Genomic DNA, 71,479 nt, shown 5'->3' with positions numbered 1-71,479 from the left:
GGCTCTGATTGGGGACGACTCTCAGTAACTAGCCGCTAATTTAAAGGCTTGATTGGTCGGGCTGTGAATTCAGAGTGAAGGGCAAACCGACCTGTGTGAACTCTGAACGTCTTCATACACACACACACACACACACACACACACACACACATGCACACACGTGTGTTCAGGCGGTCGGACGCTGATTCGATGTGTTCCATTATCTTTTTTTTGTCTTCAATAAATAGGGATTAGATTTAGCATGAAGCTGCGTCTGAATGGAGAAACAGCAGCGATGCTAACAAGGCTAGAAAACAGAGGATTACAAGAGTCTTTTTCCTCCCTAATTTGATTTTAAAGGAGTCTTACCTTTGTTCTACGTGCCCAGTTCGGATGTGCTGGGAGGTTGAGATTAGCACACAGAATGGAGTTTGTGACAAAGCCGATTAGCAGCTGAACCAGGGCCAACGACGGGGGGGTACTCTCGTTAGACAATCTGCATTTTAAAGTAACATTTCTCCGTCAACTAAGGAAATGTTTCTATTTCCTGTTTCACTTTTATGTTATATACTAGTATTGTATTTACTATTTTCTGCAGCTGTAATGTGAGTTTACCATCGTGAGGACATTTTAGTTTCATCACCAGGAACCTGCTTCAGTTCCAGCTGTGCTGTGGTGATCTACTGCCATCTGCTGGAGGACGCCACTCCTACAGGCAGAGGATGCTTTATTCCATACCTGCATTGCAGGGAGGATCTGCAGGTTTAAAAAAGAAACTTTACATTTTTTTATTTTTAGTGTTTTTCGTTCAGCTGCCTCGACTAAAATAAAACCAGACTATATTAGACTATATTAGACCTGGGCTGCGTTCCAATAGTCCTCTTCTCTCTCAGGAAGGTTCCTAACGGACTGAAATGACCCTCTCAGTCTCTCAGTAGCAGCCGTGATGAGAGCTGTTAGAGTCCTCTAACTGATGAGGAAAGGAGCTTCAATGCTTCCTTTATTATCTCCTTTAGGACACACTGGAGCATCCTTTACCAAAGGAAAGGAGCTTCAATGCTTCCTTTATTATCTCCTTTAGGATACACTGGAGCATCCTTTACCAAAGGAAAGGAGCTTCAATGCTTCCTTTATTATCTCCTTTAGGATACACTGGAGCATCCTTTACCAAAGGAAAGGAGCTTCAATGCTTCCTTTATTATCTCCTTTAGGATACACTGGAGCATCCTTTACCAAAGGAAAGAAGCTTCAATGCTTCCTTTATTATCTCCTTTAGGATACACTGGAGCATCCTTTACCAAAGGAAAGGAGCTTCAATGCTTCCTTTATTATCTCCTTTAGGATACACTGGAGCATCCTTTACCAAAGGAAAGGAGCTTCAATGCTTCCTTTATTATCTCCTTTAGGATACACTGGAGCATCCTTTACCAAAGGAAAGGAGCTTCAATGCTTCCTTTATTATCTCCTTTAGCAGAGGACACACTGGAGCATCCTTTACCAAAGGAAAGGAGCTTCAATGCTTCCTTTATTATCTCCTTTAGGACACACTGGAGCATCCTTTACCAAAGGAAAGGAGCTTCAGTGCTTCCTTTATTATCTCCTTTAGGACACACTGGAGCATCCTTTACCAAAGGAAAGGAGCTTCAATGCTTCCTTTATTATCTCCTTTAGCAGAGGATACACTGGAGCATCCTTTACCAAAGGAAAGGAGCTTCAGTGCTTCCTTTATTATCTCCTTTAGGACACACTGGAGCATCCTTTACCAAAGGAAAAGAGAGAATAACATCCCACAATGCCTTGCGGCCGCAGCATTTAAGGCGACGCACCATTCAGCCGTTCATAATAACAAACGATATGCTGATCTTGCATATTATTTTCATATACTAATTGTGATTCATGTTTAATCTGAGTGGACAGAGAACCATTTGGTTTCACTTTATTTTTAATTAATTATTTATTTCGAACATGTAACAAATACTTAGTAAAAAACAAAACAAGAATAACTAATACAATTAAAGCCGCAAGCGGCATTTCGCGGGTTATAGCCTTTCGCGCTCAAAGCGCCACTAGCGCCTAGAGTATGTGCACCAAATTTGATAAAATTCTGTCCACCGGATCTTGCGATATAAGTTTTTGACAGTTTTGGCGCCCCCTATGGGTCAAGCGGAAAATGCTTTGGTACGCCTATTCCCAAACACGTACTGATGATATCTACCAAGATTTGTGATGATTTGACTAATGGTCAATGAATTATGGCCAATTTCCTGCTAAGCTCCGACCATTGAAAAGTTTGTTGGTCAACAGTTTCATAACGCAATGAGGTATCAACACGCTTTATGCAACTTTAGATGACATTAGTCCAATAATGATCCATTGAAAGTTTGGTAGCAATCGGACCAACGGTTTAGGAGGAGATGTCAAAAATGCGTTTTTCAAAAAATCCAATATGGTGGAAAATATTTCCAGGTGCACTTTGGAGGTCCAAGAGGCTTTATTGTAGATCACACGGAGTTGCACATGTGTGTCTAGTTTCAAGTCAATCGGACTTACGGTTTGAGGGGCGTGGCTTTTCCAAAATCGCATGTTTGGGCGTTAATTACAGCGCCACCATGTGGCCGATTTGAATGAAACTTTCAGCAGATGTTTCAGCTACTCTTGTGAATATATGCTGCAAGTTTGGAGACGATGGGCCAAAGGCTTGTGAAGTTAGGTCTATTGATGTGCTGAGCCCGCCCCTTAAAAATTAATTGGTCAATAACTTCACAACACAATGACATATCAACAAGCTTTATGCAACTTTTGATGAGCCTGGTCCAATAATGATTCGCAGAAAATATGCCAGCAATCAGACCTACGGTTTAGGAGGAGATGTCAAAAATGTGTTTTTCAAAGAATTCAACATGGCAGAAAATCTAGTCAGTGGACTGTCATGGTCCAAGAGACTTTTTTGTAGATCACATTCAGCAGCACATGTCTGTCAAATTTCTAATTGATGGGACTTATGGTGTGAGGGGGCTGGCCTTGAAATTTTTTATAGCGCCACCATGTGGCCAATTGTTTTCATATTTTATGTGAAGCATTATGACATCATGTACAGTTATGGTACCAAGTTTCATGTCTCTAGCTCGTTCCAGCTCACAGCAAATTGAGCAAAGGCATAATTTAGCATAAAATGCTGAATAGGCCACGCCCACATGGACCGATCAATATCACACTTCAGATCTTGGTTAATACTTGCCCTCAGAGTATGTGCATCAAATTTGATAAAAATCTGTCCACCGGATCGTGAGGTACTAATTTTTTATATTAGTGGCGCCCCCCTATGGGTCAAGCGGAAAATGCTTTTCAAAAAATCCAATATGGCGGAAAATAATGCCAGGCGGACTTTAGTGGTCCCAGAGGCTTTATTGTAGATCACACGGAGCTGCACATGTGTGTCAAGTTTCAAGTCAATCGGACTTACGGTGTGCGGGGCGTGGCCTTGCCAACATCGCATGTTTGGGCGTTAATTACAGCGCCACCATGTGGTCGATTGGGGTCATAGTTCTTGAGAAGCAGCTGCACATCATTTCCAGTTAGTGTGCCAAGTTTCATGTTTCTCGCTCATTCCAGCTCACGGCAAATTGCGCTTCTTCGGCAGACAACGAATAATAATAATAATAAATTCACGCAAACTCAATAGGGTTATGCCCCTTCGGGGCTATAACCCTAATAATAAATTCACGCAAACTCATTATCATAATTAAAGCCGCAAGCGGCATTTCGCGGGTTATAGCCTATCGCTCAAAGCGCCCCCCTAGTGGCCGATTTAAATGAAACTTCCAGCGGATGTTTCAGCTACTCTTGTGAACATATGCTGCAAGCTTGGAGATGATGGGCCAAAGGCTTGTGAAGTCAGGTCTACTGATGTGCTGTGACTTGCCCTCTTAAAGGTCATTGGTCAATATCGTAAAAACGCAATGAGGTGTTAACAAGCGTTATGCAACTGTTGAGTTTATTCCCAAACGCATGCGTAAGATATTTACCAAGATTAATGATGTTTGGTTTAATGGTCCATGAATTATGGCCAATTTCCTGCTAAGCCCCTCCTATTGAAAAGTTTATTGGTCAACAGTTTGAAAACGCAATGAGATGTCATTGAATTTAATGCAATATTAGATGTGTAGTCCAATAATGATCCACAGAAAATTTGGTAGCAATCGGCAATACAGTAAAATGAGCTCAATGCCCCTTTAATTTGGTTTAGAGATAGTTTAGTATGGTCAATTCACCAGGTTGGATGTGTTGCCTAGGTTCTGTTTATATCGGTCTGTTATATGCAAGTGTTTGGGACAGGTGTTGCCTTCATGGAGTATTTGCAGTAGTTTTACACAGTAAGTGTAAGAGTGTCATCAAGCGTATGTAGTGAGGTAGTTATTGAGAGGACAAACAATGTCGTATGTTTGGGTTGACCTGTAGCAGTCCCTAGTGGTTGATTAGAAAGAATCTGTCAAGGTATGTTTTAGATAGTGTGATGGACATGTGTAGGAAGGTTGAAGATGATGGACTTAAGGTTTGTGGAGTGTGGTGTGTTGATGTGCTGAGTCGTGTTCTTTTAAAGTGTGCTGGTCAATATCGGCAAAATGCAATGATATAGCAACGGAATTTAGGTAAGTTGTTCTAAGTTTGTGAAGGGTTGCTGTGTCACAATGAAAGTTTTAGCATAACGTGTCAAAGATGACAAACAATAGATTTAGAGATGATCTAAAGGCGTGTGACAGATTGCTGACTGTCATGAAAGTATTTGCTTGTGTCTTGTAAATCAACAAACAGAAGGAGCGAAGAAATTGCAACATGGCAAATGGGACAAAAGAATATTGAAAACATAAATGAAATCATAATTTACAGATTAGTAGGTATTTGTATGTAAGGACATACACAGACAAGTAATTTTAAGAATGGAATGGAGTCTTTGGTGAAAATATGAAATATCAATGAGTTATATATATATTTTAGTTATTAAGTAATTATGTGGCTCGTCTATGCTTTTGTCGATACAAAGACATAGTAGTTAAAGGGGAAGAGACAGAGAGTGGTTGACATGCAGCAAAAGACCACTAGTGGGTTTCGAATCCACGGCCCCTGCATTAAAAAGTGAAAGCTGGAGTGTTTGGCAGCAGCCATACCAACTGAGCTATAGCAGTAGTGTCAGCATTTCCTATGCCAGTGAGTGATCTAAAGTGAATGTTAAAGACTTACTATGTAGTTGTAATAGTTCTAATGTTATTCAACCTAAAAGGTTAGTACAGAACAAGAATAACATCTTTTGTGGAGGAATGGTGCTTTTAAATAATATATTAGAGCTATAAATATTGCATGTTGATGGACATAGAATGACTGAGCTGCTATTTCTTGTGTACAATGTATTTGTGGCCTTAACAGTATATTTAAAGGCATAGCTTTGTTATATGTCTGTATCTGTTTAGATTATTTTGGGACTTAGTTTTGTGTAAGAGGTTTATCTTTCATAGGAAAGAGCTGTGAATGTTATTAAAGCTAAGCATGAGGAACATTTAGTGTTACATAGCACCACAGAGCATAATTGTGTCAACATCAATAACTTCATACATGTAAACTATAGTGAGTCCGTGTTTCTACAATTAAAAGTGACAATGACAGTTTCGTAGTTTCCCAAAAAATAACATGTTCTTGTTGTAGTGTTACTGGTACTTACAAGGATGAATGTTTATACAAAGATGTTCTTTTGTTTTTGCAGGTAGGAGAAATATGTGTGAAAGTCGTAAGAAAAGCTGTCGCCAGACAGCGTTTGCCTGCAAGACCAAGAACTATCGCTGTGAGGGATGCAAGCTGTTGCAGCGCAGCAATGCCTATGTGCCTAACATCAGCGGCACCATAATTCTGGTCCCACAGGACAACAGGACAATCAGACTGACCATGCCGATGTCGGTACTAAAAACATATTTGCAAGAAACTTTTCTAACACATCTGATGGCAGATGTTCAGGACGTTGAGGAGCATTTTATAGATGGAGAAAGCTTTGAAGTGCATTATAACATGGAACTGATAGTGACAAGCATTCGCCACAACAATGCACCCAAAGAAGGCGAGGCGCAACGAGACGGAGGTGACAGCAGCAGCAACAAAGACGATGATGAATTCGACAACATTGATGTCGATGCGCTCTTACAGTAGCGACAGTCTTATTTACAATCTGTGTTGTGCATATGTCTTTTTGTGATTACAATATCCCAGTGCTCTTGTGTACCAACAATATTGTATTAGGAACAATTTGTCTGCAGATATACATTCACTGTACTGATACGGACACTACCAAAACTTGACAGCAAACAGGATTTAGTTTGCACCAGTCCGACACACAATATTAACAGTTATTGTGATACTTGGACATCACAAATACGGGAGACGTTGTTAACACTTGTCTACACAAGAAACGTTGCCTATTGTGTTCAGAAGTGTGAAGTAATTTTGTGTCTTATTGTGTTTTATAAGAGTTCTAGTGTTTTCATAGAAATTGTAGTAATATTAACATATATATATATATATATATATATATATATTTTTTTTTTTTTATTGGAGTGAACATGCATGTTTAAGTTTTCTTAGTAAGCTGTAAATATTTGTAATAGTTGTGTTTTTAAAGAGCATGCTACCTTTATGTGAGACACTTGTGTATTTAGTTTTGCGAATGCAAATGTTGTCCACCTGGAAAGTTTGGCTTTAAACAGAAATAAAAGTTTTGGATTGATAACTGTGGTGTTTATTAATATTATATTTGAACGTGAAACATTTTATGTTGTTGGGCAAAGACTGACGTTTGCTAAAATGTGTTGAAATTTTACTACACAACTTTATTAAATCCAAACAGTTATACAGGTGAGATTAGATATCAGGTTGCTTTAACAAACTGCAAGAATTAATAACAAGGGACAATAATTTAACAAACAGATGTCTTTACTAAGCAACCCAAACATAAATGTATGACATGTATGGGGATATATTAATGACACAAATTAATATAAAAAATGTTCCATGAGCAGACAGTCAAATATTGTGGCATTAAGACATGAAACTTTATTCAACAGTTTGTCCAAGACATGTGTTTGTGAATGTGTCAAGTGGACATGGCAAATTAACTGCAGCTTCTCAAGTAGCTGGGAGGTCAGAGTGAAAGTTATATTTATAACTAGACAAATAATGACAAACTAATGCAGTTTCTGAGATGATTTAAAGGCGTTTGTAGGTTGCTGTGACTGTCATTTCAGTCCATGCTTCTGTTATGTAAATCTACAAACTGAAAGCAACAAGATAGCTAAATCTCAAATGGGATAAAAGATTATGAAAAAATATGCCACAATGTTAAAATGTTTTGTTAGGGTTGTTTGTTTTAATCACAGTATTCTTTAGGTTATAAACAATACAAGTTGACCTCAATGCAAGGAAAATGCCATGACAGGTTTCATTCTTCTATAGCAAGAGAAAAACATGTACATACAACATAAATACGTTAACATCTATGCAATAATACTTTTTTTGCAAATCACGAATTTGCTATAATGTGTTGAATCATTAGTATATATGACATTAACTACTATCGAAAACTTGAAATAACTGAAAATTGTATAAAAACCTAAAGCTAGAGATCTATGATAACATTCAGAGGTAACCCAACAATTATTTCACCTCTGATGTGTTACGTGTTGTCGGGAACAGAACATGTCAATTTATTGCTGACAAACTTGTGCCTATTGATGCTGATAGGAAGGTGGTCATTATCTAATATATACATAAAGATGTAGACTTGTCATGACTCAATGTTTTTCTAGGCAGACAGGTCCATACTGCCAGTGATGGCAACAGCATAATTATTACAGTCCATTTCCTTCCCATTGTTTTGCACATCCACGGTTAAAGTGACCTGTGTACATCTGGAACAGAAGACAAAAGGCAGATAGAATGAATGAATATGACAAGTTGCAGAAGAGAAGAGACTGTGCAAAGACACAGCGATAATGCATGTATGCAAAGGTTAGTGGAGAGGTTAAATTAACAAGACATGTGATAGATATGTGATAACCTACGTGTCTGTGGTTGCACAGGTTATCCAGTGTTCTGCCAGGCCAAAATGTTGCATGTCCAATGAAGTAGTGCAGCAGGAGAACGGGAGTGTCAGCAGAAATCATATGGCAGTGTTGCTGTATTTTTCGTCAGACTGAGCTCCCACTAAAAACACGCATGCTTTTGGTTAATTTTGGAAAGAATTAGAGGAACATGGACTTACAGTTCATGTGTATGAAATACAAATATCATACTAAATATGTAATGATTTGCTTGTGATGAATGCGGTAAAAAGAATAGCTTACGTATTGTATGGTTTGGAATCCGTTGTAGTCATGGCTATTGAAGACTGCCAGTGTTTAGTATGAGTCTGTAGTTGGAGAAATGATGTTGCTTTTCAGTTCTTTTGGAAGAGGTTTGAAGATGTTTTTCTTCTGCACAGGTCAACATAGTTAAAGGTCTCTGGTGATAAGCACAAGTTACATAATGGTCTATATTAAAAAACAGATAAGACATTTGTGTAATAAGGACATATATTTATATGAATGCTATAAACAGAATGGCATAATCAGCTGAAGAGAAGGGATAATACATGTACAATAATGGAGACTGTAGGATTATGTGCAAATCAAACAACTCAACTGTAATGTTTCAAATAACGACCAGTGATACAGAAATGACAATAGTTTGCCGTTTACCTGTTGCAGAAGAAGTTGTGTAGTTGCTGGACTGATGGGACGTGTTGCCTTAGTGGAAAGGTATGGTTGACAACATTTGCTGAATGTATGCTGTGTGTGTGTGTATGTGTGTGTGTGTGTGTGTGTGTGTGCGTGTGTGGAAGGGGGTGGGGGACACTCATAGAGAGGTGAGCAGAGAGACAGAGAGATATGACGACACTTGTGCTACCCAACGTCCTATGAAATAGAAATGATGATGACATTACTAACAGTGAGAAAACGGTCCACAAGTGTGAAGGCAAAAGAACCATGTCATTGTACAGGGTAAATAGTTTTTTACAGTGTTTGTGACAATAAATGTTTTTACGCATAGACTTTTAAAACGTTAAACAAGTACAACACATACAATGTCATGATGGCAGTGATATACTGGAAGCAACTACAAGGATATTATTAGTGTTGTAAATATGCATGATGATTTGCTGCAGTTTGATCAGATGATATGTTTTGAATTACTAATAGCTACTTCTCAAAAAGTGCTATATGTACCATCTCATGATAACTGTAATAAACTGGCAGCACATTGACAACAACGTTGGCAGCGTCTTTGACGTACACATGATCAATTAAAGTGCCTTTGTCACTTGTTGCTGTTTGCACATACTGGGTGTAATTATGTTCAGCAAAAAAACCAACCAGTTTACTGTTGTCCAGTGCGTTTTCATTGAAGTCCCCCATGATGATTTTCTGTCCAGGACACTGGTCAATGATGTGAAGCAGTTGCTTTAGGTGTTGACAGAAGATGGTAAGAGGATAAACTGCAGGTCTGTAAAGAACTGCAGCAGTCAGGTTAATACTATTTACTTGAAATATCAAACACTCAATATTGTAGCACTTTGCAGGCCATATCACAACATCTTTTGTCAATGAATGGTATATTCCAACTCCTCCATGACAGTCGTGTTTCAGCTTCTGCAATTGTGGATGAGTGTTCTCATAACTATGACCACGAGAAAGATGTGTGAACTGGTAGCCTGTAAGATTAGGTTGCATCGGTGGGTCATTAACTCCTAACCATGTTTCTGTAAGGCAAATGCAATCAGCATTATTCATGTGAGCATTAGCTTGAATATCTGGAAAGTGGCCCTTAAGACTGAGTGTTGTGCAATATGATGGTAAAAGCAGATTGTGTTATGGTGGCAGAAGTTAGAGGTGATATAAATGGTGGCATTTTGCTTGTTGCATCTGCTACTTTTGCGTTACAATAAATGGCAGATTCCTTAAAGTCCTTAATGGTTAAGCCATTTAGAGATGTAACACGACTAAGAGCGACATATGCTTGTCCTGAGGAAAAGACCTTTCTGAGAGACACAACAGCTTTGTCAATCGTTAAGCCTTGTACTTTGTGCACAGTGCATGCCCATGCCAATCTTATTGGATACTGTCTGCGTAATCCTCCATTATTGGTGACCTTATCTTCCTCTGGTTTAAGGACAGTTATTGTTCTTCCTTCAGGGTCAATCGTGCGTGTTTTTGAACGTTGGTTTTGACCAACCTTGGGATTATCAAAAGCCACATGAATAGAAGTAGGGAAATAGTTGTCATTGTCCTCACTTTCTTGACTGTTACCCACCATGTTCACAATAGTTCCAAAAGCACCGTTCACAAGCCCATCCGACACATCAATGTTTTTCAGCAACATTATACGAGCTCCAATTCCTGCACTGATGTATTTCTGTAGACAAGTATTGTAAACTTTGTGATGATGACCGTCCTTTGGCTCCAGTCTACCTGTTTCAGAATTCCTCTCATAATCACAGGCTTTTATGGTGACAGGCTCTGGACAGGTGGCATGTAAGTGTGTCAAGTTATAAGCGTCAACCTCTTTATTTGTAGCGAAAATGTGTAATGCATCGCAGTCTTCTCCATTTTCACAGCTTTTGAGCATTTGAAGATCACAATCGAGCAGAGGTTCATCCTTTTTATGAGTACGTATACGATTCAAGGCATGAGCTAAGTCTGAATCCTTTTGTCTGACTATTTGAGTGAGCTCAGCAATATGAAATTCATCCTCCCATAGGTTTATGTATTTGAAGTCACAGTACAAAGCACAACCTTTTACTGGTGGTAACTGATAAAAGTCTCCAACTGCAATAATACACACTTTGGCAAATGCAGTGTTGTCACCTGGTTGCTTGATTTGTCTCAATCTGCCGTGTATGTATGATAAAAGTCTGTGGTCAACCATGGATATTTCATCTATGATCAATATTTCAAGGTTTCCGAGCTTTGCACGTAATGTGTTAATCTTTTCTTCTGTTAAGTCTTTGATTGGAAGAGACAAATCGATTCCTATTGAAAATGTGTTATGGATAGTACTTGCATTTATGTTGTAGGCAGCGACACCTGTGGGTGCTGTTAGTACGACAGTAGGGGCATCTGGTTGATCTGGATGAAGTCTTTTGAGAATTCTCGTTGACTCATATTGAATGGCTTTAATCAGATGGCTTTTTCCTGTTCCTGCTCCGCCTGTAATGAATACTTTTAAGGGCTGAGGATTCTCACCATTGACTTTCTGGAAACACCACTGTCGAATCTTGTAGAAAATTGCAGACTGTTCCTCATTCAAAGATCGTAACAAATCCAAAGCATCTGTTCGTGTAATTTGTGTTGTATTAGCCTCTATTGTGTAAAGACATTCTTTGTTTGGCTGCAGGTCTGGGATGTTATCATCACTGGAGTGTTCTTCATTTGTTTCATTTGTCTCTTTTCTTAATGCTTGACCTTCCAGCCTTTCTTCTTCTGCTTGTGGACATATCTGTGCCCATGCGTCTTCCAGTTCATCATTGGCTTGTAGCGTCTTTTCAGCGTCATCTATTTTGTCAGCTTCTTTCTCAAAGAGAGCTCGGTTTCCATCCACTATAGATTTGACATTCGCCAATGTGTTGTTCTCATTTAGCACAGCACCATGATCATAAAAGTCTTTGTAGGTTTCAAATGGACCAGGTTTTAGTTGGCTGTCCAGATAATAAGGCAGAAATATTTGCAGTATGCTGCGGTGGTAGGCTTCAGAGTGTTTCATTGGTGACAATCTAGCATAGCGGATCACAGCAGGTTTGTCTATGTTACTTCTTCTGCTAATAAAACCAAAGTCATTTTTTAACTGAATGACATTACTCTTATCACCTTTGGGGATTTGTGATGTCCCAAGAACTCTGTACTGCGAGGCAAATGTTGCAAAGCACATGTATGTAAACGGTTGTGTGTCTGGTCTGTTTTTGTATCGATCCACCACATTCTTCATCCACAACTGCTTTTCATCAGTCTGATGGTGTTGTTTAAGTTGACTCAAGGGTAAACTCATTCTGACAGGATGCTCACCGGTTGGTATGAACTGGGTTCCACGTGAGGAGTGTTTAAGTGGTAGTCCGGTTAATTTGAAACAACATTCTTGTGCTGAAACTTGTCTGCTTTGCAAGAACACCGTACCAATCTTTTTCATTGACTCCTTAGCTTGTAGATTTCCATTCATGGCCTCCTTTTGAGCCTGATCAAGCAGCAGTCCCATTTCACGTTCACTTTTGAGGGCATATGAAATAATGTACACCACACATGAATACGCATCCACAATGAACTGAATGTCCATGTTTGCCTGCCAGCAGCGCAGAAGATCAGGATTGTACTGGTTTATCCAAACATCTTGTGGTTTCCGTTGCAACACAATGCTTGTTCGTTTGGTAAGCATAGAGTTTGCTTTCTCAAAGACTTTTTGTGATATGTTAAAACACTGAAAGAATTCCTCAGCAGATTGAAACTTCTGCCTTTCTTCACGATTTGATAGGACTGTTTTCATTGCTTCAAACATTTTTCGGACTGCTTCGATTTTCATCCCAACTAGGTTGATGTCTGGCTCTGTTTCAAGAGTTACTTGTTCAGTATTTCCAGAGTCAGCATCTTCTTTTCCCTTAAATTCTGCAGCAATACCTGGTCTGGCGACAAATGTGCGCTTTGAAACTGGCCTTGGAAAGTTGAATCTGCAGTTTATTGTTCCCTTCTTCTTGTTCTTAGCATTTTTCTTGTCACACGTTTTGGCATGGTATTCACTATGTTTTTGCACACCAATGACGTCCAACAGTTCTGGATCTGACGGCATCTGACATGTGACATATTTATCACAAAATTGTGCAACCTTTGCATCGGAGTCTTTGTCAACTTTTGGAGCGTCAGCAACCCAAAATAATGCATGTATATGAGGTGAACCACGCATCTGAAATTCGACTCGATAAAAGAAATCTGTGATCTTTCCTATTGGCGCTGCAGGACTTTGTAAAACATCTTTTAAAAAGCATTGCCATCTGAAGTCAAACATTCTGGCCGCAGTCACTGGATTGCGCTTTAATAATGCACATTTTTCTGCCAAAGACAGGTCTTCCAATTTCACTTCCTTGCGTTCTTGCCTAAGCATAGCATTCAGCATTTCAGGCCATCTCAAGTCAGCAGAGCTAAATGAACAGAACCATGTGGGGATACCAAGCTGTCTTATCATTGCAAACAAATCTTTCTGTGCTGATTGCCAAAATGGAGGTGTTCCTCTGATAGGCCTGAGGAATTTGTAGCCTTGATCAAAATGCAGAATCTTTCTCAAAGCTTCCGGGTCTGTAAGGATGTCACTGGTAACGTCTTGAGTCAAACCTTTGTCTGTCCCTTTTCTCAAAGCTATTGACACTTGTGATATAATTTGATTTAGTTCAGACACATATTGAGCATAGAATAAGTAATCAGTGTTTTGCGCAAAACGACCATCTGCATTAAGTATCCGTTGATTGAAATACTTACATAAAGTTAATCTCTCTGGGCGCTCATCATGAAAAGTAGGTGCTCCTTTTGGAAATATGACTGGAAAACATTTGGGTTCATTTGTGGCATCAGACAACAGTCTTATTGGAGAATTTCCTTCTGCTGGGGCGACAGATAGAATCCCATCAAAATGCTGATCCAGTATTTCTTGACCCAGATCCACAGGTTGTAGACAAGAGGAAGCAAACATTCCATGCTGGTCTTGAATATGTGATAGATCCTGTATGTCTGGTGCATCGTCATCCTCCTTGTCTGAAGTTTCATTATCAATACAAGTCTCAGCAGTTTCATCATTTCCAACCTTTTCATCATTTTCAATCTGTTCATTGTCAGTTTCTTCAAAAGTGTTAATCCAGTGTGGGTTAATACTCACGTCTTTATACCATGTGTTATTGATTATTAAATAATTCAGACCATTTTTGATATTCCCTGTGTCCACGTGCATGTCTTGATAATGTCCTTTGTAGCTCAGTTTACGTTTCAGTTTCATCCTTATCATTTTATCCTCACCTTCATCTCTTGGCAAAATGCGCGTCACATGTGATAAATTGGATGGTACGCATACAGTTGGCCCTTGCACAGAGTTTTGGCCTCCCTTTCTCAAAGGTACGAGTCTGATGAAGGGAATGTGCAGGGAAATGAGATGTTGTTCCAACTCATTGAGACACTGAAGCTCAGGGGGGACATGCTTCAAATGTAAGTTGTTAGCAACACTCTGGCTAGGCAGTTTACCTTTGCGCAGATGTTTATCACACGTATGGCAGATCCATAATTTGGAAAAAGCCTCGTCTTGAAAACTGCAATTCTTCCCACAAGATTTATCACATACGTGCAAATAAGTGCTTGTTAGACATTTATCTGCAAGGGCGCTGCAATATGTACCCACTGTAGAATATGTGTTCTTCCTACATCCTTTTACTTGCTTTCTGAAAAGACGTCTATGACAACAACAACAGACATATTCAGGTCCACGCTTTACTGATTTACGGAAATTTTCAATAACACAAGTGATGTCAAATCTCCTGTCCTTTTGTTTTGTCATGGTGTTGAAATACTGTATCGGTAGCATATTTAGTTTTGCTTTGTTGACGTACATGGTGTTGAAATACTGTATCGGTAGCATATTTAGTTTTGCTTTGTTGACGTACATGGTGTTGAAATACTGTATCGGTAGCATATTTAGTTTTGCTTTGTTGACGTACATGCGCTTGAAACTCTTCATCCACAGCATATTTTAGCTGACTTTGCTCACGAACATAGTGTTGAAACTCTGAATCATTATGGTATTTTTTGTGACTTGCATTTCTAAGAGATTTTCTGTATTGTTCATTTGTGTCATATTTCACTCTTTCTCTTTCAAGATGTGTGCCTTTCCTGGTGACATATGTGGCTTTTCTTTTCTCTGAAATGTCCTCTTTGTTATCTGCATATGTTTTTTCCAAAGCTTTTAATTTCCTCTTTCTTGACCAACGGTCTGCATGATACTGTTCTGTCTTTGTTGTCTTTCCATCTGAACAGTGTTTGTCCTGACTTGCATGTTTATCAAGTGATGCACATACAGATTCATTGTTCGCATGCTTTACACGTTACATAATCGTAATGGTTGCCATTCTTGTGATTCAGGTAAATAGCCTCACCAATTCTGTCACCTGGCTGATGATTACCTGCTATGTGAACACATGGGTAATAATTCCATCTGTCTGCATTGTAGGTGTATATGTCAACTTGTAGTAGGGTTAGCAGCTGCCCAGATTTCCATCTCTGTTGCAAATGAACCTGAACATTTCATGTTTGAACTGTTCAAATGGTCTGGAATAGAGGACTGTCCTGTTCTTAAGTATGTGTGGAATTCTGCTGCATGTCTTGCAAGATGATCAACAATTCTCCGGCGCAGTTTCATGTGTCCATTCTCTGTTCCTGAAATGGCGTAGGATAAAGCTCGAAAAAAACAGTTACCATCACCTTGAATTGGTGTCGTTTCACAGACTCTTCCCATAGCAGACATCTCTACAGGTTGTGGCTGCTTTGCATTATCATCTCTCACACCCATGTTTAGACAAAGTCTTCCTTTAGTCACAACACTCAGTGGCTTGTATGTGAAAGGGATCGTGGATACATGAGTTATTTCAATATCTGTGTCCATATGGGTGTCATTGACATCTGATGCATTTATACCAGTGTCACCTGGTGGGTCACTTGTACGTCCCTGCACTTTCCTGTCACTTACTTCTGACCGAAATCTTCTTTTTCGTCACATGTTCATGGAGAAATTGTGTGCACGTGACAGTTCTCTTATGTTCACCTTTCAACACAGCACTGTAGAGTGGTCTGGTTTCGTTAGCATTGCTGTTTTTGAGGTCCTCTCTAGTGGTTGGCACTACACAATGTTGCATCATGTTACCTGTGATCATCACCTTGACTCCTCGAACCTCAAATGGCATGGCAGGAAGCATACGGTCATCAGGAAGCAGTTGTTTGGCGAGGTTCTCCAGCTGGTCATACAGTGTTGTGTACTTAGAGTGATAAACAACTACAGCAGTACCCATCTCTGCATCCACATATCCCTGACTATCACGATGATGAGGATCAAAAACTGCAAAATGGTGACCTTGCTTAACAACCACACACGTGTTATTACTCAAAGTCACAAAGCAAGCATCATGATCTATCAGTGCCCTTTGAATAGCCATATCCAGTGGTACATTAATATTCCTCATCTCTGATTCAGCAGCCTCATCAAACACACCAACATTTCCACTGAAGGTTGGACCACAATTTATTGAAAATTGTTTATCTTTCATTGTATATACATTTGGTAACTCTTCTATGAACAGATACCCACTTCTACCACTTATCTTACCACTGTCTTTAAGAGTAGTGTACAACTTATTCCCTTCAATAAGAACAGTGTCAACATCATTAGATTTTTCATCATCACTCCAAGTCAGTACACTTTTAATCTCATTCATCATAACTGCTGCTAAACAGTTAGCTACACACTGTTTGCCGGCATTATCATGAAAACTATTTTGAGAGAATGAACCAAGTAAGAAAGGCTTCACAGGTGATTTAGAAATACAGCTCAGTAGATGTATGTGGTGCTGCAGTCTGCATTCCATCATGGTGGTTGTCTGCAAACGTGGATCCACTCACTGGCTCACAAACAGCTTCAGACATGGTTTCAGTGACCTGTTTTTCAGAGAAAGACTGCGTGAAAATGTTCAAATCAGACACATGATCAGTGTTGTTCGTATCTTGATCAGACAGTAGTTCAGCAGATAACAGTGTTTTCAGATTTTGTTCAAGCGGTAGTTTGGGATTATGTTCAACATGTTCAAGCGGAAATCTGGGATCATATTCAGACAATATCAGCGTATATAGTGGGGGTTTTATAGCAATATTCCACGGTGGGGATGGTTTGATCCCAGAGCCCAGGGATGAACTTTGGTCAGAGCCCTTTGGTGGGGGTGGCAATTGGCCAGAGAGCCAGAATCAGTTGGGCCCTCCTCCCAGGTCTGCACTCCTGGCTCAGGTTGAGAGAGAGAGAGGCAGGCCACAATAGCAGTCTAGCAGCTGTAATAGCTAATACAAGTAGGACTGATAACACAAAACCAATAGTGGTGGATGGAAAGAGTGATAATACAACTATCGGAAAGCCAGCACTGTCCAGCATCTCTCCTCAGTACGTCCATGTGTATTGGTGTGGGACGTCCCTGCGATCGATGCCCGTGCGTTGGTTCCTGCAGCATCAGCATGCTTGCTGGGAGCTCTTGATGTCTTTGGCAGTGATTGAGAAGTGGTGCCCTGATGGCTGATAAAGGACAACTCGGTATGAAGAGCAGCCTCATTTACCTCTGTGTGTTTTCATCTCTCCTCTTCACCACTAACTAAAAGCCAAACTCAGCAGTGCCTAGTGGTCGATATATTTTAAACTTTCAGGGGATGTTTCAGGTACTCTCCTGAACATATCCCACAACTTTGGAGATGATGGCCCAAAGGCTTATGAAGTTAGGTCTATTGCTGTGCTGAGCCCCGCCCTCTTACAGTTCATGGTCAATATCTTCACAACACAATGACATATCAACAAGCTTTATGCAACTTTTGATGAGCCTGGTCCAATAATGATTCGCAGAAAATATGCCAGCAATCAGACCTACGGTTTAGGAGGAGATGTCAAAAATGTGTTTTTCAAAGAATCCAATATGGCGGAAAATCTAGTTAGGCGGACTTTAGTGGTCCCAGAGGCTTTATTATAGATCACACGGAGCTGCACATGTCTGTCAAGTTTCAAGTCAATCGGACTTACGGTGTGCGGGGCGTGGCCTTGCCAAAATCGCATGTTTGGCCGTTAATTACAGCGCCACCATGTGGCCGATTGGGGTCATAGTTCTTGAGAAGCAGCTGCACATCATTTGCAGTTATTGCGCCAAGTTTCATGTTTCTCGCTCATTCCAGCTCACGGCAAATTGAGCCGCGGCATAAGACAACAAATAATAACAAGCGGCATTTCGCGGGTTATAGCTTTTCGCGCTCAAAGCGCCCCCCTAGTCGCCGATATGAATGAAAGTTTCAGCGGATGTTTCAGCTGCTCTTGTGAACATATGCTGCAAGTTTGGAGACGATGGGCCAAAGGCTTGGGAAGTTAGGTCTATTGATGTGCTGAGCCCGCCCCTTAAAAATGAATTGGTCAATAACTTCACAACACAATGACGTATCAACAAGCTTTATGCAACTTTTGATGAGCCTGGTCCAATAGTGATTCGCAGAAAATATGCCAGCAATCAGACCTACGGTTTAGGAGGAGATGTCAAAAATGTGTTTTTCAAAGAATTCAACATGGCAGAAAATCTAGTCAGTGGACTGTCATGGTCCAAGAGACTTTTTTGTAGATCACATTCAGCAGCACATGTCTGTCAAATTTCTAATCGATGGGACTTATGGTGTGAGGGGGCTGACCTTGAAAATGTATATAGCGCCACCAAGTGGCCAATTGTTTTCATATTTTATGTGAAGCATTATGACATCATGTACAGTTATGGTACCAAGTTTCATGTCTCTAGCTCGTTCCAGCTCACAGCAAATTGAGCAAAGGCATAATTTAGCATAAAATGCTGAATAGGCCACGCCCACATGCACCGATCAATATCACACTTCAGGTCTGTGTTAATACTTGCCCCCAGAGTATATGCACCAAATTTGATAAAATTCTGTCCACCGGATCTTGCGATATAAGTTTTTGACAGTTTTGGCGCCCCCTATGGGTCAAGCGGAAAATGCTTTGGTACGCCTATTCCCAAACACGTACTGAAGATATCTACCAAGATTTGTGATGATTTGACTAATGGTCAATGAATTATGGCCAATTTCCTGCTAAGCTCCGACCATTGAAAAGTTTGTTGGTCAACAGATTCATAACGCAATGAGGTATCAACACGCTTTATGCAACATTAGATGACATTAGTCCAATAATGATCCACAGAAAATTTGGTAGAAATCGGACCAACGGTTTAGGAGGAGATGTCAAAAATGCGTTTTTCAAAAAATCCAATATGGCGGAAAATAATGCCAGGCGGACTTTAGTAGTCCCAGAGGCTTTATTGTAGATCACACGGAGCTGCACATGTGTGTCAAGTTTCAAGTCAATCGGACTTACGGTGTGCGGGGCGTGGCCTTGCAAACATCGCATGTTTGGGCGTTAATTACAGCGCCACCATGTGGCCGATTGGTGTCATAGTTCTTGAGAAGCACATGCACATCATTTGCAGTTATCGTGCAAAGTTTCGTTTTTCTCGCTCATTCCAGCTCACGGCAAATTGAGCCGCGGCATAAGACAACAAATAATAATAATAATATCAAATTCACGCAAACTCAATAGGGTTATGCCCCTTCGGGGCTATAACCCTAATAATTAAAGCCGCAAGCGGCATTTCGCGGGTTATAGCCTTTCGCGCTCAAAGCGCCCCCCTAGTCGCCGATTTGAATGAAACTTTCAGCGGATGTTTCAGCTGCTCTTGTGAACGTTTGCTGCAAGTTTGGAGACGATGGGCCAAAGGCTTGGGAAGTTAGGTCTATTGATGTGCTGAGCCCGCCCCTTAAAAATGAATTGGTCAATAACTTCACAACACAATGACATATCAACAAGCTTTATGCAACTTTTGATGAGCCTGGTCCAATAATGATTCGCAGAAAATATGCCAGCAATCAGACCTACGGTTTAGGAGGAGATGTCAAAAATGTGTTTTTCAAAGAATTCAACATGGCGGAAAATCTAGTCAGTGGACTTTCGTGGTCCAAGAGACTTTTTTGTAGATCACATTCAGCAGCACATGTCTGTCAAATTTCTAATCGATGGGACTTATGGTGTGAGGGGGCTGGCCGTGAAAAATTTTATAGCGCCACCATGTGGCCAATTGTTTTCATATTTTATGTGAAGCATTATGACATCATGTACAGTTATGGTACCAAGTTTCATGTCTCTAGCTCGTTCCAGCTCACAGCAAATTGAGCAAAGGCATAATTTAGCATAAAATGCTGAATAGGCCACGCCCACATGCACCGATCAATATCACACTTCAAGTCTGTGTTAATACTTGCCCCCAGAGTATATGCACCAAATTTGATAAAATTCTGTCCACCGGATCTTGCGATATAAGTTTTTGACAGTTTTGGCGCCCCCTATGGGTCAAGCGGAAAATGCTTTGGTACGCCTATTCCCAAACACGTATTGAAGCTATCTACCAAGATTTGTGATGATTTGACTAATGGTCAATGAATTATGGCCAATTTCCTGCTAAGCTCCGACCATTGAAAAGTTTGTTGGTCAACAGATTCATAACGCAATGAGGTATCAACACGCTTTATGCAACATTAGATGACATTAGTCCAATAATGATCCACAGAAAATTTGGTAGAAATCGGACCAACGGTTTAGGAGGAGATGTCAAAAATGCGTTTTTCAAAAAATCCAATATGGCGGAAAATAATGCCAGGCGGACTTTAGTGGTCCCAGAGGCTTTATTGTAGATCACACGGAGCTGCACATGTGTGTCAAGTTTCAAGTCAATCGGACTTACGGTGTGCGGGGCGTGGCCTTGCCAACATCGCATGTTTGGGCGTTAATTACAGCGCCACCATGTGGTCGATTGGGGTCATAGTTCTTGAGAAGCAGCTGCACATCATTTCCAGTTAGTGTGCCAAGTTTCATGTTTCTCGCTCATTCCAGCTCACGGCAAATTGCGCCTATTCGGCAGACAACAAATAATAATAATAAGAATTAAAGCCGCAAGCGGCATTTCGCGGGTTATAGCTTTTCGCGCTCAAAGCGCCCCCCTAGTCGCCGATATAAATGAACGTTTCAGCGGATGTTTCAGCTCTCCTTGTGAACGTATGCTGCAAGTTTGGAGACGATGGGCCAAAGGCTTGGGAAGTTAGGTCTATTGATGTGCTGAGCCCGCCCCTTAAAAATGAATTGGTCAATAACTTCACAACACAATGACAAATCAACAAGCTTTATGCAACTTTTGATGAGCCTGGTCCAATAATGATTCGCAGAAAATATGCCAGCAATCAGACCTACGGTTTAGGAGGAGATGTCAAAAATGTGTTTTTCAAAGAATTCAACATGGCGGAAAATCTAGTCAGTGGACTTTCGTGGTTCAAGAGACTTTTTTGTAGATCACATTCAGCAGCACATGTCTGTCAAATTTCTAATCGATGGGACTTATGGTGTGAGGGGGCTGCCCGTGAAAATTTTTATAGCGCCACCATGTGGCCAATTGTTTTCATATTTTATGTGAAGAATTATGACATCATGTACAGTTATGGTACCAAGTTTCATGTCTCTAGCTCGTTCCAGCTCACAGCAAATTGAGCAAAGGCATAATTTAGCATAAAATGCTGAATAGGCCACGCCCACATGCACCGATCAATATCACACTTCAGGTCTGTGTTAATACTTGCCCCCAGAGTATGTGCATCAAATTTGATAAAATTCTGTCCACCGGATCTTGCGCTATAAATGTTTGACAGTTTTGGCGCCCCCTATGGGTCAAGCGGAAAATGCTTTAGTACGCCTATTCCCAAACACGTACTGAAGATATCTACCAAGATTTGTGATGATTGGATTAATGGTCCATGAATTATGGCCAATTTCCTGCTAAGCTCCTCCCATTGAAAAGTTCGTTGGTCAACAGATTCATAACGCAATGAGGTATCAACACGCTTTATGCAACGTTAGATGACATTAGTCCAATGATGATCCGCAGAAAATTTGGTAGAAATCGGACCAACGGTTTAGGAGGAGATGTCAAAAATGTGTTTTTCAAAAAATCCAATATGGCGGAAAATCTAGTTAGGCGGACTTTAGTGGTCCCAGAGGCTTTATTGTAGATCACACGGAGCTGCACATGTGTGTCAAGTTTCAAGTCAATCGGACTTACGGTGTGCGGGGCGTGGCCTTGCCAAAATCGCATGTTTGGGCGTTAATTACAGCGCCACCATGTGGTCGATTGGGGTCATAGTTCTTGAGAAGCAGCTGCACATCATTTCCAGTTAGTGTGCCAAGTTTCATGTTTCTCGCTCATTCCAGCTCACGGCAAATTGCGCCTATTCGGCAGACAACAAATAATAATAATAAGAATTAAAGCCGCAAGCGGCATTTCGCGGGTTATAGCCTTTCGCGCTCAAAGCGCCCCCCTAGTCGCCGATTTGAATGAAACTTTCAGCGGATGTTTCAGCTGCTCTTGTGAACATATGCTGCAAGTTTGGAGACGATGGGCCAAAGGCTTGGGAAGTTAGGTCTATTGATGTGCTGAGCCCGCCCCTTAAAAATGAATTGGTCAATAACTTCACAACACAATGACATATCAACAAGCTTTATGCAACTTTTGATGAGCCTGGTCCAATAATGATTCGCAGAAAATATGCCAGCAATCAGACCTACGGTTTAGGAGGAGATGTCAAAAATGTGTTTTTCAAAGAATTCAACATGGCGGAAAATCTAGTCAGTGGACTTTCGTGGTCCAAGAGACTTTTTTGTAGATCACATTCAGCAGCACATGTCTCTCAAATTTCTAATCGATGGGACTTATGGTGTGAGGGGGCTGGCCGTGAAAATTTTTATAGCGCCACCATGTGGCCAATTGTTTTCATATTTTATGTGAAGCATTATGACATCATGTACAGTTATGGTACCAAGTTTCATGTCTCTAGCTCGTTCCAGCTCACAGCAAATTGAGCAAAGGCATAATTGGCCAATAGGCCACGCCCACATGCACCGATCAATATCACACTTCAGGTCTGTGTTAATACTTGCCCCCAGAGTATATGCACCAAATTTGATAAAATTCTGTCCACCGGATCTTGCGCTATAAATGTTTGACAGTTTTGGCGCCCCCTATGGGTCAAGCGGAAAATGCTTTAGTACGCCAATTCCCAAACACGTATTGAAGATATCTACCAAGATTTGTGATGATTGGATTAATGGTCCATGAATTATGGCCAATTTCCTGCTAAGCTCCTCCCATTGAAAAGTTCGTTGGTCAACAGATTCATAACGCAATGAGGTATCAACACGCTTTATGCAACGTTAGATGACATTAGTCCAATAATGATCCTCAGAAAATTTGGTAGAAATCGGACCAACGGTTTAGGAGGAGATGTCAAAAATGTGTTTTTCAAAAAATCCAATATGGCGGAAAATAATGTTAGGCGGACTTTAGTGGTCCCAGAGGCTTTATTGTAGATCACACGGAGCTGCACATGTGTGTCAAGTTTCAAGTCAATCGGACTTACGGTGTGCGGGGCGTGGCCTTGCCAACATCGCATGTTTGGGCGTTAATTACAGCGCCACCATGTGGTCGATTGGGGTCATAGTTCTTGAGAAGCAGCTGCACATCATTTCCAGTTAGTGTGCCAAGTTTCATGTTTCTCGCTCATTCCAGCTCACGGCAAATTGCGCCTATTCGGCAGACAACAAATAATAATAATAAGAATTAAAGCCGCAAGCGGCATTTCGCGGGTTATAGCCTTTCGCGCTCAAAGCGCCCCCCTAGTCGCCGATTTCAATGAAACTTTCAGCGGATGTTTCAGCTCCTCTTGTGAACATATGCTGCAAGTTTGGAGACGATGGGCCAAAGGCTTGGGAAGTTAGGTCTATTGATGTGCTGAGCCCGCCCCTTAAAAATGAATTGGTCAATATCTTCACAACGCAATGACATATCAACAAGCTTTATGCAACTTTTGATGAGCCTGGTCCAATAATGATTCGCAGAAAATATGCCAGCAATCAGACCTACGGTTTAGGAGGAGATGTCAAAAATGTGTTTTTCAAAGAATTCAACATGGCAGAAAATCTAGTCAGTGGACTGTCATGGTCCAAGAGACTTTTTTGTAGATCACATTCAGCAGCACATGTCTGTCAAATTTCTAATCGATGGGACTTATGGTGTGAGGGGGCTGGCCGTGAAAATTTTTATAGCGCCACCATGTGGCCAATTGTTTTCATATTTTATGTGAAGCATTATGACATCATGTACAGTTATGGTACCAAGTTTCATGTCTCTAGCTCGTTCCAGCTCACAGCAAATTGAGCAAAGGCATAATTTAGCATAAAATGCTGAATAGGCCACGCCCACATGCACCGATCAATATCACACTTCAGATCTTGGTTAATACTTGCCCCCAGAGTATGTGCACCAAATTTGATAAAATTCTGTCCACCGGATCTTGCGATATAAGTTTTTGACAGTTTTGACGCCCCCTATGGGTCAAGCGGAAAATGCTTTGGTACGCCTATTCCCAAACACGTATTGAAGCTATCTACCAAGATTTGTGATGATTTGACTAATGGTCAATGAATTATGGCCAATTTCCTGCTAAGCTCCGACCATTGAAAAGTTTGTTGGTCAACAGATTCATAACGCAATGAGGTATCAACACGCTTTATGCAACTTTAGATGACATTAGTCCAATAATGATCCACAGAAAATTTGGTAGAAATCGGACCAACGGTTTAGGAGGAGATGTCAAAAATGCGTTTTTCAAAAAATCCAATATGGCGGAAAATAATGCCAGGCGGACTTTAGTGGTCCCAGAGGCTTTATTGTAGATCACACGGAGCTGCACATGTGTGTCAAGTTTCAAGTCAATCGGACTTACGGTGTGCGGGGCGTGGCCTTGCAAACATCGCATGTTTGGGCGTTAATTACAGCGCCACCATGTGGTCGATTGGGGTCATAGTTCTTGAGAAGCAGCTGCACATCATTTCCATTTAGTGTGTCCTTCGGGGCTATAACCCTAATAATAACAAATCGGAGCAAACTTAGAAGGGTTATGCCCCTTCGGGGCTATAACCATAATAATAACAAACCGGCGCAAACTCAATAGGGTTATGCCCCTTCGGGGCTATAACCCTAATTAAAGCCGGGTGACAGAGCGGTGACAGGTAGAATAACCATTCTTTCTATCCCAAAACGTGCAGCACGTTGGCGTTTTAACTCCACTCTACTGCAGAATGAAATCTTCCAAAATGAAATGAAAGAACATTTAGATGAATTTATTGCAATTAATAAACCGTCAGTGAATGATCCTGGTATTCTGTGGGAGGCATTGAAGGGATGCATCAGGGATAAAACAATTGGGTTTGCTTCCAATCTAAACAAATCTAGACTGCAGCATATTCAGAAATTAGAAAAAGACATCTCTGAAGTAGAAAATATGATGACCTTGAATGTTACACCAGAGTTGGTACGTAAGAGGGAGCTACTCCGTAAAGACCTCAATCATTTACTTACACATAGAGCAGACTTCCTCATGCATAGAACAAGACAAAATTATTATTTAAACGGTGCACAACCAAGTCACTTACTGGCACTAAAACTTAAAACCAGCGAAAGACTAGCAAATATAACTTCTATTAAATCCGCCACTGGTAAATTGTGTACAGACCCAATAGAAATCAATGATAACTTTAAGGCCTTCTACTCATCTCTATATACATCAGAGATAAATTACGACAGTCGATCCTGCGCTAGCTTTTTAAACCCACTGCAGCTTCCGCAGTTTTCTCAGGAGGATCGTGTTGTTCTTGATGCCCCTTTATCTTTACCTGAACTCCATAAAGCTCTCCTGTCAATGAACAAAGGCAAGTCACCAGGCTTAGACGGGTTACCTCCAGAATTCTATTTAGCCTTCTGGCCCCAAGTAGGACCTCTCTTATGGGATATGATTCTTTCTGCAATTTCTAAGGGTTCATTTTGCAAAAATAATAACTTAGCCATTATCTCTTTACTTTTAAAAAAAGGCAAGGATCCACAGGATTGCTCAAATTATCGACCACTATCACTACTGAATACTGATATCAAGCTATATGCCAAAGCACTAGCCTCTCGATTGGAACCGCATATGAATTATCTCATTCATGAGGATCAGACAGGCTTTATCAAAAACCGCCTTGCCTCAGACAATCTACGCCGTCTGAGTTTTCTAATAACACTGACTGTTCAACAGCTATCCTTTCTCTCGATGCGGAGAAGGCTTTTGATCGCCTTGAGTGGCATTTTCTATGGTCAGTGCTACGCCGCATGGGCTTTGGTAATCATTTTATTACTATGATTCAAGTTCTTTACTCAAATCCCACTGCTATGGTATTGACGGGGAACATCTTTTCTAAACAATTCCTTGTATCTCGTAGCTCCCGCCAGGGCTGCCCTCTTTCTCCTTTGTTATTTGCCCTCTCTCTGGAACCTGTGGCCCAGGCTGTCCGACAATCAGTTAGCCATGAACCTATCAATATGCATAAAACCAAGCACTTTATTTCCCTATATGCTGATGATATATTACTATTTATTCAGGATGTCTCTCGGTCTCTTACCCATCTGCTAAATATATTCAATAGTTTTAGCCAGATCTCGGGATATAAAGTTAACTGGGCTAAATCTGCTTTACTCCCACTCAATGCTTCAGCAAGACAGTTGACCTCTATATCCAATATTCCGGTGGTTCAGAACATCAAATACTTAGGAGTGTCAATCTTCCCTTCAATTGCAAACATTACAAAAAACAACTACAACGTACTGGTGACAGAGATTGAAGCAGATTTACAAAGATGGAAAACCCTCCCATTATCATTCCATTCTCGCATCTCCACTATTAAAATGAATGTCCTCCCAAGAAGCAACTTTCTCAGCTCAATGGTACCTTTACAACCACCTAAAGACCACTGGAAAAAAATGTATTCTTTAATGTTGAGGTTTATATGGGGGAATAAAAAGTCAAGACTGAAACTATTAACTCTCCAAAGGCCAAAAGATGAAGGGGGCCTCGGTGTACCTAACTTCCAGTGGTATCATTGGTCGTTCGTACTGCATCCTGTCTCCAAATGGTTAAATCCTGCTTCTCGGGTGTCTTGGAGGCCAATGGAAGAGAACATGGTGCACCCTCACAGGTTACAAGACCTGATATACTCCAACATTCCACTCAAACAATCAAAAGAGAAATTTGGCTCAATTATAACCGAAGTAATCTCTACCTGGCGTCTTGCCGAAAAGCACTGTAAAATTTTATCTAACTGGTATCTTCACTCTCCCATTTTTAATAATGTTGACCTCCGTTTGGGTAGCCAACCAATTTCGTTTTCTCAATGGAGCAGTAAAGGGGTGCACACTTTTGGTGACATCTATGGTCCTCATGGCCTACAAGCATTCCAAGACATCCAGAAACATTTTAATTTACCTGGTTCATCATTCTTTTTCTATCTTCAACTCCACACAGCGATGCGCACTTATGGTGTGCCTTGGAACATATCTCTTCCCATACATGCATTTCACACAGCTCTTACCAGCCCTAGTGGACTGGTCTCGAAAATATACTCTATCTTACATAAGGCCTCCTGTAAGCCACTAACTATTGACAGACTGTGGAAGACGGACCTCTCTCCAAATAACTCCAACCTAAATTGGAAACTAATCTGGCAGAACATCCAACTATCTTCCAGGAACCCCAACCATCAAGTTATACATTTCAATTTCATACACAGAACATATTTCACCCCCCACATATTGCATAAATGTAAAGCTTTACCATCACCAAACTGCACCTTATGCAATCAAAATGCATTAGGTACTTTTTTCCATATGGTTTGGGGGTGTCCAAGGGTTGCAGAGTTCTGGAAAAAGGTTGCAGAGATGCTATCAAACATATTGTCAAATACAATTCCTTATTCACCTGAAGTCCTGTTACTTAATGACAGCTCCAACCTGGAACTCTGTGTTAAGCAGAGACGTCTCTGGTTAGCTGGCCTTACAGCTGCAAAACGACTAATAGCTTGCAGATGGAAAGCTCCACATTCTGTCAATATACAAAGATGGCTTCTTGACTTCTTAGATATAGCAGGTATGGAACACTGGGCTGCCAACATGCATTTGGCAAAAAGGGAAAATATATCACATTGGAAACAAGCAATCACTACAATTAAATCCTTCATATAATTGTTCTCCGTGTCCCAAAGGTCTAGGGTGGGTGGGATGGGAGGGAACCAAAAGGGAGGGATTCGGGGGTGGGGGGAGCAGAAGTTTTTATTTAAATGACTTTTTGTTGTTGTTTGTTGTTATTTTCCTTCTTCCTGTTTGTTTGTTTTTTGTTTTTTTTCATTTTCTTTTTTCTGTAGCTGCTTGCCAATTCTGTATTGATTAGTACATGGACATTTTTGATTATATATATATATTGTTTTACTTTATTGGTGATCTATCAATTTGTAACCCCACCCTATATAATTTTGCTTAAATACCAATAAAAAATTGATCACAAAAAAAAAAGAATAATTAAAGCCGCAAGCGGCATTTCGCGGGTTATTGCTTATTGTTTATTGCTTTGTGGCAGCTGCCAATTCTCTGGTGTTTGCTGTTGTTTCCCTTTTCCCTGGTGTTTTTTTGGTTGAGTTGCTGAGTGATTAGAGGGTTATTCAGTTCACCTGTTGCGCAGGGTGTGGGAACTGGCTCTTAAATGATAGTTGAGAGCAGCTTGGTGCATTCCCCTCTTGGCCAATCAGGGTGCAACGACGCCCTTTCTGTAGGGCTTAAAAGAGGAGGGAAACTGCACACCCAGTGTCATTCTGATCTCTCCTTCACTCAATGCAACATGTGTTATCAGCTTTACCAGAAACTCTGGTCTGTTTTGGGCCCTTTTGGGATTCTGTGATCTTTGTGTTTTGTTTGTTGAGAGTGTTGACTCCTAGTTGGGGAAACAAGTTAAGTGCCAACCAATTGGGTTACCTGCACTGGGACGATTAGGTGCTATTTGTGTAACAGCTGGCTTGCCTTACAATAGCCTAACGCCTGCAGGCTGTATTTTTGTATTCTATTCATTTGTTGATTTTCACTGAAACCCTTTATACCCATTTCTTTTAGTGTATTTTATTTGGTAAAACTTTAAAGGAGGGTAAAGGGAAAACCACAAACCAATATTTCAGTTTCCTTAATTGTTTGTTAATAGAGAGGCATTTGTTCATTATTATTATTATTAAGAAGGCATTTTATTTTATATTATTATGTGGATGGGAACTGTTTTTCAGTCTTCTGACTGACAACTAAAGTCTGGGGAACTCAGTACCGCCACAGCTTTTGTCATTACAGTTAATTGTTTTTTTAAATCCCCCCCATCCAGTCTATTTTGGCAATTCCATAATATTCCTTTCCTGACTTATTTGCAGACTAAGTTGATTACCCAATCATTTGCCAGATTTTTCCACGGAGGGGATGTTTTATTCCCAGTGCCCAGGGATGACTTCTGGCCAGAGCCCTTTACAGATGACAAATGGTCAGAGCCTGGAGTGGGTGGCAATTGGCCAGAGCCCAGAGAGCCAGCATCAGCTGGACCCTCCTCCCTGGTCTGCACTCCTGGCTCGGCCTTCTGGTTCAGGTTTGGATCCTAAGAGAGTGACAGACAGACACAGAGAGGACGGAGGGAGGGAGACACACACGTCTTAGTAAATAGTTAACATTTTCAGATCCATACGGACACCTAAACATCAACATAAATTTATGATATTTAATACCTTGTCTATGACTGCCATCAGCTTAAGCATTTCTTTGTCAACTACTAGTAAGTATTTGGTCAACTACTTAAGTTGCTGATTTAATACAAAAACATTTACATTGTGTGGACCTTCTGCAGTCATGCAGAGGGACTTCTTAAAATCTAGTGCCCTTTAAAGACTAAAGAATATTTGAAACATTGTGGTTATGCAAGAGATGTAATTACATTTTTCCAGTTATGATTGATAACTCATTCAGCAAGATGGGTATTGTTAGCATTTTATCGATACTACTACTCTTATCGACACTCCTTATCGGTTCTGTTCATCGATACTGTTATTGTTTTTTTTTCATTACAGTTAGTTGTTTTTTAATTTTATTGACCACACCCCCATTCTCTGTTTGAAAAAGAATGTTAACCAAAAAACAGAAAGTAACACTGGCTGTAGGGGGCCTCTAAAACATATTACAATTGTTTTAAAAAAAAGAGAATTCAGAACAGAATTACAATTTATACATATCTCAAAGTCACTATATTAACTCACTATATCTCACTTGAAACAAGTCTAACGTGTCTATAACATACATGATATTGTTGTGTGAAGTTTATATAAGATCAATGTTGTAGGAAGTTTGTAAAACAGTCCAGAGGGACCTAACCTTTAGTACGATGCATAAATTGTGCTAATGAGCAAGAGCATTGTGCAGGATCTTCTGTTTTCAACATTAAAGAACACTCATGGGATTTTAGCAACGTCCACTCCATTATTTGTCTAAAGGGGTTTTATGCAAAATCAAAGTCAGCAAAATAAAGAAATCTCTTTAAGAATATATTGACTCTGCATCACCCACCATTGAACCCTTCCTGATGTTCCATGCCTTCTTCGCAGCATCAGCTCGTCTGTGGCTCTTTTTGATTGGCATCTGTGAAAATAAATCACATGTTGGCACAATTCCTTTTTTTTTTTTTTTTAAAGTTATTTTTTTGGGGGCATTTTCCATTTTTATTGACAGGACAGTGGATAGAGTCTTGAAAGGGGGGAGAGAGAGAGTGGATGCGGAAAGGGCCACAGGCCGGATTCGAACCGGGCTTTAACTTAAAGAGCTTTCTCTTGTACTTCTTCAGCTAATAAAGTTAATTTAACTTTACAATGAAGTTCACATTAATCTACAGTTTCACATCATGTGATTAATGTACTCATGTCATGATTAACCACAACCATAGATGCACTGACCTTGCTGGCAAACCTCAAGGAGTTTAGGGTTTCCCCAAAGCTGTCTGGCTCTGGGGCGATGTTCACAAACATCAGCCTGGGATGAGAAAAAACACAAATAAACTCATTAGAATAACTCAGAATGATCTCCTCTCCTAAATACATTTACCTGGGTGAGAATTTAAAACCAGCAAACCAATACCAAAGATCAGTAAAGTCATAATTAGTCTGCCCTGCTTTGGGAGGCAACAGCTCTTGTATGGAGGCGGAGCTTACATGCAGTCAAATCAGCTTCTCAATTTTGGATAAAACCTCTTACTGTGGACAAATGATTGAAAAGAGTGGTTTGCTGCCTTGAACTCAAGTGACGCAACATAAAAGAGCATCTGTTGGAGCCGACCACTGATGTCTTGAAACTACAGTATGTTGTTCAAGAACTCACGTTTTGCTATTTCCTCCCAAGCATCCCTGAAGCAGGTAGGTCAGCTTAGAGTTTCTGTAGGGAACATAGCTCTCCTGGAACACAAACAAAATCAGTTTATGTCACAAACTAAATGAACACTGAAAGGCAAGCTGTAAATAAAGCATTCATCTTAAAGGCCCAGACACACCAAGCCGATATCAAAGAACTATCAGCGACGAGAGCAAAATGCTGTCATATGGGTTTTATCCTCATAGAAAAACACCTCTCGCAGTCAGGTTCAGTGCAGACTCATTATAAACATGAAAATAACTCAAAACATGTAAATCAAATAAGACACAATAAAAAAAATATTTTACAGACCCCTATGGCTGTCATGAAAATTACACTGTACCACAACATACTTAAAATGAATACTATAATTACTGAACACGGTAATGGGAGTACAACACATATACACATATCTGTTTTGAGCCCAGAGAGAGCAAAATGCTGTCATATGGGTTTTATCCTCATAGAAAAACACCTAACATGAGAAAAGGACGAGCTTACATGTGGATCCCACGGGAAGATAAAACACCTAACATGAGAAAAGGACGAGCTTACATGTGGATCCCACGGGAAGATAAAACACCTAACATGAGAAAAGGACGAGCTTACATGTGGATCCCACGGGAAGATAAAACACCTAACATGAGAAAAGGACGAGCTTACATGTGGATCCCACGGGAAGATAAAACACCTAACATGAGAAAAGGACGAGCTTACATGTGGATCCCACGGGAAGATAAAACACCTAACATGAGAAAAGGACGAGCTTACATGTGGATCCCACGGGAAGATAAAACACCTAACATGAGAAAAGGACGAGCTTCAATGTGGATCCCACGGGAAGATAAAACACCTAACATGAGAAAAGGACGAGCTTACATGTGGATCCCACGGGAAGATAAAACACCTAACATGAGAAAAGGACGAGCTTCAATGTGGATCCCACGGGAAGATAAAACACCTAACATGAGAAAAGGACGAGCTTACATGTGGATCCCACGGGAAGATAAAACACCTAACATGAGAAAAGGACGAGCTTCAATGTGGATCCCACGGGAAGATAAAACACCTAACATGAGAAAAGGACGAGCTTACATGTGGATCCCACGGGAAGATAAAACACCTAACATGAGAAAAGGACGAGCTTACATGTGGATCCCACGGGAAGATAAAACACCTAACATGAGAAAAGGACGAGCTTACATGTGGATCCCACGGGAAGATAAAACACCTAACATGAGAAAAGGACGAGCTTACATGTGGATCCCACGGGAAGATAAAGCGGCGACACGTGTTTAGCTAGTTAGCTTAGCCTCTCAAAACTCACTTTACAAGCAAAAAGCACGACAGAAAATGACTCAGTTCGTCTGTCCTAATGATACTATGAAAGAGTAAACTGCTCTGTGTAATTAAATCAACATTAAAACATTAGAATTCACACTTTACATCGCGCCACTTTAGATACATACCTCTCGCAGTCAGGTTCAGTGCAGACTGACGAGAGAGCGGAGGAGACGCAGTACGTCTGCTAACAACCACCAGAGGGCGCTGTAGCACAAACTAAAACAGTACTCCCAATACCAAGGATAAACTTAGGAACAACACAACAAGTGAGGGATTTTGGTGAAATTAATACATATTGCAATAAAACACATAACATAAGAAATAAAAATTACAAATATTATTTACTGTCACTTCTTCTATCTGTTACACCTATGCAACTCAAATCAGTATGTGGCATCTTCTTTAAGGTGAGTTTGATGTGGTACTGTTGAGAGACATGTTTGTTATGGTAACTGTGACATCCATCCATGAAGATATTGACATTTTTTTCTTTTCTACAATGTAAAAAAATGTCTGATTAGACAGTAAATACATCAGTACTTGCTACCGTGGCCTGCTGGGAAAAAAACTGTTTCCTTAACTACAAACATGCCTTTATTTATTTATTTATAGATGTGGTATACCTCTTCTGTTTTGGCCAGTGTGATCGCCTTGTTGTCGCTGGTCAGGAGCTGAATGTGCTTGCTGAGGCCTCCCTCCACCAGGGGGCGCACTCTGCAAAAGACCCTGATATTGCCCTGCATGAAAAGGGTGGTGGACAAAGTAGTCTCATTAGTCAGAGAGAATAGTAACATTTGTTTGGCTTTGGTGTTTACAACACTACAAAAATAATTGCAAAGAAATTCAAAAAGGAAAAAAAACAAATGTTTTCCTCAGTAGAGTTAGAATAGAACTACGTAGCCCAGCCCATGGATTAGCTACTGAAAGGACTTCGATGGTGCCGTCCACCGGGCTGTGTTGATCTGTTCCACCACATTGTAACTTGCCTTGAGCTCCTGGATGGAATTGTGGAGCTGTCTGCGCTCCATCTCCCCGGCATGCAGCTCATCCTTCTGCTGGACCACAGTGTCCCTGAGAGAGCGGACCTCTTCCTCGGTGTCTCTGAGGGTCACCTGCAGGCGGGACAGAGTTGACTCCTGTACGGCAAGCTTCATCTGCAGAGGAAAGACGGACAGACGAAAAGCATACTGTTAATTCTCATCTTAAATCTGAGCAACATATCTGTTTTTAAAATAATCTTCAAACTTCTATGCACTGATCCGATACCAGAATTTATGAACCCAGAAAAAAAATCAACTTGTTTAACTGGAAATCAATTCTTTGCAGCTCCAAAATAGTAGCCTTCACTGTGCTGTCGCCGTGGATAACTACTGTTTTAGAGCAGCGAAGAAGAAAACTGATTTTTGAAAACATTTTAAGACGCATCACACGAAACGCATGGTCAGTAGTAAACAGCTGTTTAATAATAATAATAATAATAATGCAGATTTTTTAAAAATCGCGCTGGTATCGGATCGGTATCAGCCAATAACGCAAGTTCAGGTATCAGAATCGGTAGTGAGAAAGAAAAAAATGTTATTGGGACATCTCTAGTATTAGCTGCTATCCAGCAGCAGACTTTATACCTTGAGAGTTTGCAGCTCCGTCTCTTGGCTGTCCCGGAGAGTCTCCACGACCTTGTATTTGCCCTCTAAGTTGGAGAGCTCCTTTTCAAGAGTGCTCTTCTCACTAGACACTTTCTCCAACTCATTCCGGACTCCTGACAATGCCTGCAGCTCCTCCTCGTACTCACTAAAAATCACAGAACAGAAAGGTAATTTAATGGTGTCCAAACATTAGTAACACTACAATGTGATGACAGTGAAATCGATTCATTTTATTTTTACAAATGAAATGGTCCTTGTGCTGTACCTGATCTGGCGCCTCTGCCTCTCAAGATTTGTCTCCATTTCAACCACTCTTGTTTTGCTCTGGACCATCGTGTCTCTCAGAACCTCGTTCTTCTGGCTGACAGATCTGGTCTGGTAGTTACGGATCTTACCCTCCATGTCGTTGACCTTGCCCTTCAGGTCACATGCGCACCGCTTGGTGGCCCCGCCCACACCTGTACACAACAGCATCAGCAAAAGGTGTGACGGTTCCATTCAGACCTCAGAGTGTTCTCAAGAAAAAGAAAACAATCTGTGTCTGTGTCAGGACTGGAATAAGCCTGTCCAATCATTTCATTCAGACCTGTCTGCGTGCACTCTCACGTTCATTATGATCATTTTTTGGGGGAGGGGGGCTGTATTTACTGTATTCTGTAAATACAGCCGTTAAACCAAACATGAATTCACTTGATTTGACATAATTTACTAAGGAACAAGGAACCAAGTGGAGTGAATTCCTCACCTGCTTTTGTGCCAGTGGGTGCAACAGTTTCTTTCATGTTGCCTCCCTTTGCTGCAGTTGAAGCTATAGATTGTTTCAGGACACCTGATGGAACAAACAAAAGCAGTGACGAACAATGTAGAAGAAATCATGTCAAAATCATTCATCTGTTACCTTGATAATAATAATAATACTAATAATAATACTAATTAAAGCCGCAAGCGGCATTTCGCGGGTTATAGCCTTTCGCGCTCAAAGCTCCACTAGCACCTAGAGTATGTGCACCAAATTTGATAAAATTCTGTCCACCGGATCTTGCGATATAAGTGTTTGAGAGTTTTGGCGCCCCCTATGGGTCAAGCGGAAAATGCTTTGGTACGCCTATTCCCAAAAAAAGTCAGAGTATAGTATGTCGGAGTTTTTTTTCAGACCTTTCAGACTTTTTTTTCAAACTTTTTTTCAGACTTATTTTCAAACTTTTTTTTCAGACTTTTTTTCAAATTTATTTTTCAAATTTATTTTTCAAACTTTTTTTCCAGACTTTTTTTTCAAATTTATTTTTCAAATTTATTTCAAACTTTTTTTTCAGACTTTTCAAACTTTTTTTTCAGGCTTATTTTCAAACTTTTTTTTCAGACTTCATTTTCAAACTTTTTTTTCAGACTTATTTTCAAATGTATTTTTCAAACTTTTTTTCCAGACTTTTTTTTCAAACTTTTTTTCAAATTTATTTTTTCAAATTTATTTCAGACTTTTTTTTCAAACTTGTTTTCAGACTTTTCAAACTTTTTTTTCAAATTTATTTTTCAAACTTTTTTTTTCAGACTTTATTTTCAAACTTTCTTCAGACTTATTTTCAAACTATTTTTTCATACATTTTTCAAATTTATTTTTCAAACTTTTTTTTCAGACTTTTTTTTCAAACTTGTTTTTCAGACTTATTTTCAAATTTATTTTTCAAACTTCTTTTCTCAGACTTTTTTTTCAGACTTATTTTCAAACTTTTTTTTCTGACATTTTTTCAGACTTTTTTTAAAATTTATTTTTAAAATTTTTTTTCAGACTTTTTTTCAAATGTTTTCAGACTTATTTTCAGATTTATTTTTCAAACTTTTTTTCCAGACTTTTTTTCAAATTTAATTTTAAAATTTATTTCAGACTTTTTTTTCAAACTTTTTTTCAGACTTTTCAAACTTTTTTTTCAAACTTTTTTTTCAGGCTTATTTTCAAACTTTTTTTTCAGACTTATTTTCAAACTTTTTTTTCTGACATTTTTTCAGACTTTTTTTAAAATTTATTTTTAAAAATTTTTTTCAGATTTATTTTTCAAACTTTTTTTCCAGACTTTTTTTCAAATTTAATTTTCAAATTTATTTCAGACTTTATTTTCAAACTTTCTTCAGACTTATTTTAAAACTATTTTTTCAGACTTATTTTCAAATTTATTTTTCAAACTTCTTTTCTCAGACTTTTTTTTCAGACTTATTTTCAAACTTTTTTTTCAGACATTTTTTCAGACTTTTTTTCAAATTTATTTTTCAAACTTTTTTTCAGACATTTTTTCAGACTTTTTTCCAGACTTTTTTTTCACTTTTTTTCAAATTTATTTTTCAAATTTATTTCAGACTTTTTTTTTCAAACTTTTTTTCAGACTTATTTTCAAACTTTTTTTTCAGACTTTTCAAACTTTTTTTTCAGATTTATTTTTCAAACTTTTTTCCAGACTTTTTTTTCAGATTTATTTTCAAACTTTAAAAAGTCATAGTATAGTATGTCGAAAACTTTCATTAAAAAAAATCATAGTATAGTATGTCGGAAAATGTATTGTAAAAAAAGTCATAATATAATATATCGAAAATTTCATGAAAAAAAGTCATAGTATAGTACGTCGTAAAATTTAGAAAAAAAGTCATAGTACAGTATGTCGGAAAAATGTATTAAAAAAATCATAGTATAGTATGTCAAAAAATGTATTGTAAAAAAAATCAAAGTATAGCATGTCGAATAATTTCATGAAAAAAAATCATAGTATAGTATGTCGGAAATTTTTTTCAGACCTTTCAAACTTTTTTTTCAAACTTTTTTTCCAGACTTTTTTTTAAATTTATTTTTCAAATTTATTTCACTTTTTTTTCTGACTTTTCAAACTTTTTTTTAAACTTTGTTTTCAGACTTATTTTCAAACTTTTTTTTCAGACTTATTTTCAAACTTTTTTTCAGACTTTTTTTCAAATTTATTTTTCAAACTTTTAGTATTTCGAATAATTTCATGAAAAAAAGTCAAAGTATAGAAGGTCGAAAATGTATTGTAAAAAAAGTCATAGTATAGTATGTTGAAAAATGTCATGAAAAAAAGTCATAGTACAGTATGTCAAAAAATTAAATGAAAAAAGTCATAGTATAGTATGTCGAAAAATTTCATGAAATAAAGTCATAGTATAGTATGTCGAAAAATTTCATGAAATAAAGTCATAGTATAGTATGTCGAAAAATGTATTGTAAAAAAAGTCAAAGTATAGTTTGTCGAAAAATTTCATGAAAAAAAGGTATAGTATAGTATTTCGAATAATTTCGTGAAAAAAAGTCATAGTATAGTATTTCGAGTAATTTCATGACAAAAAGTCAAAGTATAGAAGGTCGAAAAATGTATTGTAAAAAAAGTCAAAGTATAGTATGTTGAAAAATTTCATGAAAAAAAAAGTATAGCATGTCGAAGAATTTCATGAAAAAAAGTCATAGTATAGTATTTCGAAAAATTGATTGTAAAAAAAGTCATAGTATAGTATGTAGAATAAATTTCGTGAAAAAAGTCAGTGTAGTATGGAATGTCGAAAAATGACTTTTTTTCCCTAAAATGTTTCGACATACATTACACATACTATATATAGCATGACTTTTTTCTTGATACAACCCAATGACTTCTTTTTCAACATTTTATTCTTTGACTTTATTATACTTTTTCTCTGACATGCTGTGTATTAACTTGTGTTAAATATCTGGTTGAAATACTGGAGGTTGTGGGTTTGATCCTGATGTGACACAGTCTGTTTTCAGGTCTAACTTCTAACGACAAAGTGTAATTTACGAAGAGAACAGACATCTGTGTATCTGGTGGAATAGCTCAGTCTGTAAATATCTGGTTGGAATACTGGAGGTTGTGGGTTTGATCCTTATGTGACACAGTCTGTTTTCAGGTCTAACTTCTAATGACCAAGTCAAATATACCAAGAGAACAGTTCTCAGTGTGTGTGGTGGCTTAGCTCCTAAGTTCCCGGTTCTGGCTGCGGCAGAGCGGGGTTCCATCGATGCCCGATGCCCGGTGCCCGGTGCCCGACAGTGGAGAGAGACCAGCGTCTCCTTCCAGGGTTTACCAGAGATAAAACTGGGGGGGTTATGCAACAGGAAAACAGAAATTGTACTTCTACTGAATTGTATGATGTCTTTATTTGTCTTTCTAATATATCCTCTGTGTGCTGCTAGAACCCAAACCCTTTATTTATTTTTCTAATATATTCACCTGTATGTGCTGGTAGAGGATCCCTTCAACATCTCCTCAGCAGCACTAAAGCTTTGGCCGATGGACGTTACCTACTCACGAACAGGTGTATAAACAGTCACCACATTCAGTCCAGCAAACGCCACCCCAGGAAGAAAACCATCCCGTTCCTCAAGGCTGGAGAGAACCCTGACCCTAAACATGACTGACTTTTTTTCATTAAATTTTCGACAGAGGAAAGAGGAGGAAAGAGTTCCCCTGTACGGGTGTTCGTAAGCAAGCATGAATTATTCTTCTATTCAAAAACGTCCTTTATTATAACCATCACATTTAACCAGTTCAGTTCTTTAATATGTAAATTATTTCTTTATATATTTATACTCAAATATAGCATATACATTACAGTCATCAAAGTCACTCAGTCTTAGATTCACTGCTGTGTGCTTTGTCAAATGAATCGACTGAAGAGAATGAAGCAATTGACGAACAAATACACATCATTCCAACAAACACACCCGTGCACACATGACTGAGAAGGAAACTTCAAAATCATCCTGTTATGAGTGATGACAATAAAACTGATAATAGGTGGAGGTGAAGGTGGTGAGGTTGTTTACAACACATTAAAATGATGCATCATAGAAACGTTATATAATACATGAGAATACAAAAGACATGCAGACATATTGTTGTTGCAGTTCTACACCACTGATTTAAATATAGCATCTTGTGAAAAGTGACATACACACAACTTAAATTAATACTCACTGGCAGTGTCATAGCGCCCCCAAATGTCCTCCCAGCTAGGTGCTGATGGTGTGAAGATCAGTGGATTTGAGTTAAACCGTATCACACGGTCTTCATGAGGATCAGCGTCAAGCTCTTCAACTCTTCAGTAAACATGGATGAGACGTCCTCGAGGATCTCAATTCAGCAAATTTGGTGATTTTGAAGTGATATTGGATACCACAACTAAATCATGGACTTGTTACTGAATACCCTTAAAGACCCACTTAACAATGAATGGCTTTAGCTGAGCTTCAGTACACTGTGACATCACTGTGACATCACTGTTGGTTACAGGTGTAACAGAGCTCATCGGAGGTGAAACACACCTGAAACGTAGAACCAGAGAGGACAGTAAAACTCTACTTTCCAGTCTGGTGTTAAGTTACCCTTTAGGTAATTAGGAGTGTACTCACCAAAGTAATTCATGAGATCTGGGAACACAGTGACAACACTAAAAATACCAACGGGGCCAGAAACATGAGCAGTCTGACGATCAGACGCCCGTTAGCCACCAATCACTGCAATTCCTCCCTCACCAGCATGAGTAGAGTGGGTCAAAGCTGAAGCAGGAGGTGGGTTTGTGATGCTGTTGATGACAGGTTCCAACCAACCGACAGCCAACCAACAACCAAACAACAAGCAACCAACCAACAGCCAACCAACAACCAAACAACAACCAAACAACAACCAACAACCAAACAACAAGCAACCAACCAACCAAACAACAACCAAACAACAACCGACCAACAACCAAACAAACAACAACCAAACAAACAACAACCGACCAACAACCAAACAACAACCAACCAACCAACCAACAAACAACCAAACAACAACCAACCCACAGCCAACCAAACAACATACAACCTACAACCAACCAACCAACCAACAACCGACCAACCAACCAACCAACCAACAGCCAACCAACAACCGAACAACAACCGACCAACAACCAACCAACCAACCAACAACCAAACAACAAACAAACAACAACCAAACAAACAACAACCAAACAACAACCAACAACCGACCAACCCACAGCCAACCAAACAACATACAACCTACAACCAACCGACCAACAACCGACCAACCACCCAACCAACCAACAGCCAACCAACAACCGAACAACAACCGACCAACAACCAACCAACCAACCAACCAACAGCCAATCAACCAAACAACCAACCAACCAACCAACAACCAACCAACAGCCAACCAACCAAACAACCAACCAACCAACCAACCAACCAACAGCCAAACAACCAAACAACCAACCAACCCCTTTATTTAGAGGCCAAAGTGAAAGTAAACAGACCTGATGTCTGTAAACTGTGATTGATGTTTACAACAGACGTTTTACTGTCCACCTTCTTTTCCTCTATAGGTTTGTCTAACCTGGAGGTTTGTTTCCAACCCGTCAGCTCATCTGACTGCTCGTGTTTCTTGACCCATATAACTTATTTAGCGATGACACTATGTTCCCACATCTCTGTAATTCACTCGGTGAGTACAATGTTATCATAATTGATTGAAATGATGAATGACTGGAGCTGTGAAAATAAACCGTAAGTAGTAATAAATCATAGTTGTCTTTTTAGCTGAACTTTAGAGGAACAGTTGTGTGTCATATTTTCACTGTTCCTTGTGTTTATATATAGTTTACTAGTATTAGCCATCACAGGACAACGTTTCAGACTCCCTCCCTTTCAAAGAGACTTTAAATCTCAATGGAACAACAAAGGTTACATAAAAAAATAAAGCATGTATTTGTATTTGGCTGATGATGAAAATCGTATCATTCATGTAGTCATGAGGTCATGGAAGACTTGGACATAAAATGTGTTAACCAAAGCTTTTCTCTGTGCAGAGAGTTTCCCCGAAACAGTAACCACCCAAATACATCGTCAGCTTCACAACAAGCATCATTAAAGGCATGTTTCCTCAGCGACGATGTCAGCCCACGTCTCCAATGAAGATCTTTCATAAAGAAATGCTCCTCAGATGAGGCAGTGCTCACGTATTCAACATTCCCATCCCAAGCACTTCAGACATGTCCCTCCAGTGGTCCTCCCTTCCTGCTGAGACATCCTGGACTCTTCCTCCGTCCTCCGCTCAGCTCTATGAACTGCTGCTGAGTCGTCGGCGCAGCAGAGAGGCCGGCTTGCTCTCCATGTCCTCTACGTCGCTTTCACATTGTCTCTGGAAGAAAAGGATCAGTACAGGTGGATTTAAATCTGAGGAACACTCCTGGGTCAAACATGCATTAGCACACCTGTATGTTGTACAGCTCACAGCGGGTATATCAGGGCTGTTGAAGTTAACGCAATAATAACACTCACTCGTTTTAACGCCAGTAACTTCTTTAACGCATTAACACAACGTGCTGTGGAGGTGATGTAGCAGAGGAGGTTAAATAACGCTCCAAACTTGTGCTAAATCTTGGCGAGGAAAAACTGGTCCATTTTCAAAGGGTACCTTGACCTCTGACCTCCAGATGTGTGAATGTGTGAAGGTTTTAGTCCAAAAATCTAAAATATCCAAAAAATGTCAAAAAAGTCTGAAAAATGTCAAAAACATTTACTAAAAACGTCTGAAAAAAAAAAAAAAAAAAAGGATCAGTGAATGTAAATGGGTTCTATGGGTACCCACGAGTCTCCCCTTTACAGATATGCCCACTTTATGATAACCACATGCAGTTTGGGGCAAGTCATAATCTCTCTCTCTCTCTTTGTGACTGCCAATCGTCTGCATCGATGCATGTCATGTAATGCAGCTAGATATGTAATGCCCACTAGGAAACAGGGAGAGAGAGCATAGCCATGTGTCGTCTCTCTGCAGAGACACACTGAACACTGATACTGTATGTGATGAATGAAGGTGGAGGTGAAGTTCAGCACTACGCCTCTAGAGGTCACACTGTGCTGGAGGGCTGAGACCATCTATGGAAGACACAACTTCCTTCCTCCACAACTGCTCCTCTTAAAGAGCATGGTGATTGTGAAGGTGAAGGTGAAGGTGATGGTGAATGTGATGGTGAAGGTGATGGTGATGGTGAATGTGATGGTGATGGTGAAGGTGAAGGTGATGGTGAAGGTGAATGTGATGGTGAAGGTGATGGTGAAGGTGATGGTGAAGGTGAAGGTGATGGTGAATGTGATGGTGAAGGTGATGGTGAAGGTGAAGGTGATGGTGATGGTGAATGTGATGGTGATGGTGAAGGTGAAGGTGATGGTGAAGGTGAATGTGATGGTGAAGGTGATGGTGAAGGTGATGGTGATGGTGAAGGTGAAGGTGAAGGTGATGGTGAAGGTGAATGTGATGGTGAAGGTGAAGGTGAATGTGATGGTGATGGTGAATGTGATGGTGAATGTGAAGGTGAAGGTGATGGTGAAGGTGAAGGTGATGGTGATGGTGAAGGTGAATGTGATGGTGAAGGTGAAGGTGAAGGTGATGGTGAATGTGATGGTGAAGGTGAATGTGATGGTGAAGGTGAATGTGATGGTGATGGTGAAGGTGAATGTGATGGTGAAGGTGAAGGTGAAGGTGATGGTGAAGGTGAAGGTGATGGTGATGGTGAAGGTGAATGTGATGGTGAAGGTGAAGGTGAAGGTGATGGTGAATGTGATGGTGAAGGTGAATGTGATGGTGAAGGTGAATGTGATGGTGATGGTGAAGGTGAATGTGATGGTGAAGGTGAAGGTGAAGGTGAAGGTGAAGGTGAATGTGATGGTGATGGTGAAGGTGAAGGTGAAGGTGAAGGTGATGGTGAAGGTGAATGTGAAGGTGATGGTGAAGGTGCAAAGTTCTGTTCTGGATTCTAACCGTATGGAGTGTTAGTGTTAGTGTCAGGTTCAGGCTGGGGAAGTGGTCTCACCTCTAGAGTTTCTGGATCGGAGCTGCCCTTACACAGCAGCTTCAACTGGTTCAGTCGGTTACACATCCACACCATGTTATAGGACATCTGGGGGGGGGGAGAGAATGTTTTACAGTGTTCAGCAAAACCAGAATATCTGACTGTTCTTAAGGATAAATAGTTGGACGGGGCAGAACTAGAGCAACTCTGTCTCAGTACTATCTGATCATTTATTCTGTGAACAGGTAATAACAACAGATAGCCAGACCCAGTGTGGGTAACATTAGCACCTAGGACACCTGGTCTCAATGTGAAACAGATAGCTAGACCCAGTGTGGGTAACATTAGCACCTAGGACACCTGGTCTCAATGTGAAACAGATAGCTAGACCCAGTGTGGGTAACATTAGCACCTAGGACACCTGGTCTCAATGTAAAATGGCTCACCAGTGTCAGAAAAACACACAAGGACAGTTTTCAGCTAAATCAGCTGGTGTTGCGTGAGAAGATTTAAATAACGAAGGTCTCCATGCTGTGATATTACACACAGGTATGGAGAGATGTGAGTGTGTCTGTTGGTCCGAGCAGGAGGAAACACGAGTGAAAATAACTGACTGAAACGGTGGAGGCTGCTTCTGCCCGTTTATTTTTGAACATGTTTTTCCTTCCTTGTCATACGCCCCTCCAGGTTTTGCTTTTTGGAACTGATTTAGAGATAACTGCAGGTAACGCAGGTTATAATATTATTACTCCAGTTCTATAAGCACCGGTGGAGCCCTCTACTGGACTCTATGGGTAATGCTCCCCTCCAATCACGAGCATGCATTTGCCCACTGAAAATGTGCATAAGCGTAGCCGGCCAATCAGGACGTGCCTATCTGAATACGTGCGGAGCCCTCAGTATATAAGGCAGCATGTCTACCATCCCACAGCCTCTACAGCCTCTACAGCCTCTACAGTGGGGGAGTGACAGGGCCCCTTGGTAGAGGGCTCCGCCTGTGCTTATAAAACCAGATTCTAGCCCTCTGCTAGACTCTATGGGTACGGTGGGTGGCGCCCGATGAATGCACGCCCTGCCGCGACACAACATCGACCAAGTACTGCTCGACCAAGTACACAGTCAACTGACTGTGACTGAAGTCAGTGTAACACCGGCAGACGGTAAGGTATGACATAATGTTTGTCACTACTCACAAGGCTCATTTATTAATAAGGTAAATTGTATTATTTAACCCAGCAGGCAGTTTAAATATTGATCCAGACTCACCTTCCATTTCCTTCTGGCGTTGAACTTCTTAAAGTTCTTCATATTTATTGAGGATTGATTCCTATTGGCTGCCTGCATGCGTGTGATGGGCTGAAACACACATTATTATATCATCATTATGAGTACCATTCAGTAACATGACGCAGTCAGTAGCTGAAGCAGGTTAGAAGACTCGTAGTAACCTTAATCCATGGATGAAGCAGACACTCCTCCGCTGTCATTCTATCACTGCAACACACATCAACACGGTAGTCATGACGACAGATCAGGAGAGAAGGAAAATCAGTAACATCAGTAACATGTAATGATTGTTGTTAGGAAGTTAAACAGGTCATAATTCTCTCTCTAATATCTATTTTATATTGATGTGAAATCATCTCCTTCTAACATCTGGATTTATTCAAGTTTCTCACCAAAAACTACATTTTACCAGATTACATTTGAACACATCATGATAACGTTGTAATTTACCTTCACCCAATAGTCATTTTTCCTGAGCCGACTTTAAACGCCTCATAACAATAATAGTCCATGAGCCACTTTGGAGGGACCAAGTCTTATGGTGATTTTTTTAAAGGTCTATGTCCCTAGTGTTGGGAAATGCATGATAGCATTGCAGCAATGGTAGCTTTCTATGTGCTATCACTCCTTTTTTCATCCCTCCATCATTCAAATTTTCCCATCTTTTTTCGTCATTTTACACATAGATCCAGTATAAAAGAGGGAAACCAACACACAATGTCATGAAGTCATATATCATTGTAAAGCTTACACTATAATCTGTCCATCGGTCACATTGTCATGACACTGAGGTCAAGAGAATTTGACCTTTGACCTCTAATGCTGTAATAGGGCAAATTCTGAATGCCACTGCAAATGCCCTTATAACTAACTTCATATTGATCTGATGTGCACATGGATAGTTCCAGCATAAAGAGTACAAAAAGAGCTTTAAAATGATATATTACATGAATAACAACAATAACAACATTTCTTATCAGAATAAACGTAACTTTGTGCAGTTTGTATCTGATAGAATGTTCAGAACATTGCATTGGATTCTGTTATAGGGGCAGTTTGGAAATGGCTTTCTTAGCAGCAGAAACACAAAATAATACAAAAACTCTAAAAACTTTCCTAAGAAAGGTATTCTCTACCAGGTTTATCAATTATTTTATGTGTTCCCACTCTTACCCCGTTGTCAATATAAACATGTTACAACTGATGAGGCCCTGATTCAGTAGCAATGGGTTATAATCCAGGTGATATGTGAGAATGATGTTCACTTTTTCACAACCACATGAAACTTGGTACACTTGAACAGTTTGGGGCCCTGAACATTTTCAGATATGGAACCATCGCAAAAACACCTCGTGGCAGCCATGGCGGCCATTTTACTTTCCACCATAACCAAATTATGTATTTTGCATCATATCTCCTGAACCCAACATGATAACACAGAAAAGGTGATTTCTACCCCTATGTTTTGATGGCCAACATTTACAGTGACACCATACACAATATCATAAACTGTTCAGGTGAATAGTTAATGGTGAATTCAGTGATTTTGTATGAAGCAGATCACAGTATCTGAGAACCTAGGCTAGACTTAACTACTACAACTTAACTAGACTATAATATCATGTCTGTTATGTGCATGTATGTTGTTTAGAGTTTGAAAAGCTTAATCCTTTTTTTCATTAACCCTGACAATACAGTGACTGTAAAGAGGAGAGCAATATTCAATACGACCGTAACAAGTTAAAGCTTTAAATTAATGTGTCAAACACAAAGATGAAAGATACATCCTGCAGATGCGCTGGGACGCATAAGCAGTGATGGAACCTGGGGTCATTGGGTGTTTTGGGTCTTTCAACATCAGACACTCTCACCCAGGCGACCCAGCCAGGGTTGATCAGACCCCAGTTTGCATCCCAGCAGCAGTCGCCCACGTATCTAGCCTCTTGATCCAAAGCCAGTCTAGAGGCTTTCTCTGCAGTTTCCGTAAAGGATCTGACGGCCTTTCTCTATGGCCTCCCCGGTGATGCCCATTGCCCAGTGCCCAAATACTTTGCAGAGTGAATGCCCTGAAAATCCTTGGCAGCCCACCTCCACAGGCTCACAGCGAGTTCGTCAGCCTTGCCTTCTACACTCTTCCACAAGTTCCTGTTACTTGGTCTCGCTTCCTCTCATTGGGCTCATCAATACGCTCTTCCCGAGGCACTGTGAGTTCCAGCATGATCAGTTGCTTGGTAGACTCTGAAATGAGGATCATGTCTGGTTGAAGCCGTGTTGATGTTATCCAGGCTGGGAACTTCAGAAGCTTGCCCAAGTCCACTTCCAGTTGCCAGTCAGTGGCAGTGGTGAGGAGACCAGACTTTGCTCTTGGTTGTAGGTGGGGCTTTTCTCCGGCTCTGAGGAACGTGATGGTCTTTGCCTGGTGTTGATGGCTGTGGCTACACTCTCATTGACTGTGTTAAGCACTTGGTCATGGCGGCAGCGATAGCGTTACGGTTTGCTGGACTTGGTAGAACATCGTCAACAGCCTGGATTAAGAACCTGATTTGGTGGAAGTCTGCTTGCCAGATATTTGACAAGGTGATCTTTCGTGGCAGTGCACTTTCCCATCTAGTCCATGCTCCTTGCAGTCCCATCCCTACCATACTGCTGACTCTTTGCCCTGGACATTGTCGACCCTGGTCACCGGGAAGAAGCCTATGTCTGCACACCCCATTGCTACGGACCCCACCTTGGCCTCAGCCATGACTCAGCCACCTCCAGTGCTTTGTCGACGCTCCTGCCTGTTCAGAATTGGATGCCGGCAGATGCCTCTTTTGGATCCCAGGACTCTCCGTACTAGAGAGCTTCCCCTGTCAGTGACACCATGAAATCTTCAGCGAGGCCACTGTTGGGGAGCTGCAGGATGTTGCTGGTGTCATACAAGGCAGCACTGCTCATATTGCAGGGTAGGCCTAGCCATCTTCGCAAGTAGCTGCTGATCTTCCTCTCCAGGGACTTGACTGTCGTTATGGGCACTGCATACACCAGCAGAAGCCACAAGATCCGGTGCTGGTGTGTCTAGGCCTCAAAACTCCCTGGCAGGCCTTTTTCGTCCACCTTTGGGAGCCAGGCCTTGAGCTCTTTACTGGCGCCCTTTATGGTGGCTGTAAAATTGAGAAAACATGAGGTAGTACCATATAGGTTGCCCTATATGTTAGAAATATTTCTGCGTGCTGGTGCCCCGATACCACTTATTTTCGAGTACAAGTACAAGTACTTACATCTGGGTACTCGCCAATACTGAGTACCGATACGAGTACTTCTCTGTGCCAATAGACCCTCGTTAACAGCCAGCTGGAGGGTGTAAGTGACACACGGCAGGCCGGGGAGTCCTGCATCACTCATGGCCTTTATCATGTTTTTGGCATTGTCCCGGAGCACACCGTGAACAGAACTTTCTGGAATGCCCCACATTTGTAGCATATCATCAAGTGCACCTGCTATGGTTTGGCCAGTGTGCAAACCCCCAAAACTACTTTGCTTGTAGAACGACTCTCTGCAGAGGAAAATCCTCATCAATCCACTGCGCAGTTAAACTGATGAGAGACATTGGGCTGACACTGCTAGTCTAGATATATGTCGTGAAACTGAAGGCCGAAATGTCCTGCAACAGACAGTTGATTTGCTTTTTCACAAAGTCATGCAGATTTGGTAATGCGGTTTCTGTGATGTGGCGACGGCTGGGAATCTCATACTTCGGCTCCAGTACACTGACAAGATGGCAAAATCCCGTATTATCAACAACTGACAGCGACTGGTCATCAAGAGCAATGTACTGAATAAGAGCTTCTGTTAATTTTACCGCCCGTGGGTTTTCTTCGGACATTTTCGCTCGCTTCTCCAGCGTTTTCTGCAAAGTTGGTTGTTGCTGTTTCCAACTGCTAGCATTAGCAAACTCCTTGAACGCTGCATTGTGTTGGTTCTTAAGATGTTTTATCAAATTGCTTGTGCTAAATGCGCTGCTTTTCACTCCTCCTCTTGACAGTTTAGCAGAGCATAGTTTGCAGACTACTCACTACAGGCTTTTTTCTTCATCGTTTACCGTAAAATATCTCCAAACTGCTGACATGGCTGCTCCCCCACCTAACGTTACCTTCTCATCTGACAAGAGATAAACGTCACGCTGCCGTAAAGTGGTATCGGTGCCGTTGTATCGGAACTGTTTTGCTAGTACGAGTACATGAGCACACTATCGGACCCGATACCTGATACTGGTATTGGTATCGGTGCATCCCTAAATATTATTGCTCTACCGTTAATATTGAAAATGAGAACAGAAGCAGGTCGTTTAACCATTGTTCATTCGACCTGAAGAGAAGTTGGCTGCACTTTATTTTTTGTTAAATATTGTTACTACTATTATTACCTGTAGTGACTTCAGGAAACAAACTAAAAGCTGCTGAGAGACTGAGGTTGGGCCCGGTTTGCTTGTCCGATATGCTACCAAAGTAAGTCACTGAGATCCGAAAATACGTTGAACAAAATTAAAATGATCAACTTATTATAACATGCACAAAATCCTGATAACAGCGATCAAAAGAAAATAGCGGTCATCAAAAAATACGGCGACCCACTCACCCTCTCTTCCCTCGGGTGAACAACTGATTATATTAACTATGTGTGCCACCCATATCCATGTGACCCAAATCTCCCAAATACTCAAAATAACATAATAAATAAATGACAATATCACAAACACTAGAAAATACCAATACCAAAAAATATAAACCATCATAACCCAAATTAACATTACTGCAAACATTATTTCTTTCTAAAATCATTCATGGCATACCTTTTGCTTTGAAAATGAGAACGGAAGCAGCAGGTTAAACCACTGTTCATTTAACTTGAATAGAAGTTGGTTTACTTTAGTTTTTGTTAAATATTGCACTGCCTTGTATCTTGAGAACTGAAGCAGCGGGTTCTGAAGTTGCACTTTTTATTATTTTCAAATAAAAGGTGTAATGTCAGCTGGGATCAGCTCCAGCCCCCCCCCCGCGCGACCCCTAACGCTCACGACGGATGGATGGATGAATCGTATCGTATCGCTCTAGATGAGCCAACTATCGTCCTTGAATTGTATCGGAACCACGGAAAGTGATACGTATAGTATCGTTGTAAAATGTATCGTTATACCCCTAATGAGCAGGTATGTATATGAAGTTCTTACCAGTCCCAAATGTTACCCACAGTTCCTCAGTGTCCAGCTATGACACATGTGGCTGCAAGAAAAGCTAGGGCATTGCAAATGCAAAAAAGCCACCTTTAAGTGCACAGCTCTGTGTCAATGTGGAGGAGACTGTGAAGGAGACAGTGAAGAATAGGTTCTACAACAAATGCAACAGCAAATGTGTTTCTAAAATATATTTTTTTTAAGTAAAGGGCAGGGACTCTTTGTCCAAGACTGGAGTGTGACAGCCCCCAATAAGAGCATTCATGGACGACCTGGCTGTCACTACAACATCTATCCTGGTCAGCAGGTGGATACTCCAAGGCAATAGAGAAGCTCATAAATATTTGTGTTTCATAAATTCTTTTTAAGCTAAGTTGTTAAGGTCATATTGAATATTGTTAAACTCTTCACAGTCACTGTATTGTCAGGGTTAATGAAAACAAGGATTAAGCTTTTCAAACTCTAAACAACATACATGCACATAACAGACATGATATTATAGTCTAGTTAAGTTGTAGTAGTTAAGTCTAGCCTAGGTTCTCAGATACTGTGATCTGCTTCATACAAAATCACTGAATTCACCATTAACTATTCACCTGAACAGTTTATGATATTGTGTATGGTGTCACTGTAAATGTTGGCCATCAAAACATAGGGGTAGAAATCACCTTTTCTGTGTTATCATGTTGGGTTCAGGAGATATGATGCAAAATACATAATTTGGTTATGGTGGAAAGTAAAATGGCCGCCATGGCTGCCACGAGGTGTTTTTGCGATGGTTCCATATCTGAAAATGTTCAGGGCCCCAAACTGTTCAAGTGTACCAAGTTTCATGTGGTTGTGAAAAAGTGAACATCATTCTCACATATCACCTGGATTATAACCCATTGCTACAGGGCCTCATCAGTTGTAACATGTTTATATTGACAACGGGGTAAGAGTGGGAACACATAAAATAATTGATAAACCTGGTAGAGAATACCTTTCTTAGGAAAGTTTTTAGAGTTTTTGTATTATTTTGTGTTTCTGCTGCTAAGAAAGCCATTTCCAAACTGCCCCTATAACAGAATCCAATGCAATGTTCTGAACATTCTATCAGATACAAACTGCACAAAGTTACGTTTATTCTGATAAGAAATGTTGTTATTGTTGTTATTCATGTAATATATCATTTTAAAGCTCTTTTTGTACTCTTTATGCTGGAACTATCCATGTGCACATCAGATCAATATGAAGTTAGTTATAAGGGCATTTGCAGTGGCATTCAGAATTTGCCCTATTACAGCATTAGAGGTCAAAGGTCAAATTCTCTTGACCTCAGTGTCATGACAATGTGACCGATGGACAGATTATAGTGTAAGCTTTACAATGATATATGACTTCATGACATTGTGTGTTGGTTTCCCTCTTTTATACTGGATCTATGTGTAAAATGACGAAAAAAGATGGGAAAATTTGAATGATGGAGGGATGAAAAAAGGAGTGATAGCACATAGAAAGCTACCATTGCTGCAATGCTATCATGCATTTCCCAACACTAGGGACATAGACCTTTAAAAAAATCACCATAAGACTTGGTCCCTCCAAAGTGGCTCATGGACTATTATTGTTATGAGGCGTTTAAAGTCGGCTCAGGAAAAATGACTATTGGGTGAAGGTAAATTACAACGTTATCATGATGTGTTCAAATGTAATCTGGTAAAATGTAGTTTTTGGTGAGAAACTTGAATAAATCCAGATGTTAGAAGGAGATGATTTCACATCAATATAAAATAGATATTAGAGAGAGAATTATGACCTGTTTAACTTCCTAACAACAATCATTACATGTTACTGATGTTACTGATTTTCCTTCTCTCCTGATCTGTCGTCATGACTACCGTGTTGATGTGTGTTGCAGTGATAGAATGACAGCGGAGGAGTGTCTGCTTCATCCATGGATTAAGGTTACTACGAGTCTTCTAACCTGCTTCAGCTACTGACTGCGTCATGTTACTGAATGGTACTCATAATGATGATATAATAATGTGTGTTTCAGCCCATCACACGCATGCAGGCAGCCAATAGGAATCAATCCTCAATAAATATGAAGAACTTTAAGAAGTTCAACGCCAGAAGGAAATGGAAGGTGAGTCTGGATCAATATTTAAACTGCCTGCTGGGTTAAATAATACAATTTACCTTATTAATAAATGAGCCTTGTGAGTAGTGACAAACATTATGTCATACCTTACCGTCTGCCGGTGTTACACTGACTTCAGTCACAGTCAGTTGACTGTGTACTTGGTCGAGCAGTACTTGGTCGATGTTGTGTCGCGGCAGGGCGTGCATTCATCGGGCGCCACCCACCGTACCCATAGAGTCTAGCAGAGGGCTAGAATCTGGTTTTATAAGCACAGGCGGAGCCCTCTACCAAGGGGCCCTGTCACTCCCCCACTGTAGAGGCTGTAGAGGCTGTAGAGGCTGTGGGATGGTAGACATGCTGCCTTATATACTGAGGGCTCCGCACGTATTCAGATAGGCACGTCCTGATTGGCCGGCTACGCTTATGCACATTTTCAGTGGGCAAATGCATGCTCGTGATTGGAGGGGAGCATTACCCATAGAGTCCAGTAGAGGGCTCCACCGGTGCTTATAGAACTGGAGTAATAATATTATAACCTGCGTTACCTGCAGTTATCTCTAAATCAGTTCCAAAAAGCAAAACCTGGAGGGGCGTATGACAAGGAAGGAAAAACATGTTCAAAAATAAACGGGCAGAAGCAGCCTCCACCGTTTCAGTCAGTTATTTTCACTCGTGTTTCCTCCTGCTCGGACCAACAGACACACTCACATCTCTCCATACCTGTGTGTAATATCACAGCATGGAGACCTTCGTTATTTAAATCTTCTCACGCAACACCAGCTGATTTAGCTGAAAACTGTCCTTGTGTGTTTTTCTGACACTGGTGAGCCATTTTACATTGAGACCAGGTGTCCTAGGTGCTAATGTTACCCACACTGGGTCTAGCTATCTGTTTCACATTGAGACCAGGTGTCCTAGGTGCTAATGTTACCCACACTGGGTCTAGCTATCTGTTTCACATTGAGACCAGGTGTCCTAGGTGCTAATGTTACCCACACTGGGTCTAGCTATCTGTTTCACATTGAGACCAGGTGTCCTAGGTGCTAATGTTACCCACACTGGGTCTGGCTATCTGTTGTTATTACCTGTTCACAGAATAAATGATCAGATAGTACTGAGACAGAGTTGCTCTAGTTCTGCCCCGTCCAACTATTTATCCTTAAGAACAGTCAGATATTCTGGTTTTGCTGAACACTGTAAAACATTCTCTCTCCCCCCCCAGATGTCCTATAACATGGTGTGGATGTGTAACCGACTGAACCAGTTGAAGCTGCTGTGTAAGGGCAGCTCCGATCCAGAAACTCTAGAGGTGAGACCACTTCCCCAGCCTGAACCTGACACTAACACTAACACTCCATACGGTTAGAATCCAGAACAGAACTTTGCACCTTCACCATCACCATCACCTTCACCATCACATTCACCTTCACCTTCACCTTCACATTCACCTTCACCTTCACCATCACCTTCACATTCACCTTCACCATCACCTTCACATTCACCTTCACCTTCACCTTCACATTCACCTTCACCATCACCTTCACCATCACATTCACCTTCACATTCACCTTCACCTTCACCTTCACCTTCACCTTCACCTTCACCTTCACATTCACCTTCACCATCACCTTCACATTCACCTTCACCATCACCTTCACCTTCACCTTCACCTTCACCTTCACCATCACCATCACATTCACCTTCACCATCACATTCACCTTCACCATCACCTTCACCTTCACCTTCACCTTCACCTTCACCATCACCTTCACATTCACCTTCACCTTCACCTTCACATTCACCTTCACCATCACATTCACCTTCACCATCACCTTCACCTTCACCTTCACCATCACCTTCACATTCACCTTCACCTTCACCTTCACCTTCACCTTCACCTTCACCATCACATTCACCTTCACCATCACCATCACATTCACCTTCACCATCACATTCACCTTCACCATCACATTCACCATCACCTTCACCTTCACCTTCACCATCACATTCACCTTCACCATCACCATCACATTCACCATCACCATCACATTCACCTTCACCTTCACCATCACATTCACCTTCACCATCACCTTCACCTTCACCTTCACCATCACCATCACCATCACATTCACCATCACCTTCACCTTCACCATCACATTCACCTTCACCATCACCATCACATTCACCATCACATTCACCTTCACCATCACATTCACCTTCACCATCACCATCACATTCACCATCACCTTCACCTTCACCATCACCTTCACCATCACCATCACCATCACCATCACCTTCACCATCACATTCACCATCACATTCACCTTCACCATCACATTCACCTTCACCATCACCTTCACCATCACCATCACATTCACCTTCACCATCACCTTCACCTTCACCATCACCATCACCTTCACCATCACCTTCACCTTCACCTTCACCATCACATTCACCATCACCTTCACCATCACCATCACATTCACCTTCACCATCACCTTCACCTTCACCATCACCATCACCTTCACCATCACATTCACCTTCACCTTCACCATCACATTCACCTTCACCTTCACCATCACATTCACCATCACCTTCACCATCACATTCACCTTCACCATCACATTCACCATCACATTCACCATCACCTTCACCTTCACCATCACCTTCACCATCACCTTCACCATCACATTCACCTTCACCATCACCTTCACCATCACCATCACATTCACCATCACCATCACCTTCACCATCACATTCACCATCACCTTCACCTTCACCTTCACAATCACCATGCTCTTTAAGAGGAGCAGTTGTGGAGGAAGGAAGTTGTGTCTTCCATAGATGGTCTCAGCCCTCCAGCACAGTGTGACCTCTAGAGGCGTAGTGCTGAACTTCACCTCCACCTTCATTCATCACATACAGTATCAGTGTTCAGTGTGTCTCTGCAGAGAGACGACACATGGCTATGCTCTCTCTCCCTGTTTCCTAGTGGGCATTACGTATCTAGCTGCATTACATGACATGCATCGATGCAGACGATTGGCAGTCACAAAGAGAGAGAGAGAGATTATGACTTGCCCCAAACTGCATGTGGTTATCATAAAGTGGGCATATCTGTAAAGGGGAGACTCGTGGGTACCCATAGAACCCATTTACATTCACTGATCCTTTTTTTTTTTTTTTTTTTCAGACGTTTTTAGTAAATGTTTTTGACATTTTTCAGACTTTTTTGACATTTTTTGGATATTTTAGATTTTTGGACTAAAACCTTCACACATTCACACATCTGGAGGTCAGAGGTCAAGGTACCCTTTGAAAATGGACCAGTTTTTCCTCGCCAAGATTTAGCACAAGTTTGGAGCGTTATTTAACCTCCTCTGCTACATCACCTCCACAGCACGTTGTGTTAATGCGTTAAAGAAGTTACTGGCGTTAAAACGAGTGAGTGTTATTATTGCGTTAACTTCAACAGCCCTGATATACCCGCTGTGAGCTGTACAACATACAGGTGTGCTAATGCATGTTTGACCCAGGAGTGTTCCTCAGATTTAAATCCACCTGTACTGATCCTTTTCTTCCAGAGACAATGTGAAAGCGACGTAGAGGACATGGAGAGCAAGCCGGCCTCTCTGCTGCGCCGACGACTCAGCAGCAGTTCATAGAGCTGAGCGGAGGACGGAGGAAGAGTCCAGGATGTCTCAGCAGGAAGGGAGGACCACTGGAGGGACATGTCTGAAGTGCTTGGGATGGGAATGTTGAATACGTGAGCACTGCCTCATCTGAGGAGCATTTCTTTATGAAAGATCTTCATTGGAGACGTGGGCTGACATCGTCGCTGAGGAAACATGCCTTTAATGATGCTTGTTGTGAAGCTGACGATGTATTTGGGTGGTTACTGTTTCGGGGAAACTCTCTGCACAGAGAAAAGCTTTGGTTAACACATTTTATGTCCAAGTCTTCCATGACCTCATGACTACATGAATGATACGATTTTCATCATCAGCCAAATACAAATACATGCTTTATTTTTTTATGTAACCTTTGTTGTTCCATTGAGATTTAAAGTCTCTTTGAAAGGGAGGGAGTCTGAAACGTTGTCCTGTGATGGCTAATACTAGTAAACTATATATAAACACAAGGAACAGTGAAAATATGACACACAACTGTTCCTCTAAAGTTCAGCTAAAAAGACAACTATGATTTATTACTACTTACGGTTTATTTTCACAGCTCCAGTCATTCATCATTTCAATCAATTATGATAACATTGTACTCACCGAGTGAATTACAGAGATGTGGGAACATAGTGTCATCGCTAAATAAGTTATATGGGTCAAGAAACACGAGCAGTCAGATGAGCTGACGGGTTGGAAACAAACCTCCAGGTTAGACAAACCTATAGAGGAAAAGAAGGTGGACAGTAAAACGTCTGTTGTAAACATCAATCACAGTTTACAGACATCAGGTCTGTTTACTTTCACTTTGGCCTCTAAATAAAGGGGTTGGTTGGTTGTTTGGTTGGTTGGCTGTTGGTTGGTTGGTTGGTTGGTTGGTTGTTTGGTTGGTTGGCTGTTGGTTGGTTGTTGGTTGGTTGGTTGGTTGTTTGGTTGATTGGCTGTTGGTTGGTTGGTTGGTTGGTTGTTGGTCGGTTGTTGTTCGGTTGTTGGTTGGTTGGGTGGTTGGTCGGTTGTTGGTCGGTTGGTTGTAGGTTGTATGTTGTTTGGTTGGCTGTGGGTTGGTCGGTTGTTGGTTGTTGTTTGGTTGTTGTTTGTTTGGTTGTTGTTTGGTTGTTGGTTGGTTGGTTGGTTGTTGGTCGGTTGTTGTTCGGTTGTTGGTTGGCTGTTGGTTGGTTGGTTGGTTGGTCGGTTGTTGGTTGGTTGGTTGGTTGTAGGTTGTATGTTGTTTGGTTGGCTGTGGGTTGGTTGTTGTTTGGTTGTTTGTTGGTTGGTTGGTTGTTGTTTGGTTGTTGGTCGGTTGTTGTTTGTTTGGTTGTTGTTTGTTTGGTTGTTGGTCGGTTGTTGTTTGGTTGTTGTTTGGTTGGTTGGTTGCTTGTTGTTTGGTTGTTGGTTGTTGTTTGGTTGTTGTTTGGTTGTTGGTTGGCTGTTGGTTGGTTGCTTGTTGTTTGGTTGTTGGTTGGCTGTCGGTTGGTTGGAACCTGTCATCAACAGCATCACAAACCCACCTCCTGCTTCAGCTTTGACCCACTCTACTCATGCTGGTGAGGGAGGAATTGCAGTGATTGGTGGCTAACGGGCGTCTGATCGTCAGACTGCTCATGTTTCTGGCCCCGTTGGTATTTTTAGTGTTGTCACTGTGTTCCCAGATCTCATGAATTACTTTGGTGAGTACACTCCTAATTACCTAAAGGGTAACTTAACACCAGACTGGAAAGTAGAGTTTTACTGTCCTCTCTGGTTCTACGTTTCAGGTGTGTTTCACCTCCGATGAGCTCTGTTACACCTGTAACCAACAGTGATGTCACAGTGATGTCACAGTGTACTGAAGCTCAGCTAAATCCATTCATTGTTAAGTGGGTCTTTAAGGGTATTCAGTAACAAGTCCATGATTTAGTTGTGGAATCCAATATCACTTCAAAATCACCAAATTTGCTGAATTGAGATCCTCGAGGACGTCTCATCCATGTTTACTGAAGAGTTGAAGAGCTTGACGCTGATCCTCATGAAGACCGTGTGATACGGTTTAACTCAAATCCACTGATCTTCACACCATCAGCACCTAGCTGGGAGGACATTTGGGGGCGCTATGACACTGCCAGTGAGTATTAATTTAAGTTGTGTGTATGTCACTTTTCACAAGATGCTATATTTAAATCAGTGGTGTAGAACTGCAACAACAATATGTCTGCATGTCTTTTGTATTCTCATCTATTATATAACGTTTCTATGATGCATCATTTTAATGTGTTGTAAACAACCTCACCACCTTCACCTCCACCTATTATCAGTTTTATTGTCATCACTCATAACAGGATGATTTTGAAGTTTCCTTCTCAGTCATGTGTGCACGGGTGTGTTTGTTGGAATGATGTGTATTTGTTCGTCAATTGCTTCATTCTCTTCAGTCGATTCATTTGACAAAGCACACAGCAGTGAATCTAAGACTGAGTGACTTTGATGACTGTAATGTATATGCTATATTTGAGTATAAATATATAAAGAAATAATTTACATATTAAAGAACTGAACTGGTTAAATGTGATGGTTATAATAAAGGACGTTTTTGAATAGAAGAATAATTCATGCTTGCTTACGAACACCCGTACAGGGGAACTCTTTCCTCCTCTTTCCTCTGTCGAAAATTTAATGAAAAAAAGTCAGTCATGTTTAGGGTCAGGGTTCTCTCCAGCCTTGAGGAACGGGATGGTTTTCTTCCTGGGGTGGCGTTTGCTGGACTGAATGTGGTGACTGTTTATACACCTGTTCGTGAGTAGGTAACGTCCATCGGCCAAAGCTTTAGTGCTGCTGAGGAGATGTTGAAGGGATCCTCTACCAGCACATACAGGTGAATATATTAGAAAAATAAATAAAGGGTTTGGGTTCTAGCAGCACACAGAGGATATATTAGAAAGACAAATAAAGACATCATACAATTCAGTAGAAGTACAATTTCTGTTTTCCTGTTGCATAACCCCCCCAGTTTTATCTCTGGTAAACCCTGGAAGGAGACGCTGGTCTCTCTCCACTGTCGGGCACCGGGCACCGGGCATCGGGCATCGATGGAACCCCGCTCTGCCGCAGCCAGAACCGGGAACTTAGGAGCTAAGCCACCACACACACTGAGAACTGTTCTCTTGGTATATTTGACTTGGTCATTAGAAGTTAGACCTGAAAACAGACTGTGTCACATAAGGATCAAACCCACAACCTCCAGTATTCCAACCAGATATTTACAGACTGAGCTATTCCACCAGATACACAGATGTCTGTTCTCTTCGTAAATTACACTTTGTCGTTAGAAGTTAGACCTGAAAACAGACTGTGTCACATCAGGATCAAACCCACAACCTCCAGTATTTCAACCAGATATTTAACACAAGTTAATACACAGCATGTCAGAGAAAAAGTATAATAAAGTCAAAGAATAAAATGTTGAAAAAGAAGTCATTGGGTTGTATCAAGAAAAAAGTCATGCTATATATAGTATGTGTAATGTATGTCGAAACATTTTAGGGAAAAAAAGTCATTTTTCGACATTCCATACTACACTGACTTTTTTCACGAAATTTATTCTACATACTATACTATGACTTTTTTTACAATCAATTTTTCGAAATACTATACTATGACTTTTTTTCATGAAATTCTTCGACATGCTATACTTTTTTTTTCATGAAATTTTTCAACATACTATACTTTGACTTTTTTTACAATACATTTTTCGACCTTCTATACTTTGACTTTTTGTCATGAAATTACTCGAAATACTATACTATGACTTTTTTTCACGAAATTATTCGAAATACTATACTATACCTTTTTTTCATGAAATTTTTCGACAAACTATACTTTGACTTTTTTTACAATACATTTTTCGACATACTATACTATGACTTTATTTCATGAAATTTTTCGACATACTATACTATGACTTTTTTCATTTAATTTTTTGACATACTGTACTATGACTTTTTTTCATGACATTTTTCAACATACTATACTATGACTTTTTTTACAATACATTTTCGACCTTCTATACTTTGACTTTTTTTCATGAAATTATTCGAAATACTAAAAGTTTGAAAAATAAATTTGAAAAAAAGTCTGAAAAAAAGTTTGAAAATAAGTCTGAAAAAAAAGTTTGAAAATAAGTCTGAAAACAAAGTTTAAAAAAAAGTTTGAAAAGTCAGAAAAAAAAGTGAAATAAATTTGAAAAATAAATTTAAAAAAAAGTCTGGAAAAAAAGTTTGAAAAATAAATTTGAAAAGTCTGAAAAAAAAGTTTGAAAAAAGAGTCTGAAAACAAAGTTTGAAAAAAAAGTTTGAAAGGTCTGAAAAAAATTTCCGACATACTATACTATGATTTTTTTTCATGAAATTATTCGACATGCTATACTTTGATTTTTTTTACAATACATTTTTTGACATACTATACTATGATTTTTTTAATACATTTTTCCGACATACTGTACTATGACTTTTTTTCTAAATTTTACGACGTACTATACTATGACTTTTTTTCATGAAATTTTCGATATATTATATTATGACTTTTTTTACAATACATTTTCCGACATACTATACTATGATTTTTTTTAATGAAAGTTTTCGACATACTATACTATGACTTTTTAAAGTTTGAAAATAAATCTGAAAAAAAAGTCTGGAAAAAAGTTTGAAAAATAAATCTGAAAAAAAAGTTTGAAAAGTCTGAAAAAAAAGTTTGAAAATAAGTCTGAAAAAAAGTTTGAAAAAAAAAGTCTGAAATAAATTTGAAAAATAAATTTGAAAAAAAGTTTGAAAAAAAAGTCTGGAAAAAAGTCTGAAAAAATGTCTGAAAAAAAGTTTGAAAAATAAATTTGAAAAAAAAGTTTGAAAATAAGTCTGAAAAAAAAGTCTGAGAAAAGAAGTTTGAAAAATAAATTTGAAAATAAGTCTGAAAAAAGTTTTAAAATAAGTCTGAAGAAAGTTTGAAAATAAAGTCTGAAATAAATTTGAAAATTAAATTTGAAAAAAAGTCTGGAAAAAAAGTTTGAAAAATAAATCTGAAAATAAGTCTGAAAACATTTGAAAAAAAGTCTGAAAAAAATTTTTAAAAATAAATTTTAAAAAAAGTCTGAAAAAATAGTTTGAAAATAAGTCTGAAAAAAAAGTTTGAAAATAAGCCTGAAAAAAAAGTTTGAAAAAAAAGTTTGAAAAGTCTGAAAAAAAGTTTGAAAAAAAAGTCTGAAATAAATTTTAAAATTAAATTTGAAAAAAAGTCTGGAAAAAAAGTTTGAAAAATAAATCTGAAAATAAGTCTGAAAACATTTGAAAAAAAGTCTGAAAAAAAATTTTAAAAATAAATTTGAAAAAAAGTCTGAAAAAATGTCAGAAAAAAAAGTTTGAAAATAAGTCTGAAAAAAAAGTCTGAGAAAAGAAGTTTGAAAAATAAATTTGAAAATAAGTCTGAAAAACAAGTTTGAAAAAAAAGTCTGAAAAAAAAGTTTGAAAAATAAATTTGAAAAATGTATGAAAAAATAGTTTGAAAATAAGTCTGAAGAAAGTTTGAAAATAAAGTCTGAAAAAAAAAGTTTGAAAAATAAATTTGAAAAAAAAGTTTGAAAAGTCTGAAAACAAGTTTGAAAAAAAAGTCTGAAATAAATTTGAAAAAATAAATTTGAAAAAAAGTTTGAAAAAAAAGTCTGGAAAAAAAGTTTGAAAAATACATTTGAAAATAAGTCTGAAAAAAAGTTTGAAAAAAAAAGTCTGAAATAAATTTGAAAAATAAATTTGAAAAAAAGTTTGAAAAAAAAGTCTGGAAAAAAGTCTGAAAAAATGTCTGAAAAAAAGTTTGAAAAATAAATTTGAAAAAAAAGTTTGAAAATAAGTCTGAAAAAAAAGTCTGAGAAAAGAAGTTTGAAAAATAAATTTGAAAATAAGTCTGAAAAAATAGTTTGAAAATAAGTCTGAAGAAAGTTTGAAAATAAAGTCTGAAATAAATTTGAAAATTAAATTTGAAAAAAAGTCTGGAAAAAAAGTTTGAAAAATAAATCTGAAAATAAGTCTGAAAACATTTGAAAAAAAGTCTGAAAAAAATTTTTAAAAATAAATTTTAAAAAAAGTCTGAAAAAATAGTTTGAAAATAAGTCTGAAAAAAAAGTTTGAAAATAAGCCTGAAAAAAAAGTTTGAAAAAAAAGTTTGAAAAGTCTGAAAAAAAGTTTGAAAAAAAAGTCTGAAATAAATTTTAAAATTAAATTTGAAAAAAAGTCTGGAAAAAAAGTTTGAAAAATAAATCTGAAAATAAGTCTGAAAACATTTGAAAAAAAGTCTGAAAAAAAATTTTAAAAATAAATTTGAAAAAAAGTCTGAAAAAATGTCAGAAAAAAAAGTTTGAAAATAAGTCTGAAAAAAAAGTCTGAGAAAAGAAGTTTGAAAAATAAATTTGAAAATAAGTCTGAAAAACAAGTTTGAAAAAAAAGTCTGAAAAAAAAGTTTGAAAAATAAATTTGAAAAATGTATGAAAAAATAGTTTGAAAATAAGTCTGAAGAAAGTTTGAAAATAAAGTCTGAAAAAAAAAGTTTGAAAAATAAATTTGAAAAAAAAGTTTGAAAAGTCTGAAAACAAGTTTGAAAAAAAAGTCTGAAATAAATTTGAAAAAATAAATTTGAAAAAAAGTTTGAAAAAAAAGTCTGGAAAAAAAGTTTGAAAAATACATTTGAAAATAAGTCTGAAAAAAAGTTTGAAAAAAAAAGTCTGAAATAAATTTGAAAAATAAATTTGAAAAAAAGTTTGAAAAAAAAGTCTGGAAAAAAGTCTGAAAAAATGTCTGAAAAAAAGTTTGAAAAATAAATTTGAAAAAAAAGTTTGAAAATAAGTCTGAAAAAAAAGTCTGAGAAAAGAAGTTTGAAAAATAAATTTGAAAATAAGTCTGAAAAAAGTTTTAAAATAAGTCTGAAGAAAGTTTGAAAATAAAGTCTGAAATAAATTTGAAAATTAAATTTGAAAAAAAGTCTGGAAAAAAAGTTTGAAAAATAAATCTGAAAATAAGTCTGAAAACATTTGAAAAAAAGTCTGAAAAAAATTTTTAAAAATAAATTTTAAAAAAAGTCTGAAAAAATAGTTTGAAAATAAGTCTGAAAAAAAAGTTTGAAAATAAGCCTGAAAAAAAAGTTTGAAAAAAAAGTTTGAAAAGTCTGAAAAAAAGTTTGAAAAAAAAGTCTGAAATAAATTTTAAAATTAAATTTGAAAAAAAGTCTGGAAAAAAAGTTTGAAAAATAAATCTGAAAATAAGTCTGAAAACATTTGAAAAAAAGTCTGAAAAAAAATTTTAAAAATAAATTTGAAAAAAAGTCTGAAAAAATGTCAGAAAAAAAAGTTTGAAAATAAGTCTGAAAAAAAAGTCTGAGAAAAGAAGTTTGAAAAATAAATTTGAAAATAAGTCTGAAAAACAAGTTTGAAAAAAAAGTCTGAAAAAAAAGTTTGAAAAATAAATTTGAAAAATGTATGAAAAAATAGTTTGAAAATAAGTCTGAAGAAAGTTTGAAAATAAAGTCTGAAAAAAAAAGTTTGAAAAATAAATTTGAAAAAAAAGTTTGAAAAGTCTGAAAACAAGTTTGAAAAAAAAGTCTGAAATAAATTTGAAAAAATAAATTTGAAAAAAAGTTTGAAAAAAAAGTCTGGAAAAAAAGTTTGAAAAATACATTTGAAAATAAGTCTGAAAAAAAGTTTGAAAAAAAAAGTCTGAAATAAATTTGAAAAATAAATTTGAAAAAAAGTTTGAAAAAAAAGTCTGGAAAAAAGTCTGAAAAAATGTCTGAAAAAAAGTTTGAAAAATAAATTTGAAAAAAAAGTTTGAAAATAAGTCTGAAAAAAAAGTCTGAGAAAAGAAGTTTGAAAAATAAATTTGAAAATAAGTCTGAAAAAATAGTTTGAAAATAAGTCTGAAGAAAGTTTGAAAATAAAGTCTGAAATAAATTTGAAAATTAAATTTGAAAAAAAGTCTGGAAAAAAAGTTTGAAAAATAAATCTGAAAATAAGTCTGAAAACATTTGAAAAAAAGTCTGAAAAAAATTTTTAAAAATAAATTTTAAAAAAAGTCTGAAAAAATAGTTTGAAAATAAGTCTGAAAAAAAAGTTTGAAAATAAGCCTGAAAAAAAAGTTTGAAAAAAAAGTTTGAAAAGTCTGAAAAAAAGTTTGAAAAAAAAGTCTGAAATAAATTTTAAAATTAAATTTGAAAAAAAGTCTGGAAAAAAAGTTTGAAAAATAAATCTGAAAATAAGTCTGAAAACATTTGAAAAAAAGTCTGAAAAAAAATTTTAAAAATAAATTTGAAAAAAAGTCTGAAAAAATGTCAGAAAAAAAAGTTTGAAAATAAGTCTGAAAAAAAAGTCTGAGAAAAGAAGTTTGAAAAATAAATTTGAAAATAAGTCTGAAAAACAAGTTTGAAAAAAAAGTCTGAAAAAAAAGTTTGAAAAATAAATTTGAAAAATGTATGAAAAAATAGTTTGAAAATAAGTCTGAAGAAAGTTTGAAAATAAAGTCTGAAAAAAAAAGTTTGAAAAATAAATTTGAAAAAAAAGTTTGAAAAGTCTGAAAACAAGTTTGAAAAAAAAGTCTGAAATAAATTTGAAAAAATAAATTTGAAAAAAAGTTTGAAAAAAAAGTCTGGAAAAAAAGTTTGAAAAATACATTTGAAAATAAGTCTGAAAAAAAGTTTGAAAATAAAGTCTGAAAAAAAAGTTTGAAAATGAAGTCTGAAAAAAAAGTTTGAAAATAAGCCTGAAAAAAAAGTTTGAAAAGTCTGAAAAAAAAGTTTGAAATAAATTTGAAAAATAAATTTGAAAAAAAAGTCTGGAAAAAAAGTTTGAAAAATAAATTTGAAAAATAAATTTGAAAAAAAGTCTGAAAAAAAAGTTTGAAAATAAGTCTGAAAAAAAGTTTGAAAAAAAAGTCTGAAAGGTCTGAAAAAAAACTCCGACATACTATACTCTGACTTTTTTTGGGAATAGGCGTACCAAAGCATTTTCCGCTTGACCCATAGGGGGCGCCAAAACTCTCAAACACTTATATCGCAAGATCCGGTGGACAGAATTTTATCAAATTTGGTGCACATACTCTAGGCGCTAGTGGAGCTTTGAGCGCGAAAGGCTATAACCCGCGAAATGCCGCTTGCGGCTTTAATTAGTATTATTATTAGTATTATTATTATTATCAAGGTAACAGATGAATGATTTTGACATGATTTCTTCTACATTGTTCGTCACTGCTTTTGTTTGTTCCATCAGGTGTCCTGAAACAATCTATAGCTTCAACTGCAGCAAAGGGAGGCAACATGAAAGAAACTGTTGCACCCACTGGCACAAAAGCAGGTGAGGAATTCACTCCACTTGGTTCCTTGTTCCTTAGTAAATTATGTCAAATCAAGTGAATTCATGTTTGGTTTAACGGCTGTATTTACAGAATACAGTAAATACAGCCCCCCTCCCCCAAAAAATGATCATAATGAACGTGAGAGTGCACGCAGACAGGTCTGAATGAAATGATTGGACAGGCTTATTCCAGTCCTGACACAGACACAGATTGTTTTCTTTTTCTTGAGAACACTCTGAGGTCTGAATGGAACCGTCACACCTTTTGCTGATGCTGTTGTGTACAGGTGTGGGCGGGGCCACCAAGCGGTGCGCATGTGACCTGAAGGGCAAGGTCAACGACATGGAGGGTAAGATCCGTAACTACCAGACCAGATCTGTCAGCCAGAAGAACGAGGTTCTGAGAGACACGATGGTCCAGAGCAAAACAAGAGTGGTTGAAATGGAGACAAATCTTGAGAGGCAGAGGCGCCAGATCAGGTACAGCACAAGGACCATTTCATTTGTAAAAATAAAATGAATCGATTTCACTGTCATCACATTGTAGTGTTACTAATGTTTGGACACCATTAAATTACCTTTCTGTTCTGTGATTTTTAGTGAGTACGAGGAGGAGCTGCAGGCATTGTCAGGAGTCCGGAATGAGTTGGAGAAAGTGTCTAGTGAGAAGAGCACTCTTGAAAAGGAGCTCTCCAACTTAGAGGGCAAATACAAGGTCATGGAGACTCTCCGGGACAGCCAAGAGACGGAGCTGCAAACTCTCAAGGTATAAAGTCTGCTGCTGGATAGCAGCTAATACTAGAGATGTCCCAATAACATTTTTTTCTTTCTCACTACCGATTCTGATACCTGAACTTGCGTTATTGGCTGATACCAGCGCGATTTTTAAAAAATCTGCATTATTATTATTATTATTATTAAACAGCTGTTTACTACTGACCATGCGTTTCGTGTGATGCGTCTTAAAATGTTTTCAAAAATCAGTTTTCTTCTTCGCTGCTCTAAAACAGTAGTTATCCACGGCGACAGCACAGTGAAGGCTACTATTTTGGAGCTGCAAAGAATTGATTTCCAGTTAAACAAGTTGATTTTTTTTCTGGGTTCATAAATTCTGGTATCGGATCAGTGCATAGAAGTTTGAAGATTATTTTAAAAACAGATATGTTGCTCAGATTTAAGATGAGAATTAACAGTATGCTTTTCGTCTGTCCGTCTTTCCTCTGCAGATGAAGCTTGCCGTACAGGAGTCAACTCTGTCCCGCCTGCAGGTGACCCTCAGAGACACCGAGGAAGAGGTCCGCTCTCTCAGGGACACTGTGGTCCAGCAGAAGGATGAGCTGCATGCCGGGGAGATGGAGCGCAGACAGCTCCACAATTCCATCCAGGAGCTCAAGGCAAGTTACAATGTGGTGGAACAGATCAACACAGCCCGGTGGACGGCACCATCGAAGTCCTTTCAGTAGCTAATCCATGGGCTGGGCTACGTAGTTCTATTCTAACTCTACTGAGGAAAACATTTGTTTTTTTTCCTTTTTGAATTTCTTTGCAATTATTTTTGTAGTGTTGTAAACACCAAAGCCAAACAAATGTTACTATTCTCTCTGACTAATGAGACTACTTTGTCCACCACCCTTTTCATGCAGGGCAATATCAGGGTCTTTTGCAGAGTGCGCCCCCTGGTGGAGGGAGGCCTCAGCAAGCACATTCAGCTCCTGACCAGCGACAACAAGGCGATCACACTGGCCAAAACAGAAGAGGTATACCACATCTATAAATAAATAAATAAAGGCATGTTTGTAGTTAAGGAAACAGTTTTTTTCCCAGCAGGCCACGGTAGCAAGTACTGATGTATTTACTGTCTAATCAGACATTTTTTTACATTGTAGAAAAGAAAAAAATGTCAATATCTTCATGGATGGATGTCACAGTTACCATAACAAACATGTCTCTCAACAGTACCACATCAAACTCACCTTAAAGAAGATGCCACATACTGATTTGAGTTGCATAGGTGTAACAGATAGAAGAAGTGACAGTAAATAATATTTGTAATTTTTATTTCTTATGTTATGTGTTTTATTGCAATATGTATTAATTTCACCAAAATCCCTCACTTGTTGTGTTGTTCCTAAGTTTATCCTCGGTATTGGGAGTACTGTTTTAGTTTGTGCTACAGCGCCCTCTGGTGGTTGTTAGCAGACGTACTGCGTCTCCTCCGCTCTCTCGTCAGTCTGCACTGAACCTGACTGCGAGAGGTATGTATCTAAAGTGGCGCGATGTAAAGTGTGAATTCTAATGTTTTAATGTTGATTTAATTACACAGAGCAGTTTACTCTTTCATAGTATCATTAGGACAGACGAACTGGGTCATTTTCTGTCGTGCTTTTTGCTTGTAAAGTGAGTTTTGAGAGGCTAAGCTAACTAGCTAAACACGTGTCGCCGCTTTATCTTCCCGTGGGATCCACATGTAAGCTCGTCCTTTTCTCATGTTAGGTGTTTTATCTTCCCGTGGGATCCACATGTAAGCTCGTCCTTTTCTCATGTTAGGTGTTTTATCTTCCCGTGGGATCCACATGTAAGCTCGTCCTTTTCTCATGTTAGGTGTTTTATCTTCCCGTGGGATCCACATGTAAGCTCGTCCTTTTCTCATGTTAGGTGTTTTATCTTCCCGTGGGATCCACATGTAAACTCGTCCTTTTCTCATGTTAGGTGTTTTATCTTCCCGTGGGATCCACATGTAAGCTCGTCCTTTTCTCATGTTAGGTGTTTTATCTTCCCGTGGGATCCACATGTAAGCTCGTCCTTTTCTCATGTTAGGTGTTTTATCTTCCCGTGGGATCCACATGTAAGCTCGTCCTTTTCTCATGTTAGGTGTTTTATCTTCCCGTGGGATCCACATTGAAGCTCGTCCTTTTCTCATGTTAGGTGTTTTATCTTCCCGTGGGATCCACATGTAAGCTCGTCCTTTTCTCATGTTAGGTGTTTTATCTTCCCGTGGGATCCACATGTAAGCTCGTCCTTTTCTCATGTTAGGTGTTTTATCTTCCCGTGGGATCCACATTGAAGCTCGTCCTTTTCTCATGTTAGGTGTTTTATCTTCCCGTGGGATCCACATGTAAGCTCGTCCTTTTCTCATGTTAGGTGTTTTATCTTCCCGTGGGATCCACATTGAAGCTCGTCCTTTTCTCATGTTAGGTGTTTTATCTTCCCGTGGGATCCACATGTAAGCTCGTCCTTTTCTCATGTTAGGTGTTTTATCTTCCCGTGGGATCCACATGTAAGCTCGTCCTTTTCTCATGTTAGGTGTTTTATCTTCCCGTGGGATCCACATGTAAGCTCGTCCTTTTCTCATGTTAGGTGTTTTATCTTCCCGTGGGATCCACATGTAAGCTCGTCCTTTTCTCATGTTAGGTGTTTTATCTTCCCGTGGGATCCACATGTAAGCTCGTCCTTTTCTCATGTTAGGTGTTTTATCTTCCCGTGGGATCCACATGTAAGCTCGTCCTTTTCTCATGTTAGGTGTTTTATCTTCCCGTGGGATCCACATGTAAACTCGTCCTTTTCTCATGTTAGGTGTTTTATCTTCCCGTGGGATCCACATGTAAGCTCGTCCTTTTCTCATGTTAGGTGTTTTATCTTCCCGTGGGATCCACATGTAAGCTCGTCCTTTTCTCATGTTAGGTGTTTTATCTTCCCGTGGGATCCACATGTAAGCTCGTCCTTCTCATGTTAGGTGTTTTATCTTCCCGTGGGATCCACATGTAAGCTCGTCCTTTTCTCATGTTAGGTGTTTTATCTTCCCGTGGGATCCACATGTAAGCTCGTCCTTTTCTCATGTTAGGTGTTTTATCTTCCCGTGGGATCCACATTGAAGCTCGTCCTTTTCTCATGTTAGGTGTTTTATCTTCCCGTGGGATCCACATGTAAGCTCGTCCTTTTCTCATGTTAGGTGTTTTATCTTCCCGTGGGATCCACATTGAAGCTCGTCCTTTTCTCATGTTAGGTGTTTTATCTTCCCGTGGGATCCACATGTAAGCTCGTCCTTTTCTCATGTTAGGTGTTTTATCTTCCCGTGGGATCCACATGTAAGCTCGTCCTTTTCTCATGTTAGGTGTTTTATCTTCCCGTGGGATCCACATGTAAGCTCGTCCTTTTCTCATGTTAGGTGTTTTATCTTCCCGTGGGATCCACATGTAAGCTCGTCCTTTTCTCATGTTAGGTGTTTTATCTTCCCGTGGGATCCACATGTAAGCTCGTCCTTTTCTCATGTTAGGTGTTTTATCTTCCCGTGGGATCCACATGTAAGCTCGTCCTTTTCTCATGTTAGGTGTTTTATCTTCCCGTGGGATCCACATGTAAGCTCGTCCTTTTCTCATGTTAGGTGTTTTTCTATGAGGATAAAACCCATATGACAGCATTTTGCTCTCTCTGGGCTCAAAACAGATATGTGTATATGTGTTGTACTCCCATTACCGTGTTCAGTAATTATAGTATTCATTTTAAGTATGTTGTGGTACAGTGTAATTTTCATGACAGCCATAGGGGTCTGTAAAATATTTTTTTTATTGTGTCTTATTTGATTTACATGTTTTGAGTTATTTTCATGTTTATAATGAGTCTGCACTGAACCTGACTGCGAGAGGTGTTTTTCTATGAGGATAAAACCCATATGACAGCATTTTGCTCTCGTCGCTGATAGTTCTTTGATATCGGCTTGGTGTGTCTGGGCCTTTAAGATGAATGCTTTATTTACAGCTTGCCTTTCAGTGTTCATTTAGTTTGTGACATAAACTGATTTTGTTTGTGTTCCAGGAGAGCTATGTTCCCTACAGAAACTCTAAGCTGACCTACCTGCTTCAGGGATGCTTGGGAGGAAATAGCAAAACGTGAGTTCTTGAACAACATACTGTAGTTTCAAGACATCAGTGGTCGGCTCCAACAGATGCTCTTTTATGTTGCGTCACTTGAGTTCAAGGCAGCAAACCACTCTTTTCAATCATTTGTCCACAGTAAGAGGTTTTATCCAAAATTGAGAAGCTGATTTGACTGCATGTAAGCTCCGCCTCCATACAAGAGCTGTTGCCTCCCAAAGCAGGGCAGACTAATTATGACTTTACTGATCTTTGGTATTGGTTTGCTGGTTTTAAATTCTCACCCAGGTAAATGTATTTAGGAGAGGAGATCATTCTGAGTTATTCTAATGAGTTTGTGTTTTTTCTCATCCCAGGCTGATGTTTGTGAACATCGCCCCAGAGCCAGACAGCTTTGGGGAAACCCTAAACTCCTTGAGGTTTGCCAGCAAGGTCAGTGCATCTATGGTTGTGGTTAATCATGACATGAGTACATTAATCACATGATGTGAAACTGTAGATTAATGTGAACTTCATTGTAAAGTTAAATTAACTTTATTAGCTGAAGAAGTACAAGAGAAAGCTCTTTAAGTTAAAGCCCGGTTCGAATCCGGCCTGTGGCCCTTTCCGCATCCACTCTCTCTCTCCCCCCTTTCAAGACTCTATCCACTGTCCTGTCAATAAAAATGGAAAATGCCCCCAAAAAAATAACTTTAAAAAAAAAAAAAAAAAGGAATTGTGCCAACATGTGATTTATTTTCACAGATGCCAATCAAAAAGAGCCACAGACGAGCTGATGCTGCGAAGAAGGCATGGAACATCAGGAAGGGTTCAATGGTGGGTGATGCAGAGTCAATATATTCTTAAAGAGATTTCTTTATTTTGCTGACTTTGATTTTGCATAAAACCCCTTTAGACAAATAATGGAGTGGACGTTGCTAAAATCCCATGAGTGTTCTTTAATGTTGAAAACAGAAGATCCTGCACAATGCTCTTGCTCATTAGCACAATTTATGCATCGTACTAAAGGTTAGGTCCCTCTGGACTGTTTTACAAACTTCCTACAACATTGATCTTATATAAACTTCACACAACAATATCATGTATGTTATAGACACGTTAGACTTGTTTCCAGTGAGATATAGTGAGTTAATATAGTGACTTTGAGATATGTATAAATTGTAATTCTGTTCTGAATTCTCTTTTTTTTAAAACAATTGTAATGTTTTAGAGGCCCCCTACAGCCAGTGTTACTTTCTGTTTTTTGGTTAACATTCTTTTTCAAACAGAGAATGGGGGTGTGGTCAATAAAATTAAAAAACAACTAACTGTAATGAAAAAAAAAACTAACAGTATCGATGAACAGAACCGATAAGGAGTGTCGATAAGAGTAGTAGTATCGATAAAATGCTAACAATACCCATCTTGCTGAATGAGTTATCAATCATAACTGGAAAAATGTAATTACATCTCTTGCATAACCACAATGTTTCAAATATTCTTTAGTCTTTAAAGGGCACTAGATTTTAAGAAGTCCCTCTGCATGACTGCAGAAGGTCCACACAATGTAAATGTTTTTGTATTAAATCAGCAACTTAAGTAGTTGACCAAATACTTACTAGTAGTTGGCAAAGAAATGCTTAAGCTGATGGCAGTCATAGACAAGGTATTAAATATCATAAATTTATGTTGATGTTTAGGTGTCCGTATGGATCTAAAAATGTTGTTAACTATTTACTAAGACGTGTGTGTCTCCCTCCCTCCGTCCTCTCTGTGTCTGTCTGTCACTCTCTTAGGATCCAAACCTGAACCAGA

General features: G+C 39.1%; 4 protein-coding genes and 2 long non-coding RNA genes across 6 annotated transcripts; 3 read left to right on the top strand and 3 right to left on the bottom strand.

The window, feature by feature from the left end:
* Nucleotides 1-33,239: 33,239 nt before the first annotated feature.
* On the bottom strand, nt 33,240-34,665 carry LOC141754435 (carboxy-terminal kinesin 2-like). The gene is made up of 4 exons (XM_074613477.1): nt 34,562-34,665; nt 34,276-34,441; nt 33,637-33,804; nt 33,240-33,387 (listed from the first exon to the last, which is right to left on the bottom strand). The coding sequence occupies exons 1-4, from the start codon at nt 34,627-34,629 to the stop codon at nt 33,253-33,255; spliced, it is 537 nt and encodes a 178-aa protein (XP_074469578.1). The 5' UTR covers nt 34,630-34,665; the 3' UTR covers nt 33,240-33,252.
* A 1,935-nt stretch (nt 34,666-36,600) lies between these two features.
* On the top strand, nt 36,601-39,231 carry LOC141754358 (uncharacterized). The gene is made up of 4 exons (XR_012590611.1): nt 36,601-36,778; nt 37,192-37,461; nt 37,727-38,019; nt 38,146-39,231. It is a non-coding gene; the product is annotated as an uncharacterized LOC141754358 (long non-coding RNA).
* LOC141754357 (death-associated protein kinase 2-like) lies at nt 38,804-44,759 on the bottom strand. The gene is made up of 4 exons (XM_074613357.1): nt 44,607-44,759; nt 44,425-44,514; nt 43,180-43,266; nt 38,804-41,504 (listed from the first exon to the last, which is right to left on the bottom strand). Exons 1-4 carry the CDS (start codon nt 44,643-44,645, stop codon nt 41,424-41,426), a joined length of 297 nt encoding a protein of 98 aa, XP_074469458.1. The 5' UTR covers nt 44,646-44,759; the 3' UTR covers nt 38,804-41,423.
* A 6,546-nt stretch (nt 44,760-51,305) lies between these two features.
* Nucleotides 51,306-58,030, top strand: LOC141754324 (death-associated protein kinase 2-like). Its single transcript, XM_074613301.1, has 4 exons — nt 51,306-51,603; nt 51,696-51,785; nt 53,005-53,091; nt 55,367-58,030. Exons 1-4 carry the CDS (start codon nt 51,565-51,567, stop codon nt 55,445-55,447), a joined length of 297 nt encoding a protein of 98 aa, XP_074469402.1. The 5' UTR covers nt 51,306-51,564; the 3' UTR covers nt 55,448-58,030.
* Nucleotides 58,031-58,574: 544 nt separating this feature from the next.
* Nucleotides 58,575-59,246, bottom strand: LOC141754325 (uncharacterized). Its single transcript, XR_012590601.1, has 3 exons — nt 59,125-59,246; nt 58,826-59,014; nt 58,575-58,699 (listed from the first exon to the last, which is right to left on the bottom strand). It is a non-coding gene; the product is annotated as an uncharacterized LOC141754325 (long non-coding RNA).
* Nucleotides 59,247-65,190: 5,944 nt separating this feature from the next.
* Nucleotides 65,191-66,605, top strand: LOC141754266 (carboxy-terminal kinesin 2-like). The gene is made up of 4 exons (XM_074613205.1): nt 65,191-65,294; nt 65,415-65,580; nt 66,041-66,208; nt 66,458-66,605. Exons 1-4 carry the CDS (start codon nt 65,227-65,229, stop codon nt 66,590-66,592), a joined length of 537 nt encoding a protein of 178 aa, XP_074469306.1. The 5' UTR covers nt 65,191-65,226; the 3' UTR covers nt 66,593-66,605.
* Nucleotides 66,606-71,479: the final 4,874 nt, after the last annotated feature.

This window comes from Sebastes fasciatus, chromosome 17, assembly GCF_043250625.1.
Source record: "Sebastes fasciatus isolate fSebFas1 chromosome 17, fSebFas1.pri, whole genome shotgun sequence".
Lineage (NCBI taxonomy): Eukaryota > Metazoa > Chordata > Actinopteri > Perciformes > Sebastidae > Sebastes > Sebastes fasciatus.
This window is presented reverse-complemented; position numbering and strand designations above follow the sequence as displayed.

Excerpts from the sequence above, each read along its gene's own strand:
- LOC141754435 (XM_074613477.1), bottom strand. The coding sequence starts at position 34,629 with ATGGTCCAGAGCAAAACAAGAGTGGTTGAAATGGAGACAAATCTTGAG. Across the intron at positions 34,442-34,561 it reads AGGCAGAGGCGCCAGATCAG|TGAGTACGAGGAGGAGCTGC; the intron begins GTACAGCACAAG and ends TGTGATTTTTAG. Across the intron at positions 33,388-33,636 it reads ATTCCATCCAGGAGCTCAAG|GGCAATATCAGGGTCTTTTG; the intron begins GCAAGTTACAAT and ends CTTTTCATGCAG.
- LOC141754357 (XM_074613357.1), bottom strand. The coding sequence starts at position 44,645 with ATGACAGCGGAGGAGTGTCTGCTTCATCCATGGATTAAG. Across the intron at positions 43,267-44,424 it reads ACGCCAGAAGGAAATGGAAG|ATGTCCTATAACATGGTGTG; the intron begins GTGAGTCTGGAT and ends CCCCCCCCCCAG. Across the intron at positions 41,505-43,179 it reads CCGATCCAGAAACTCTAGAG|AGACAATGTGAAAGCGACGT; the intron begins GTGAGACCACTT and ends CTTTTCTTCCAG.
- LOC141754324 (XM_074613301.1), top strand. The coding sequence starts at position 51,565 with ATGACAGCGGAGGAGTGTCTGCTTCATCCATGGATTAAG. Across the intron at positions 51,604-51,695 it reads TGCTTCATCCATGGATTAAG|CCCATCACACGCATGCAGGC; the intron begins GTTACTACGAGT and ends TGTGTGTTTCAG. Across the intron at positions 53,092-55,366 it reads CCGATCCAGAAACTCTAGAG|AGACAATGTGAAAGCGACGT; the intron begins GTGAGACCACTT and ends CTTTTCTTCCAG.
- LOC141754266 (XM_074613205.1), top strand. The coding sequence starts at position 65,227 with ATGGTCCAGAGCAAAACAAGAGTGGTTGAAATGGAGACAAATCTTGAG. Across the intron at positions 65,295-65,414 it reads AGGCAGAGGCGCCAGATCAG|TGAGTACGAGGAGGAGCTGC; the intron begins GTACAGCACAAG and ends TGTGATTTTTAG. Across the intron at positions 65,581-66,040 it reads CGGAGCTGCAAACTCTCAAG|ATGAAGCTTGCCGTACAGGA; the intron begins GTATAAAGTCTG and ends TTTCCTCTGCAG.